The sequence below is a fragment of the Pipistrellus hanaki genome (genome assembly GCF_964339955.1).
Source record: "Pipistrellus hanaki genome assembly, chromosome: 3".
NCBI classification, from domain to species: domain Eukaryota; kingdom Metazoa; phylum Chordata; class Mammalia; order Chiroptera; family Vespertilionidae; genus Pipistrellus; species Pipistrellus hanaki.
Genome location: NC_140505.1, coordinates 108,031,406 through 108,103,494, shown reverse-complemented (window position 1 = coordinate 108,103,494; position 72,089 = coordinate 108,031,406). Strand labels below are relative to the sequence as shown.

The window sequence follows — 72,089 nt, the reverse complement described above, 5'->3', positions numbered from 1 at the left end:
TCTTCCCACTCTGAAGGCTCATGCAGACACAGCCCAGGGTCAGGGACATCCCTCACTGTGGGAGACTTCTCCTGAAGGAGCCCTGGGAAAGAGGCCCCATTGAACTCTGTCATCACCACCAGGAAGCCCTCCATGATCACTGATGTGCCCTACATATGCTAGAGGCCTCTAAGACCATCCTCTGCACCTGTGTTTGTAGTGTGGACAGAGGAGCGAGGTTGTCAGCAAGCACCGAGGTTCTAAAACGTACTCCAGAGACAGCTCGTTTGTCACCATGGCCAGACCATCCAAGAGCTCAGGGTTTCTTCTGCCCTTATAGAGATTGAGGCCTAGACTCCAAACCCTAACCAGCTTAGCTTCTAGAACTAGGATTCTCTTTCCTTCCTCTTTTTATTTTCCTTTTTTCTTTTTTTTTTCTTTTCCTTTCCTTTCTCTTCTTTTTATTTTTTTCTTTCTTCCTTTCCCTCCTTCACTTCTTTCTTTCTTTCTTTCTTTTTTTCTTTCTTTCTTTCTTTCTTTCTTTCTTTCTTTCTTTCTTTCTTTCTTTCTTTCTTTCTTTCCTCTTTATTTCTTTTACAGTCATTCAGCTCCTAATATGTAGCAAGCACTTTGCCAAAGACCGGAAATACAATATTGCATAATTACAGTCAAAAGAATCCCTCTTCAAGGAGCACCTGTCTACCATGGGAGACAAGAGACATGAACCCTCAAATGACATACATGACGATGTAATTACAAACCTATTGAGCAGGAGCACACAATAGGGTCATCTGACCTAGCCAGAAGGTCGCAGTAGCTTCCCTGAGGAGGGGATGTTTGCTGGTGCAGCAGGTGAAGGGAAGCATGCCAGGCAGGTGGATGACAGATATTTCCAAAGATAGACACTGTGAGTTTACAGTCCTCCCATTCAGAAATGAGGTCCTCATTCCCTCTACTTAAAGTAGCACAACATGGCCTCATTCCCTCTATTTAAAGTGGCACCAACAACAACAGAACTTCCACTTGGCTCTCCTGGGACACTAGCTCTTAAAAGGCAGCCAGCCTGCTGAGGGGAAGTCCAGGTTAGGTGGAGAGCCACTGTGGGTGCTCTGGCCAACACCCAGGATCAACCCCAGGAATGTGCGTGAGGAAGCCTTTGGGACGGCTCCACCCCTGGCCATTTTCTGGCTTCATCCACATGAGAGACCCCAAATGAGAACCACTTTGCTGAGCCCACACAACCCCATAACTGAGAGATGTGATAATAAAATGATTGTGTTTCTAAGCCGTTAAGTTTCGGTGTGATTTATTTGCAGCAGTAGTTACTGAAACGAGTGAGAATGGCAAATGCAAAGTTCCTGTGGCAAAAAAAAGTGGCTATAGCTGGAATAACACGGAGTGATGTCCTCATCTCAGCCTATTTATTTATTTATTTATTTTATATTTTATTGATTTTTTACAGAGAAGAAGGGAGATAGAGAGTTAGAAACATCAATCAGCTGCCAAGGTACATGCCCTTGACTGGAACCGAACCTGGGACCTTTCAGTCTGCAGGCTGACACTCTATCCACTGAGCCAAATTGGTTTCGACAATTATCTCAGCCTTTTTAGATATGAAGAGCCCATCCTCTCAAGCCTTATGCCCAATGCAACATCTCTACCCTTATTTATGTCCTTCTTCTAAACTTGCCTCTCTTGTAGTATCCTCTTCTTGATACTGGCAGCACCATCCACTTAACTACTAATGCCAGTCACCGGTGACTCCTCTCCTTCTTTCCTTATTCATAAGAGCCACTGTGCATACAGCATTCACCTTGGTCAGGCATCATCTCACTTAAATTCTCACAGCATGTCTCTAAGGTGACAACTCTGACCATTTCCCCACTGACAGATGAGGGTCCTGAGGGACAAAGATGTTAAGGAACTTGCCTAAGGCCACACAAGGAAGGCGCAGAACCAGGATACAAACCCAGAAAAGTCTGACTCCAAGCTGTGGTTCTTACCTACTGTGCACTACGTCTTCATCAAACGTGTCAATTTACAGCGCCACTGCTGAGCCTCATCGTGCCTCCTCATGGGCGCTCTGGACGGTGGCAACCAGTGTCTAGCTTGACTCTGAGCCTTCTGCAATAGTCCCTCTGGAGTTCACCTGCATGTTGCCACTAGAATGAGCTTTCTCTGGCCCACACCTCTTATAGAATAAGAGCTAAACTCCCTCACAAAGTTAAACTCCCTGTGCAAACCCTTCACAATCAAATCTTTGGAGACTTTCAATACCCACCCCCAGGTGTCACACGGAACTCACTGTTTCTCAACATCCAACTCCTTCTGAGTCTCTGCCTCCTGCATGAGCTGTTCCTTCCTTTCCCACCCAAAGCAATCTTCACAATCCAGCTCAAAGGTCACCCCCAATGGAAGTCTCTGGGCCAGCTCCCTTCATTCTGCACACACATTTCTCATACCGCACTCCGCTCTCTGAGTCCCTGCCGGCTTCCCCCACTTGCTGGTTGCTCCTTGAGGGCAGAGATTGATGCTCGGTTGATCCAAGGATCACTACCCCAAGCCCACTTGCTGGAACATGATGGGTGCTCATTAAGATATCTGCAATGAAAGGGTAATGAGTGCATGAATATACTTGGGAGTAAATGAGATGGGCTAGAAAAAGTAGTTAGAAGGAAAGTGGTATCAATGAAGACCTAGAGTGAATCCTTTTTCTGTTTTGTTTTGTTCAGAAAGTAAAACAATCAATAGATGAGGTGCATGAATGGCATGTGCTACTAACTAAGCTCTGGGTGCTGGACCATTGGAAGGTGGACCATCGGGTTTTCCACTCCAGACAGCAACCAGGCCAGTGCTTCAAGCTCCCATCAGCCTCCTGCCAGGGTGGCACTCAGGAGGGGGATCCCTTCCCCCATGTGTCTTCCTTCCCTGCCCTCCTCGTGTGGTGCTTATGAGTAATTGGAAAGGAAGCTGATGAGGAAAGTCCTATAACAATTGATGAAGTGCTAGTAAATGGCCTCCTGTAGCTGGCTGGCCCACAAGATAAACAGGCCAAAGGCACGGTTCCTGTCACCTTTGGTCCAAGGCTGTGGTTTATCGTAAGCATTTCTCTGTCAGCCAGCACTTCTAGGAATGAAGCGGAACACTGAGTGCTTAGGCTACAAGGAACCTACAGGGGTCAACAGCCTATACTCCCCTCAAGACTGAGCTACTCAGAGCACTTGTTCAGTTCTTAGATGTCTTGAGAACATTACCTATTGGTGCCTTGGCATGCATGTTCTGGAAATTTCCAGGTGAGAGAGTTCACCCACAACCAGCATCTTTTCCAATTAGCTCAGTCTCCACCAGGTCATTTTCTGACTGTGCTACACTGTGCTCAGCCTCATCTGGTGCCTGAGGGAGGAGGGGGGGGGGCGTGAGGAGGGGAACGAGACTGAGGAGTATAATGCACAGTCCCTGCCCCAAGGACAGGGGCTGAAGGCACAGCCTCCAGAGGCAGATCACCCTAGCTAGATTCTGGCTTCACAGGCTAGCAACACATTATTTGTGATAGAAACTAAAACTTTCAGCCCTAGCTGGTTTGTCTCAGTGAAGAGAGCATCAGCCTGCAGACTGAAGGGTTCCAGGTTCGATTCCAGCCAAGGGTACATGCCAGGAGTTGCAGGCTCGATCCCCAGTAGGGGGCGTGCAGGAGGCAGCCGATCGATTATTCTCTCTTATCATTGATGTTTCTGTCTCTCTCTCCCTCTCACTTCCTCTCTGAAATCAAAATATATATAATTTAAATATATATATTTAAAGAAACTACAACTTTCAGAAAACAAGGGCCACCTTTAACTGTTTCTTTGATTTATAAGGTGGGGAAGTACATTTTGGGGCTACCTCAAAACAGTTGGTGAGGAGCACTCCTAACCACTTTTGGTTTGGGTGCTGCCCTGTTCTAGTAGATTTTTGCTCAGATTAATGTTTTGTTTATTTATTTGTATTGATTTCAGAGCAGAAGAGAGAGAGAAAGATATAAACATCAATGATGAGAAATAATCATTGATCACTTCCTGCATGTTCCACACTGGGCGTGTGTCCTGACTGGGAATCGAACAGTGGTCTCCTGGTTCATAGGTTGATGCTCAACCATTGAGCCACCCTGGCCAGGCCTCAGATTAACTCTTAAGAAAATGGTGAAGATGAAATCCTTGGAGATAATGCTTGAAGATCTCTCCTCTGACATGTTTTCAACCAACATGTTGAATGAATCAACAGGGAGGGTACATTTGGTATTTTGGTTGATACTTTCTCTGGGAACAAGAACTTAGAATATTTATTAATCTATTCACTTTTCATCAATCATAAAGCATGTGTTGGGTCTTCACACAGATCTAGGTCTGGGCACAGTGAAGGGAAGTACAAAGCTGAGCCTGAAACCTCAGAGGAGCTATAATACCTGTAAGGAAACAAGCCTGAGACATAAGGCTGACCCTCCCCATGGGCACTGCGTACCACTAGAAGCGGGATTCACACAGGGCAGGTCCGCGCACTGAATAAACAAACAGGAGGAAAATGCCGTGTGGGGAGGAGTGCTCAGAGGAGCTTTACTACACACATGAGTCTCGAACTCGATCCTGAAAGAGAACCAGGCCTGGGATGTCAAGGAGAACAGAGGCCTGAGGCGCCGTTCTGGGATGTGGGCAAAACTACATGTCCAGCCTGGGAGCCAGGGAGTCCCGGGAGGCGTTACAACTCTTGTTCCTTAGCAATATGGCCTTGGACAAGTTAATGAACCTCTCAACCTTGCGTTTCCTCTATAAAAATAATCATAGAGCCTGATTCCTGCCACGGTTGGGCAGGTTATAGGAGATCATACGTGTGAAGCAGCATGCCTGGCTCACAGTAGAGCTTAACTAGTTAGGAATTCCCCATTTCTCTGCTGTTAAAGAGGCAAACATGGATGATGTAGAAAAGTGGAAACTTCAGACATGATGGGCATGAAACTTCGGAGACCATGAAGGAAGCCTTAGCAGAGAACCTCTGGAGCACACACCTGCGGTTGTGAAGCAGAGGCTGGACATGTGAGGCCAGCAATGAGAACTAGTTTATTCAATTTAGTGAGGTCTGAGTGAAAGGAAGAGTCATGTTATTGGTTTTTGATTAACATGGGATATTTGGTTTAAGTTCTGATTATTCAATAAATTGTCTTCTCAAAACCATCAAGTTGACCATTTTCTAAGAGATTTGATCATCCCAGTCATCTTAAGGAGGACAGTCAAGCACAAAAATCAGGTAACAATCTGGACTAATTCCTAAGAAAGCCTCAAGTGTTGACATAATCTAAGGTAGACTACCCATACCTGCAATTTGTGGCACTTGAGACAAGATTTAGTCTGTCACTTAAGATGGGAAAAGTTACACTTTTCCGATTTATGGGTCTTTATAAAACTACAACTGGTGTTAATTCTTTCCTCCCTTCCACTTGCAGAGGGTTTAAAATTAAGGATGGCATTCAGTTTGAGGCTGCATGGAGGGGAAGTAGTGAAAAGAAAGAACAGAGCCAGCACTCCCTTGAGTTCAAAGAGGAAGTTTAAGCTCATTATGATATAATTATAGGGAATATTGGAGGCATTGCCAGTGACTGCCTCAGAGGATCACATATGGGAACCAGATGCATGGTTTTTATGAGGTTTGAAAGGCAGTATTGTCCCCACATAGTGAGAAGTGACCTCAAATTATTTATCCCCTCTGGGCCTCAGTTTTAATGTCAGCATAATGAGGGAGCCAGCTGGTATTCTTCATTCTCAGCCCAGGCTGGGTTATACCTGGGAGTCATAAAATGGCTCTACCCCGGGTGAGCAATTCAGAAATGATTCTGGGTTAGAATAGGGAAGTGATTAGATGGAAGCCAGGCATCAGCATTCTGAAAAAGCCCCGCAGGTGGTTCTCGCGTGCCGCCGGGGCTGACAACAGGCACAGACGGAGGATGCCCGCTGTCTCTCAGACAGCACCAACTTCCAAATTGTAGTGTCTGAGCAATGGATGGCTTGCTCAATGATAGCACCGCATTGCAGTTATTCCTTCTTATTCAGGCCTCTAGTCTGAAGGGATATTGTAGAAATCTGTTTATTTTATAACGGAGGGTGGGTAAGAATGCTATTTTTAAAAATTTTAAAGAGCTTCTATGAAAACTCGAACCATCTAGCTCCATAAGTTTTTTTGTTTTATTTTTTTACGTGGGGGATGTACACATGAATATGTGTCTTGGGACTTGGGAAAGAGCATGGAAGGAAAGCATCATCACTTTAAGAAAGGCTCCATAATTCACTGGTCAAGCAGGCAAACAAGAAACCTTCAGGAATAAGTCTTTGGTCCATGCAATCATCTATGAACCCAGCAGCACCACTTACTGAACACCTACTTTTTACAAAGCTGCTCTGCCAGGCCAACTTGTTGAGATTGCTCGGCAAGTGAGCGCTTCTGGGCCCCTGTCACAGAGATCTCATTGAATGGGCAGTGCCATGCTCCAGTGCCAGGAGAGCTTTTCTGCTCTGATGTTGTCAAGGTGGTGCCAGGGAGGGTTACATGGGCTCATCTTCTGTGCCCACATGGGCATTTCTGCCTCTGAGTGTCAAAAGAGTAGCAGCTAAAGTTTATGAAGAGCAAACTGGTTCCCATATGTGATCCTCTGAGGCAGTCACTGGCAATGCCTCCAATATTCCCTATAATTATATCATAATGAGCTTAAACTTCCTCTTTGAACTCAAGGGAGTGCTGGCTCTGTTCTTTCTTTTCACTACTTCCCCTCCATGCAGCCTCAAACTGAATGCCATCCTTAATTTTAAACCCTCTGCAAGTGGAAGGGAGGAAAGAATTAACACCAGTTGTAGTTTTATAAAGACCCATAAATCGGAAAAGTGTAACTTTTCCCATCTTAAGTGACAGACTAAATCTTGTCTCAAGTGCCACAAATTGCAGGTATGGGTAGTCTACCTTAGATTATGTCAACACTTGAGGCTTTCTTAGGAATTAGTCCAGATTGTTACCTGATTTTTGTGCTTGACTGTCCTCCTTAAGATGACTGGGATGATCAAATCTCTTAGAAAATGGTCAACTTGATGGTTTTGAGAAGACAATTTATTGAATAATCAGAACTTAAACCAAATATCCCATGTTAATCAAAAACCAATAACATGACTCTTCCTTTCACTCAGACCTCACTAAATTGAATAAACTAGTTCTCATTGCTGGCCTCACATGTCCAGCCTCTGCTTCACAACCGCAGGTGTGTGCTCCAGAGGTTCTCTGCTAAGGCTTCCTTCATGGTCTCCGAAGTTTCATGCCCATCATGTCTGAAGTTTCCACTTTTCTACATCATCCATGTTTGCCTCTTTAACAGAAGAGAAATGGGGAATTCCTAACTAGTTAAGCTCTACACTACGACACTCAAGGCCTCTGGATGGTGCCTCTTTCTCTCCTTATGATTCAGGCCCTTCCTGAGTTTTATAGATTCTTGGAATCTGAAGCATACTCAGGGGGACAAGTAGGGGCAGGAAGAGCAGAAAGCTGGGGTCAGGGAAGGGAGGGTAGCCAGCAGGACCCCTGGACTCGGCACCTTTGCGTGGTTTTGTTTCCCAGGGCCATTGTATCTGTGCTTGGACAAAAACACTTTCTGAGAAATGATCATCATTGCTGCCCTCTTTCCTGGACCAACTATGGCAGATGCTAGCCGGAAACAAGTCTTTTTTATTCTTTACGGGAATAGTATCACTGTTGCTGTTTCTGGAATTAGTACGATTGTATGTCTTTCCCGCTCTTTACCTTAAAAAAAAGACGAGTCTCTCTTATTGGACTGCATCCATTTGCTTAGTCCATTCATTGAATAAGCATTCACTAAGTGCCTTCTGCACGCTCAGACCAGTGTTAGTATTATGGATGGGGTATGGTTTATGCAGAATTAGGATTATTAGAAATATGCCCTGTCCTCTCTCTGTGATGGGTCTCACCAGGAAGACAACACAAATGGGGAGAGATAAGAGAACCGTCTCCAGAAGACACCTTTAGTGCAGATTAATGTCACTGTATGTAGTAGCTCTCTTCATGAAAACTTCATCCAAAATAATTCTTGTACAAAACGTGCAGGATAAATATACTAAGTAAACTTTCTCTTATAAGGTTCCTGAGAAGGACACTTAACCAACCCTAGGGAATCTTCAACTCCTGAAGGTCCTTTCTGGCTTTAAAATGAATGATTCTTTTAGATCAGCCCAGATCTTGCCCTGAGTTTTAAAAGACTTTAAAAAAAAAAAAATGAACACTAAAAAAAAAAAAAAAAAAAAAAAAAAGGATATGATATGATCAAAATTTGCAAAATAGTTTAGTTAGGTGTAATTAGGGTAAATATGGACTTTATTCCACAAATCTCAATATTAAAATGTAAGCTCCCATCTCATCTCAAAACTTATAAAAAGTTCTGAAAATGTTTTTAAGTAAAAAAATTCTATCAAGTTGTATGCAGGTGATAAAGTTATATAACTCATTACTATCAAATGTTAATATGGATTGACAACATGGTTTGAGTTGGGGAAAGAGCCTTAGTTAAAGTTAATGGGTGAGTTGCAATACTGGGCATGTTTGGGGTCCTTTGGAGGCTAAAAGCCAAAAGAATAATATGTGCTGAGCTGGGGGATCTACCCTGATGTGACACAAATCAGCTGTGAAAACTCAGACAAGTTGTGTCCCCTCTCTGAGCTTCGCCTGACAATGAACGTTTGGACGGGATGTTCTCCAGCTGCCTTCCTTCACCGCCATTCTGAGAAACCATCTTTTGGAGCTGCTGAGGGAAACAGGATAAAAGGCTAAATGCCCATGTGCAATAGGGTAATTCTGCTGTTCTGAAAAGGAACCTATGCTGAATTGCAATGTATTCATTTTCTGTATTTGGATTTCTGTGTGCTTGTTCATAATTACTTTTACATGCACAGTATTTCTGCCTTATCAGAGGGGGTCTTATTCCAAGACCCCAGTGGAAGCCTGAAACCATGGATAGTACTGAACCTACTGGTATATATACTATGGTTTTTTTCTATAAATATATACATATGACAGAGTGAATTTATAAATTAAGCACCCTAAGAGATTAACAACAACTAATAACATAATAAAACAATTGTAATAATATACTGTAATAAAATGATGTAAATTTCATCTCTCAGAATATCTTATTATACTGTACTCACCTCTTGTGATGATGTGAGATGAATGTGATGAGATGAATGGAGGTGAGTGATGGAGTCATTGTGAGGAAGCATTAGGCTATCATAAAGATCAATTTGAACACAAGCATTGTGATAATACAACAGTCCACCTGATACCTAGACAAGTACTGAGTAGCCAGTGGATGGGGAGTGTGTACAATGTGGAGATGCTGAACAAAGGGACAATTCATGTCCCAGGTAGGATAGAGTAGAACGGTGTGAGATTTTATCATGCTGCTCAGGACAGCAATTTATTAATTGTTTATTTCTGGAATTTCTCATTTAATGTATTCAGACCACAGTTGACCGCATGTATCTGAAATCATGGAAATGGAAGCTGCAGGTAAGGAGGGAGTACTGTATAAGCACTGAGAGGTTATAAAGTTATGGTTATAAGAGGCTAAGGAGAAGTTAGTGGGAGCCGGGTTAATCACGGGGCTTCTTAGAGATGAATCTTTCCTGGATTTTGGATGGGACCAGCAACACATTCCCAGCCATTAAGAACAATGGCTGGAGTCAGTGGGCACCAGCATTTCCCAGGAACAGCCAGCATGCACAGCAGCTTACATGATGTGGTTCAAGGGGGGGCTCCCTTCCTCCAACCAGAAGCATCCCTCTTGCCCACTTGCCTGAAAACTACCTGTAACTCATGTTATGAGATAACAAATTTTATTTTGTTTAAGAAAATACGAATCAGTGTGAAACAATGCCACTTTCCCTATTAAGTTATTTTGGTTTTGGAAAATATAGTTATTTTCATAAAAATATGTAAATTGGGTCAACATATAATAGGCTTATTGTTATTATCCTTTTTGTAAAATATATTTTTATTGATTTCAGAGAGGAAGGGAGAGGGAGAGAGAGATAGAAACATCAATGATGAGAGAACCATTGATTGGGTCCTCCTGCATGCCCCCTACTTGGGATTGAGCCTGCAACCCAGGCATGTGCCCTTGATTGAATTTAAACCCAGGACCCTTTAGTCTGCAGGCCAACACTCTATCCACTGAGTCAAATCAGATAGGGCTGTTGTCATCTTTAAGTTAATTCAAAATAGTTTTAAAATTTTTCAGTTTTAGTGTCAAATAAAATAGGTAAATATAAATTGACTACAGGCCTGGTGCACAAAATTCATGCAAGCAGGCCTGGCCTGCACTCTCTCCAATCTGGGACCTCTTGGGGGATATCCGACTGTGGGATTGGGTCTAAACAGGCAGTCGGACATCCCCCTCACAATCCAGGACTGCTGGCTCCCAACCACTTGCCTGCCTGCCTGCCTGTTTGATTGCCCCTAACCACTTCTCCCTGCCACCCCCTAACTGATCACCCCCTAACTGCCCTCCCCTGCAGACCTGATCACCCACAATTGCCCTTCCCTGCCAGCCTATTTGCCCTGCAACTGCCTTCCCCTGCTGGCCTGGTCATCCCCAACTGCCCTCCCCTGCAGTCCTGATCACCCACAACTGCCTTCCCCTGCTGACTTGATCACCCCCAACTGCCCTCCCCTGCCAGCCATCTTGCAGTGGCCATCTTGTAAAGGCCATCTTGTGATGACATTGCGTGAGGGCATCTTGAGACACCACCTAGGCTTTTAGACATAGGATAAAAACCCACATAAACAAAAGCTCTTTGGGCTCTCAATACTCTTGGTTTTTTGTTTTGTTTTTTTATCTTTTCTTATTATTTTTTTTGTATCTTGATACTTTTAAAATATATATATATTTTTAATTGATTTTAAAGAGAGAGAGGGGCTGAAACTGGTCTGGCTCAGTGGTAGAACGTCGGTCTGCGGACTGAAAGGTCCCAGGTTCGATTTCGGTCAAGGGCATGTACATTGGTTGTGGGCACATCCCCGGTAGGGGGTGTGCAAGAGGCAGATGGTCGATGTTTTTCTCTCATTGGCATTTCTAGCTCTCTATCCCTCTCTCCTTCTCTCTGTAAAAAATCAATAAAATATATTTTTAAAAGAGAGAGAGAGAGAGTAAGGAGAGAGAGAAACATCTATTGGCTGCTTGGTGCATGAGACAATGCTCAATCAAATGAGCCACACAAGCCAGGTACTTCTTGATACTTTCTTAAAAAGTAAAGGAGTCCTGAGACTGAAACATTTGAAATACTCTAAAATGTAGTGGTTTAAAACAAAAATAATTTATTATTTCTCACACAATTCTGGAAATCAAGAACTTGAGTAGGGATAGCAGGTGGTTCTTCTGCTCCATGTGACTTAGATGGGATCATTCACTTAGTTGCATTTAGCTGGTGACTGTGCTGAATCAGAAGATCCAAGGTTTCACTCACATGTCTGACACCATTGTATTCCTCTGAAAATCTTCTCTCTCTCTCTCTCTCTCTCTCTCTCTCTCTCTCTCTCTCTCTCTCTCTCTCTCTCTCTTCTCTCTCTCTCTCTCTTTCTTTCTCTCTCTTCACATGGCTGGTAATGGCACAAGAACAGACATATAGACCAATGGAACAGATCACAGAACCCAGAAATTGACCCAAACCATTACGCTCAATTAATATTTGACAAAGGAAGCAAGAGCATACAATGGAGTCAAGGCAGTCTCTTCAATAAATGGTGTTGAGAAAATTGGACAGATACATGCAAAAAAATGAAACTAGACAACCAACTCATACCATTCACAAAAATAAACTCAAAATGGGTAAAGGACTTGAATATAAGATCCGAAAACCATAAAAATCTTAGAGGAATTCACAGGCATCAAAGTATCAGACATATGCCGTAGCAATATCTTTACTGATACAGCTCCTAGGGTCATGGAAATTAAGGAGAAAATAAACAAATTGGACTACATCAAAATAAAAAGCTTATGCACAGCAAAAGAAACCATCAACAAAACAACAAGAAAGTCCACTGCATAGGAGAACATATATACAATGTTTTATCTCCAATAAGGGTTTAATCTCCAAAATTTACAGGGAACTCATACAACTTAACAAAAGGGAGATAAACAACCCAATCAAAAAATGGGCAAAGGACCTAAGTAGATACCTTTTGAAAGAGAACATACAGAAGGCCAAGAAACATATGAAAACATGCTCTAAGTCACTAATCATCTGAGAGATGCAAATCAAAAGGACAATGAGGCATCATCTCATACCTGTCAAAATGGCTATCATCAACAAATCAACAAATGACAAGTGTTGGTCAGGATGTGGAGAAAAGGAACCCTCTTGCACTGCTGGTGGGAATGCAGACTGGTGCAGCTACTGTAGAGAACAGTATGGAGTTTCCTCAAAAAATTAAAAATGGAACTCCCATATAACCCAGTAATCCCACTTCTAGGAATATATCCCAAGAAATCAGAAACACCAGTTAGAAAGGATATATGCACCCCTATATTCATAGCAGCACAATTTACAGTAACTAAGATTTGGAACAGCCTAAGTGCCCATCAGCAGATGAGTGGATTAGAAAACTGTGGTACATTTATGCAATGGAATACTACACTGCTGTAAAAAAGAAGAAACTCTTACCATTTGCAAAAGCGTGGATGGACCTGGAAAGCATTATGCTAAGGGAAATATCTTTCTCCAGTAGGAGAAAGATAAATAACACATTATCTCACTCATTTGTAGAATATAATAAGCAACATAAACTGATGAACAAAAATATGGCCAGAGATATACAGTAGAAGCATTGAACTATCTAACCTCAGAGAAAAGGCAGGGAGAGGGATGGAGGGAGCAGTAAGAGATCAACCAAAGGACTTGTATGCATGCATATAAGCATAACCCAAGGACACAAACAGTGTGGGTGTGAAGGCATGTGCTGGAGATGGGAACAGCTGGTGAGAGGTCAATGGGAGAAAAAGGAGACATATGTACTACTTTAAACAATAAAGAATAAATTTTTAAAAAGATAGTCAAAGAACCCAGTTTGGAAGAAAACATAACTCCAGGAAAAGAATCAAATTTTCCACATGTGTTTCACACTAAAAAACAGCCTAAATAGAACATGAATTCAATAAAAACAGAAGTTTCGGGCTCTATTCTCAGTGGGAGCCATGCAGGAGGCAGCCAATCAATGATTCTCTTTCATCATTGATATTTTTCTCTCTCCATTTCCCTTCCTCTCTGAACTAAAGGAAATATATTTAAAAAAATAAATATATAAAAATAAAAACTCAAAGATGAGATTACAAAACAATAGAATAGGAAAAAAAAAGGAGAGCCCTCCGAGTCCTGGTCAGGGTGCATGCAGGAGGCAACCAATCAATGTGTCTCATTCACATTGATGTTTCTCTCTCTCGGACTCTTCCCTACCCTTCCACTCTCTCTCTCCCTCTCTCTCAAAAAAAAAAAAAAGTCATAAAACATGATGCATTAAAAAAAAGAAAGGAGCCGAAGCCGGTTTGGCTGAGTGGTAGAGCGTCGGTCTGCAAACTGAAAGGTCCCAGGTTCGATTCCGGGCAAGGGCATGTACATTGGTTGTGGGCACATCCCCGGTAGGGGGTGTGCAAGAGACAGCTGATTGATGTTTCTCTCTCGTCGACGTTTCTAGCTCTCTCTCCCTTCCTCTCTATAAAAAATATCAATAAAATATTTTTTTTAAAAAAAAGAAGAAGAAAGGAGAGAGATTGTAGAGCCAAAGAAATAAATATAGAAGCAAAGCAAGATCATGATGGAAGTAATAACTAGATAAGAAATAGACTAAATATACTATTTGCGATAATATTTGTTGGTGAAAAGACCTGAGCTAGTGACAATGAATACACAATACCAAGATAAGAATTAAAAGCAATTTCAGAGAAAAAAAAATACAGATATGAAGGAGGGTGAAAGACAACTTAACACAAGATGTTTGATGTTCCTGAGATAGAGAAGCCAAGAAATGGAATGGAAGTATTAAAGATATAATACAAGAATTTTCCTGAAATGCAAGAAGAATCAAATTTGCAAATTGAAAGATCACACTCTTTACATGAAAAACTGATACAGAAGCTTCAACACCCAGATGTATTGTAACTTACTGAAATCTAACAACTCTTCAGACATTCTGAGGATGATATAAAATTTAAATTAATAACCCAAGTATTAAAAATAGTTAAACAGTGCAGGAATCCTACTCGGTGGAAGGGAGAACTACTTGAATACAATTTTATATATTAAAATATGAATTTTAAAAAAACATTCTATGGGTTTGGAAAAATGTATCAGATGACACAAATCCATCATTATAGTATCACTAGTGATCTGGTGCATGAATTCATACACATTGAAAGGAAATTAATTAGAAGAAATATTTTAATACTAGAGGCCCGGTGCATGAAATTCGTGCATTGGGGGGGAGGGGGTTGTCCCTCAGCCCAGCCTGCACCCTCTCCAATCTGGAACCCCTCCAGGGCAATCCAGGACTGCTGGCTCCCAACTGCTCGCCTGCCTGCCTTCCTGATTGCCCCTAACCCCTCAAGAATACAGTACACATTTATTGTTAAATGAAAATAAAGAAAATTTATTACCTGTATATGGTACGGTAGTACGGTAGTTGTCAACACAAACCAGACAAACTGTGAATCCTACAGTATCAAGAATTTACTCATTTATTCAATGACAATCATGTCATCATCTTCTGGAACATCATCATAACAATCCAATTCCTGAATTTCCTGGTGAATTTCTTATGACTCCTTTTCTTTCAGAATCAGTGGACCAAATCTCTCATGTTTAGCCTAGGGAGGGCCTTATTTTCGGGGGGATGCCTTATATTTCACTCAGAAGGAAACCTGTAAGTAGGGCTTATTTTCGGAGGATGTCTTATTTTCGGGGAAACACAGTATGTAGCGGTATCTGTTTGTTTCAATTTGCATTTCCCTGAAGACATATGATGTGGAGCATCTTTTTATATACCTATTTGCCATCTGTATATCACCCTTGGTAACGTGTTTGCTCATTTTTTAATTATCATATTTATTTTCTTATTGATGAGTTTTAACAGTTCTTTGTATATTTTGGATAACAGTCCTTTAACAGATATTTCTTTTGCAAATATTTTCTCCTGGTCTGTGACTTGTCCTCTCATTCTGTTAACTTTGTCTTCCTCAGGGCAGAAGTCTTTAATTTTAATGAAGTCCAGCTTGTCAATTATTTCTTTGATAGTTCATAGTTCATATGTGGACGTTCAACCACTAAGCCACGCCGGCCAGGCCAGAGCAAATCATTGTTAAATTTGAAGTGCAGTTTCTGGTTTCCAATTTTCCTGACTGGAGAAGACGGTAACACAAAGCCTTGGATGATTAGAACATAGTGAGGATCGGCAGTAATAATTCTCTAATTGTTTTGTGTGTGGTCTGAAAAATATCATTTTAATTTTGAATTTCTTAACTAGTTAACTTGAAGCATCACCCTATGTCTCTTCCTACTACTGTCTCTCCATGCTTTAAAAGAGTGATCACTCTTTTCTCTTTTCATTTCCTCATCCCTTGTTCCGTTCTATACAATCTGGTCTCCAATTCTACTCTGTTAAAATGGCTCTTTGCAAAATCATGAGTGAAAAATTGCAAATCTGGTCTTTAGCTTATGTCTCCTTCTCTGTGGCACCTGATGTGGTTAATCATGTCCTCTTTGTGAAAAATTTGCTTCCTCTTGCTTCCCTACTATCCCACATCCTCATTTTTCTTTCTCCATTCCTCATCATTAACAACAAACTCCGATCTCCACAGGGAGCTTAAGACTTACTCCTCATTCCACCCCTGAGAATGAAATCTCAAATATGAGTCAGTAACAAAATAGGTTTCTTCTTCTGAAGGGTGTACACTGGAGTTTTGGTAGTAGAGGCTGGAGCTTTTTAGTAGAAGGAATAAATAAACTATACATAGAAGCAGCACTGGTTAAGTCACACCATACCCTCTTCTCAGCCACTAAGATCCCTTTTATTTCTTCCCTCTCTCTCTGCCTTCTTAGAAACCAGTGGGCATCAGGGAGGGTGGGAGGGAGAAGAGAAGAGATCGGCATCAGCTTTGCTCCAGCCTTCCAGAAAGAAGCCTTATTCTCCCCTGTGTTTAAATGTCTTACTCATTCCCTCCTTTGGGAATTAGATAGGTTAAGACCCCAAGATCAAGAGAACGATGAACTTACAGAAAAGAGGTCAAGAAGAAGTTGCCTTTGTGTGTAACCAAGATCTCAACATTAGTGATGCCTGCAGAGGTCCCTCACTGCCTAGTACAGCTCACAAGGGCAGAAGTTCTGGCTGGTAATGAAGGTGGTGCTGTTGCGTGTAATATCTTTTGTATGTCTTTACAAAGAATTCACTGCAACCAATTGCATTTATCGGGAAATCAGGGACTGATGGGCCTCAGGAAAAGTTTATGAGCAACACTTCTTGATATCTCTTGAGGGCTCCTATTCCTCCACTCTCTTCGGAAAGGCCAATATTCCCCGGATATCCTGGGCTCTCCTTTGTCAGCCCATGTGCTCTACCTAAATGATCCATCCTTAATATTGCTCCAATTATCACCTGTATGAAAACAACTGCCATGTCTCTACCACCAGGCCTGATCTCTCTCCCAAAACCACACATGCTCTAACATTCCCCAGACCAATGGTCAGCAAATCGCAGCTCGTGAGCCACAGGCAGCTTTTTGGCCCCTTGAATGTTCTAACACCACTTCTTCAAAATAGACTCGCCCAGGCTGAAAACCGACTTTTGGGCATGGGCCATGAAGTTTCAATCACACCGTACGTGGTGCATGCCTGGACGTGGTATTTTGTGGAAGAGCCACCCTCAAGGGGCCAAAGAGCCACATGTGACTTGCAAGCCACGGTTTGCCAACCATTGCCCCAGACCCAACAAAACCAAACTCATTATCTCTCCAAACAACCTATTTCTTTCTGATGCTCATTAGCCCGGGAGGCACCCATCTCAGAAACCCAGGATTATCCTTGAATCTTCCTCTCTGACTCCCATGTACAATCAATCATTTATTCCTCTAAGTTCCTTCTTAAGATCTCTCATAACCCCCTTTTTTTTCTAGCCCCAAATGACCCCTGCTTAGTTCAGCCTATTACCATTTCTTATCTAGAATATTTTGAAATTTTGCTTACGGGTCTTTATGCGTATAGTCTTATTTCTCCTCAGATTTATTCAACTCACTGCTACCAGAGTGACCATCCTGAAACATGAGTTTGATCATGTTTATTCCCTGCTCAGAATTTTCAGGGTTTCCCCGTAGGCTGAAGTTATGAACTAAATTCCTTAATATGTCATACAAATCTGTTTATAATCCAACACCGCCCACCTTTTCCTCCCTCGTTTACCAATACTTCACACCCTTTTGCATTTTTTTAATTTATCTTTATTCTAGAAATTATTATACCGTATATGTACCCTTTTTTCATACCTCCTTTTATACTGTGCTTACACTGAAATCCTTACAGCCTCCCCAAGATGTCATGTTCTTTTATGACTCTGTATTTCCTCATGTGATCTCCCTTTTAAAATAATCTCCTCTGGCCCTAGCTGGTTTTGCTCAGTGGATAGAGCATTGACCTGTGGACTGAAGGGTTCTGAGTTCTATTCCAGTCAAGGGCACACGCCCGAGTTGTGGGCTTGATCCTCCATAGGAGGCATGCAGTAGGCAGCCGATCAATGGTTCTCTCTCATAATTAATGTTTCTATTTCTCTCTCCCTCTCCCTTCCTCTCTGAAATCAATATAAAATATTTTTAAAATAAATAAACAAAATAATCTCTCCTGTATCACAAGAGGCTCAGGTGGTTAACTCATAATCCTTCAAAACTCTGGTCAGCTATGGACCATTTCTGAAGCCAAACTTGGCATACCTTGGCCAGTTGGAGACTTTTCCTGCTGGACCCCAGAGCTCTTGAACACAGAGTCTTCATGGCACAATCACACTCAGAATAGTCTTCTTTCTAGCAGGTGCCTTTCCTCACCATACTGTAAGCTTCTTGGATGCAAGAATAACACCTTTTTACCCATTTGTCTCTGAGTCTAGCACAATGTCTAGTATTTACTAGTACTAGGCACTTAATGTATGTTCACAGAATAATTGGACATTCAGTCTACTTCACCTGGAGGGACTTTTATGGGGGTAGTAATGAAAATATAATAAAATGTGCACTCTTATTAGAGGCTATTGGGTGTTTTGAGGAAATATAAGGTGTCCCAAAAATGTATACACACACTTTAAATAATTAGAAAGGCAGTGTTTATTAAAATATATTTCATTTTCATATGAGCTACCGGCTGTTATACATTTTGGGGGAACACCCTGTAAAAGGAGTGAAAGGGACTGTTGAGTACCTAATATGGGTCAAGTGTTTGCATTTGAGGTAGGTGGTATATCCTCATTTTACAGGCATGTTATCTAAGCTCAGAGATTTCGAGTAACAGCCAGTAAGAGGGCAAGCGGAGACTGGAACCTCAAGTTCTATTAGACAGGAAGTCAGAGCTCCCATGCCATGTGGCCCATAAGAAGAATCTTGGCTATACCACCTCCCCTCAGGATTTCCCAGCTGTAGTGCATAGAAGAATGAAGAACTGGGTACAACTCACAGGCTAGGAGACCTTGAGACAGTAAACAACATTTTTTAGCTTTCAATTTTCTCATCTATAAAATGAAGGTAATAACCCATCTCTGCTCCCTCACAGAGCTGAGATCTGAGCTGAAGTTCAAGTGAAGTAATGTGGCCTTGCTTTAAAAGGGACCACAATTAATTAAATAAATAAATAAATAAATAAATAAATAAATAAGGGAAATAAAAAAGGGACCTGGGTTGACATAAAACCATGGTGAATGGATTATTTCCTCAAAAGTGTGAGAACATACCCAAAGGAAAAGACAGTGTGCCACCCAAACCCTCTGGGCAGGGCATGTTGGAGTGAGTAATGGGTTGAGTGGAGCCCTGGCTTGGGTGAGGCTGGTGAGAACAGCTTCCTTATGAGGTGAGTTGGTCCAGCTCTGAAGGAAGTGAAAGAAGAGAAAGGAAGAGTTTGAGGGAGAGATGAAAAAGGAAGGAAGAGAATGTGGCACAGCTAAGGCAAACCTCAGCATGGAGAAACAGTCATGTTAAAGAAGGCTTAATAGGACAGTTCTGGCTTCCTGGAGCAGGGAATCTGAAATAACTGAAGATAAAGAATCATCTTCCTCGAGCTGCACAGCCCCTTCCAGTTTCCACAGCAGCGTCAGACCCTGTGCCCATTCACCTCCACAGCCTTAGGAAGAGGTTGAACAGGAGCCATCACCCTCTCTTAACAGTCAGGGATTGGAGGGGCCGAGAATGAGCATCCCAGGTTGGCCAGGTCACACCACTAGCCATGGGCTACAGCGGGAATTTGAACCCAGGTTTTTTTTTTATTTTGCTTCTGTTTTCATTCCAAGGTCAGCTATTCCATCATATCAAGATAAGGGAAGAATTTGTTCCTTTATTCATTCCTTAAGCACCTAAGATGTCCCAGACATCAGAAATAACAATCACTCTGAAAGTCACCTATAAGGAATTCTTATAAGGGGTGAGAGCCACGTTGGAACTCCCTGCAGCTGTGGTAGGAAGCTGGAAAAGAAGCAATAGAGACCATCAGCATTGGCCATATACCAAGCAGGGCTATGTAACCACTTTACATGAGATGAAGTATTACATGTGCCTTTTAGATCCTGTCAATAATCTAATGAGGAAGGTATGATTATTTTCTTTTTCTTTTTTTTTTTTTTACAGATGAGGAAACTGAGGCTCAAAATGGCATAGCTGGTAAGGGGCATAGCTCAGTTTCTGACCCAGACTGTCTAGCCCAGGGCCTTTATTCAACCACAGGACTGTGCTAACTCTGAGCTATGCTAAGGAGAATTCATTCATGCCACAGCAAGGGCTGCAGTGTGTCAGAGGGCAGGGAGCTGCTGGAGGTGTGAGGGGGCTGAGGTCTCCCCTCTCCTCTTAGACATGCAGCTCCTTCCAATCATGTGGCAGGAGCATCCTGTCTACCCCCACCCCCATGTCTCAACAGCCGTGACCTCTAGCAGGCTGAGGGGGATGCCTGCCTCCGGAAGCCCCAACATCCTGCACTCTGTTGAACCCACAACGTGTCAGGCTGCCTGTCCCAGCTGTGGCGCTCAGATGGCCTGACTTGACAGGCTGGAGCTGAATTACCGGCCCTTTAGCTAGAAATAGCCCTCCGAGAAGTGTGTGGTGGCTACGTGTCCACAGGGAGGGGAGGAGGCTGGGCAGGGAAGCCAAGGAGTCCCAGGATCCTGAGATAACATGGTCCGGATGTGCAGCGTCCCAAACATGGTGGGCTGGCCTGGGTCACAGGCTCCAAGAAGGTGAGTGGGAGCCAGGATGTGTGCTCCCCGACGTGGGCTGCGTGACAAGCCCCAGGCATCCTGAGAGGGCGGCGGGCTGGGCTCCCACCAATCGGATCAGGCAGACTGTGTGTGTTCAAAGTGTCTATTGTTCCTTCCCTGGGCACAGTCCAGCATTGAAGCATCGCTGCCTTCCCTCTGGCGTTGGTCAAAGGCACAGAGTGGGAAACGGGGGAAGCAGCCTAGCAGAGCCCTGTAGTCAGACTGGCCGAAGCTCTGTGTTCCTTCTTCCTCCACTGAGAAGAAAGCGAACATCTTCTAGTCCAATCCCTTTCATAATGGTTATCTCACTTGTCCCTCACAGAAATGGTCTGCTTAAAGAGGGACTTTTCCAAACGGTTACCCCTACAAGTTGGTATGAAATCAAGTATTCTTTTGACTAGTCAGACCTCATGACCTGGCACTTCATGGCCCTGGCACCCCCACTGTGCACCCCCTCCTCAGTCTCCTGAATAGAAATGAGATCCGTGGATATGAAGATGAGCAGGGCAGATCCTGCCCGGGGTCAGCTCTTCCACTGTATGATAGGGGATGGCAAGGGTAACACCCAGGCTGGAGACACAATAATTGGGCAATACCTTCACTGTAGTCACAAAGTGGAGTTAACGTCTCTGACGTGGGAGAGAATGGAACTATGAGAAGCCAAGTTTTCCCATCCCTGGGCCAGTGCTCATACTAGGGAGGCAAAGAAGGGTCTGTTTGCAAAGGGCTCATGCCCTAATGCCATTTCCATTATTTCCATAACAGCCCTTGTTCCAAGTGGCACAGATGAGGCAAAGCAGGTGAAAAATTGACCCTCCTATGAATGAGGGCCTGATTCCCTTCCCATGAACTCATTCCGATGAATAAATGTAGTTGTGATGTGATGGGGACTCTTGCCGATGGTCAGAAGCCAGATCCTAAGTTCTGCCATCAATATGGCTGTGTGACCTTGGCTAAGTCACCTCGGGCCTCAGTAGCTCTTATTGTAAAAGCAGGCAATAGTGAGGAACTCCAAGGTTCCCAGCATCCAGTTATGAGATTCTATGTTTCTATTACCCTCACAAGGAGGAAAGTAGGGGAAGAAGAGACCCCTAGATCGCCCTGGTTTGGGGGGAGTCAGTAGAAGAAGAAGGGGAAGAAAATAAAAGGGAAAGGAAATGAACTCAGAATTTACAAGTCTCCCAAGTTCAGAAAACTCTAGATGGGGCACTGACCTACAAAGGCACAGAGAGGAGACTGAGGAGGGGGTGCTCGGTGGGGGTGCCAGGGCCATGAAGTGCCAGGTCATGAGGTCTGACCAGCCAAAAGGATACTTGATTTCATACCAACTTGTAGGAGTAACAGTTTGGAAAAGTCCCTCTTTAAGCAGACCATTTCTGTGAGGGACAAGTGAGATAGCCATTATGAAAGTATTTTGAAAAATTAAAAATCCCTATTTACATGAAGCTAACAATTTTTTAATTTTTTTAAATTTTTATTTATTTACTTATTTATTTATTTGTTTGTTTATTTATTTATTTTGAAGAGCAGAGTGTTGAAGAGAAAGAAAGGGGAGTCAAAGAGCCTTCTGGACTTGTGACTACATAGGGTTTGGGGAGGGCGGTACAAATGGATAAACTTTACCACGCTGCAAGCCTTTAATTCAAAAGCTGTGTCACCACGCTGCCTCCACCGCAAGTGTGACTTAACTCTTTGCCTTTGCTCTGAGTGAAACAAGTGTAACCCTGTTCTTATGACCCAAAGTGGGCCTTTTGTGAAACCATTCACAGGCCTGGACTCCTCCAGCCTGGGACTCACGTTGCCTGATCTCCTCAGGCTGCAGAGGTGGAGGCTGGGAGTAGGTCCAGTAAGATGGGTGTAAGTGAGGAAAAGGAAGGACTGAGGACTTGGGAGGGAAGGAAAAGACTGCAGCTACAGATCAATCGCTTGGACTTCTCTCATGTCCTCTGCCTTCCAGCTCCCCTATGACCGTCCATTCACTGAGGTTCCCAGTGGAGGCATCTGCAGTACCAACCCCTCTTAGTCCTGCAGAACAAGCTTCTGATTATTGCACCAAAAGCAACACAGAAATTGCAAGAATTCTACAATATTACAGAAGCCATTTTTATTTCACTTGTTATGAATGAATAATGAGGATTCTATTTATATATTTAGATTTACTTTTGACTACATCTCTTGGGGTGAGACTGATAATATAGTGACCTTTGGTAGTACATTATAAATGTACAAAAGCATACATATATTAAATATGAGATTAAAGGCAACTGGTTTCCTTGAGTCTATCCCTAAGCCAGTGTGGGCATGATAAGCAAGGCAGGGAGAGAGAAACGAGCCAACCAGCAGAGAATTTAAACACTTTCAGTCACCACCCACCAGTGGGTAATTCCCAGGAGGATGATCAAGAGTAGCAGGTGACAAAGCAAACAATTGGGGGGAGGGAATAGAAGATAAGACGGTTTCCTGCCCCCAAAAAAACACCCAGACTGGAATATCTGAATTGTTGAAAAGTCTTCAGATTGAGAAGCTATGGCCTGGGGGAGATCGGATTCTGAGAAAAGGACGTCAGGAGCTAAGGGAAAGTAATCGACTGTGGGAATAGATTCCTATCATCCCCCAGCTGTGTGTAGAGTTTTGGTTCTCTGACTGCAAATGCAGGGATGGACCAGAGGCCTCCACAGCTCCCACAGCAAATCCTCCTCAGTCAGAGCAGGGGCTTGCAGAGCTGACTGGAGAAGAGCAGGTGTGCCCACCTGCTGCATGCCAGGCAGCCACCTGGGCACCGAGGACAGTGGTTTCCCTGAACCGCAAACCACTGGCCTTCCCCCCTGCCTTCCTGCTCCTGCTTGGTATCAGCCTTTCTCATTTGGCTCCTAAGGGCACACCAGCTCCCTGATCCTCTGACTGGAATTGTCACCCATGAGTGCCCTGTAGGTGTAAAGAACTGAAACCAACTTCCTCTGGGCTCTCCCTTCTTGTCAAGGTTGTCAGAAGCTTCTGGGAAGATGCCACACCCATTGGCATCTGGGGAGGCTGCTCAGAGGCTATGGTGATTCCGATAGGTGGCCGGGTTTGGAATCTGCTAGGGATTTCAGCCAGGAGCTAGAGGTTCTGCTATTGGGCAAATCCTCCCCTCCACTCTCAATTTTTCCATATCTCGGGTGGGAGGAGTTATTCTGAGGTTCTTGTACCTTCTTCACTCTCGCCAAATTGGAAGTGCTTCTTCTCTCATCCCCATCCCTTTTCCCTTCAGAAATAAACCAACGCCCCTGGGCTGTTCTCTGTCTTCAGATCCAGCTGCTAGGCATTCAGGGCTTCTTCTTGGAGGGAAGGTTTTGGAAGTGGAGTAAGTGGCACATCAATCCTCTTCCCCAGCTGCAGTGTCGAGGGAGGTTCCCTTTCCATCCACCCCAGGAGCAGAGCCAATGGTCAGGTGCGCCTCCCAAGACACCTGCACTCGCTCCCCAACGTGCCCTGGCAGGCGCTGGGATGCACCCTTCCCTGTCAGTCCATATAGAGGTTCCATCTTGTCTCGGGTCCCTTTAAGCCCTCTTTGATTTCAGTGTCCACCCACAGTGATCTCTCACTTCTCTGAACCCAAACCCCCTTAGCGTTTCTTACATGTCCTAGCAATTTAGCTCCTCTCTCAGTGTCTTGTATTGAGCAAAGTTTTTCTCTTTTTTTGCTCAATATTATAAGCCCTTGAGGATAAGATTGTACTGCTTTTTCCCTGTAATTCCCTCCTCCCTTCCCTTGCACAGAGAAGGCTCTCAGTGCCCACCGACTGTCGCAGGTACTTCCAATCTCTTTCCCATTCGCAAGTGACAGAGGAAATGTAGGGTTGTCAACTGGCCAATGTTCCTGAATGATTCAATTCTGAAGGCTGGCTGTTTCTTCTGTTAACTGAGTTGAGGTGCTATACTTGTGAACCATTCTGTGAACATCACTGAAGAAGACTGTGCTATACATAACCATTGAATGTCCTAAATCTTCTATCTAACCTGGGAAGACAGCACGCTGCCTCTTAGAGACACATCCTGGGTAAAGGCCTGGTTTTATTAGAGAAACACTGAATATTCAGAACCAGTTATGCCTCATTGCTACCTGCACTTCCTTACCAGATGCCTAGCACTCGTGGGGTTTGTACATCTAGCAAAGCGCTTAGGAGGGCTGAAGTCAGACTGCCCAGACATCAATCTGACCTCTTCCCTGTATGAACTGTATAAACTGTGTGCATCAGTGTCCTATCAGGATAAAGGAAATCACCGCATCTCTTCAGAGATTTATTATGAAAATTCACTGAGTTACTACAAGTAACTTGGTAAGCTCTCAATAAATACTAGTTGCCGCCATGATTATTATTGAAGAAGCAAGCTAGGAAAGCAGAAGACACTGTCCTATCTCATTTATTTATACATATGAATCCCAAGACCTTTTCTTCATGTGTAATATTGAAATGCTGATAATGCCTGGAGTGCCTATCTCACAGTGCTGCAATGAGATTCAAATGAGCCGGTACACATGAAAATGCTTCGTAAACTATAAAGCCTTGAGCAAATGTAGGCTAACATATGCCCCTCCCCTTTCACCGGCACCTATGTGATTGTGCATCCCATCATGCTTTGTGTAGTAGCTACTTACCTTTCTCTACTAGCCTGTGAGCTCCTTGAGGCAGGGATCACAGTTTGTTCTCTCTTTAATCAACCGTGGTGTCCAGCCTGATGCCTGAACATGGTATGCACTCAACAAATGGGACCTGGAAAAGTCGCAGCCTCCTGTGTGTGTTTTTTGGGATGCATTCCAGCAGCCTGCTCCCTGTTGAGCTGCATGTGCTAGGACTGTCCTCCATCACATGTAGCTTCCCAGAGGGCACACCTGTGCAGAGCATCTGAGAGGCAGGTCCCATCCTAGGAGCCAGGCACCCAATAGACACTAGCTGTGGGGACTCCCACTCACTCCTGGAGCCTTCCTGGGCTCTGACCCCTGTGCTCAGCCAGCAGTCTTGCAGTCTTTTGAGGTCTCTCAATGAGTCTCCATACTATTGGGGAGACCATAATACCAGTTCAGTTGCCCTAGACCAGGGTAATATACATGATGTTGCTATGAAAAAGGCTCTTAGATTTACTGAATTTTGAGTCCTCCCTGCAGTTGCCTTCTCAGGGCCAGAGCAAATGATTTCTTGGGCCTGATACGGCCCACAGGCTGGACATTCCCCACTCTGCCCTAGTCAGCCCAACCAGGGAAACTGAGACATCAAACCGCAGCATTGTGTAGAGCAGCAAAGACTCAGGGCCTTGCTTTCCTTCTGCCTGTCTGGAACTTTCCCCCCAAATGGCAGTCTTGGTTTTGGTTCCTCTGCTCTCTGCTCCTGTATCTTCATGGGGTGGGGCAGGGGTTCTCAGAGAATCCCAGTTGCCTGGTGGTATTCTGTATTATTTCTATGTTCTTCAAAACACCCACCTGTGCTGTACACAGAGAAAGCACTGGGCACATTGTTGCTGATTGGGATGGAAAGGACCAAGAAAACCAAAATGAGTAGACTCCTTGGGAGATTAATTGCACAGGAGTCTATTGACCGCATGACTGAAGCTGGATTTTTTCGGAACCGCTGGCTGCCTTCACATTTCCTGGTGGAAGTGGGACAGGTCATCAGAGTCATAGATAACTTTTGCCCACACATCATTCACTTCTTGGAGCGTTGGCTTGAAATTAGTGTGTGTGTGTGTGTGTGTGTGTGTGTGTGTGTGGCACTGACGTGCCTTCTGTGAGCCTCAGAGTTCTCTGCACTCTCTTCAAATTAGCTGATTACAACACAGAGGATGTGGACAGTGGAGGTTTTCCTGGTTGATGTCACACTGCTACCCTTTAAAAGCCCAAGGGGGAAAGGAGGGAATCCAGCCTGGGATCTTCACGACAGATACCCACCAGGGGGAAGAGGAGAAAAAGACCAGAGAGGCTGCCCCTAGTCAGGGAGGCAGTGTCAGGTTTCAAACTCCGCACCAGCCTGTCAGAGAGCAGCGATGCCAGGGGCCCGCCTTGGGTTGCTGGTCTGTGTCCTGGCCCTGCACTGCATGGTCAGAGCCTATCCCAATTCCTCCCCACTGCTGGGCTCCAGCTGGGGTGGCCTGACCCACCTGTACACGGCCTCAGCCAGGAACAGCTACCACCTACAGATCCACAAGGATGGCCATGTGGACGGCACACCGCATCAGACCATCTACAGTAAGTAGCAGCTTCATTCAGGCTGGGAGGGAGGGGAGCTCCTTTACCCATCTGCTGACAGGGACATGGAGAGACCCTGGGCTAGACCAGAGGGCTAATCCAGCCTCTGTGTGTGTGTTTAAACCTTGGGAGAAGATTCTGCCATCATCCTGGTTAATGCTTACTGGTTTCTCCGGACATGAATAACTTCTATCTCAATTAAAATCCTTCTTCCCACAATAGCACTTTCCCTTTGTCCTGTCCAAAGAGTCAAAGGTGTACATAAAGAAAGGCAAAGAGGCTCAGATGGCAAAGCCAAGTAGGTATATAGTCACCAACTTTTAGCTTATGATCTTTGGGCTGGGTTAGCAATGGAGGTTGTGAAGGAGATGCCTGTGTCCAACTCCGGATTTGAAATAGCTGAACTCAGGGGCTCTTTCCAACTTTGAGCTTCTTGTATTCTGGCCTTTTAAATTTTTTCAGGAAAAAAATGTATAAAAGACAGACTATCCAGGTATGTTGTCTTGATGAGCCTGACCATGTGCACAAACAATTCTTGACTCAGCTATCTATCCAAGCATGCATCCATCAACATGTCACTGGGCGCTTCAGAGCTACCCAGTTCAGTACAAATCAGTAGCAAATGAGCTAGCTGGGAGCTCTTTGGCAACATGAGACAACTAGAATGTTTTAAAGATTACATTTGTGGAATGTTGGATCACAGTCTACAATAGTCAATCAATTATCTATGATTCATGTGAGGGCCCTTGGGTACGTATCTAGATATATAAGAAATAATGAGCTGAAACCGGTTTGACTCAGTGGATAGAGCATCGGCCTGTGGCCTGAGAAGTCCCGGGTTCAATGCTGGTCAAGGGCATGTGCCTTGGTTGTTGGCGCATCCCCAGTAGGGGGTGTGCAGGAGGCAGCTGATCAATGATGTTCCTCTCTCATTGATGTTTCTAACTCTCTATCCCTCTCTCTTCCTCTCTATAAAAAGTCAATAAAATATATATATTTTTTTAATAAAAATGAGGCAGGAGGACAAATGGATATTGAAAAAGACAAGGTCTTCTATCTAAATAGAATATGTAAAAATTACTCTAAGAATATAGAAAAATTCATACTGATTAAATATAGAACAAATTAAAGGAATGAAAGAGTAATCATAGTCTGTTTAATTACAGAAAACTAACGATTTGCCATATATTGTACTAAATTATTTAGTTATTTTCCTATGGCCTTGCTGTGTGCAAGACAGTAATTCTGCCTAGAATCAAAGGTTCTTAAACCTGGTAGCAAGGTACACGCACATGCAAAACCAACAGTTCAATTCTCTTCAAGTAGAGAAGGGAGGAAAAGTCTCTCCAAATGCCAAAAAGGTTTCAGAACTCAACGAGATAAGGTAGGATTCAGGAATCAACTTATTGGAAGCCAAGTTTGAGACTAATGGCAAAAATCTGAAATAAATCTGGATATACTTGATACATCCAAAGTGCTGCTCATTTTATCCAATGGGTGTTTAGCGGAGCCTACGACGTGTCTGACATCATGCAAAGCTCTGTGACTGGCAAGGAAGACACGGCCCTTCAAGCACTTCCCCTTGTCTCCCAGCTTATTATCAGACTTCTCGGAAATACAGTTTTTGCAGCTCCCATGGAGGCTCACCCTTACTTCCACTACAAAGTTTAACGTGCCCGAGTGGCTTCTGGTACATTATTCTGATTTCCATAGAGGGAAAGGGCTTCATACAATTAGAGAATGCTTATAAAACTTGTCTAAAATCAAAGACATGTCCCCCAAAGACATGTCCTCCTGAACAGGACAAAGTAGACTGGTGTGAGCCGGCTGTGGTAGCTGAGAGCTTCAGTGTATGGGGCTCAGCCTACTGAGCAGGCAAGCCAAAATGTGGAACCTTCCCTCAAATATCCACTGATGTTGGGCCCAGAGAAAGCACTGAGTATTAGTTGGGATGAATTAAAATGACTGAGAAGTAAAATAAACTAAACTGATTTCAGATTTTTTTTATTTTTCAGAAAAATGATTTTGTTTTGTCAAGTATAGATGCTAGCTAAGCAGGGTGCTCCTGGGGAGGGGAACTCAGGGCAAGGTGGTGGGTGGGAGACACTTTTCCTAGTTTGAATAATCTACTGTACTATTCAAATCAGGTATCATGTGCAAAAAAATGTATACATTAAGATAAATGTTACCAAAAAGAATAGAGGAGACACTGGCGTATGTAGATAGGTAGGACAGCTAATTATAATTACCTCCTCAAAACGTGTGTAAAGCAACACGTTTACACTGATGGGAAGGAGTGGGTGGGTTTATAGACTCCCAGTAAAATCTGTTTCATTGGATTGCTGTGCTTTATTAAATTCTCGATCAATAGCTGAGTGCCCACCCCATCTTTGGTTGTTGTCACTGTGAACTTATCTACCTACAAGATTCTGTAACCTCCCTTCGGACTCAGCACTGATGGCAGGCAGCCTCTCCAATGTCTGTGTCTCCTGTCCTGCTATGAGCAAGGCTCCCCTCCCACTCCCCATTATCCCCCACTTTGTGGAAACTACAGAGAAAAGATGCTTATTACCCTGGTTAATGTCCTTTCCTACATCCAGGTATTTTTATTTCCTCCATCTTCTCCACTGGCGTTTTCTTTATTTGAAGGTGAATTATCCTCAGGCTCCTTAATCCTTCAAAATCTTATCTTTCTTCTGGGGAGCTGGAGGTTCTTTACACAGATCATCTTACTTGTCACTTACTGGCTATGAGACTAGAACAGAGCAGATAACTTTCCACTTTAACAGCAGAGGGTGAAGCAAAGAGTGATATAACAATTACCAGCATTTAGAAAGTGCTTCTACAATGAATAAAAATATTATCACATTGCATCCTAAGGTAAGTGATTCTACTACTTATGAGAAAAACAAAGGTTAAGGAAATTAAATAACCCACTCAAGGTCACCTAGGTAGTAGATGACCTGGAGGATACCATGAGCCCAAACCTGTGCTTCTTCTAGGGCCACACACACCACCCATTGTGACTAAAAGAAATGGCCATTCACTCTGCCTGGCTCCAACAGGTTGTGACTCAAGCAACCAGTAATTTAGTCTTCTGCTGAATTCTGCCCTCACATCTGTGCAGACTGTGAAAACATGCCTTCTGAAAGGGAACAAATTCTTTCTCTTATATTTTCTGGTTTTGCCATTGGCTTATGTTGGTTTTATTCAAGTCTGAGCATCCTCCATAGCCAGCTGCCCCCTGTTCCTCTGTGGGCTGATGTCTAGTGGGGCTGACCCAGGAGACCAGGAGCAGGTGTCCATGCACCCTGCACACAGTGACCCTGAGCACAGGATGTCACAACGGCAGGTCAGCAATACTGCTTAATGCCTTTTATTTGCCCAACACTTTCGAGTCGTTTTTACAGCCATCATCCCATTTGATTCTAATTGTAACCCTATAAAGTGGGCAGGACAACTGTTGTTATTTCCTTTTCACAGTTGAGGAAACCGAGGCAAGAGCAATAACCTGCCCAGGGCTACAAAGTCAGTAAGAAGTATAACTGGGACTGGAATCCAGTTCCTGGTTCAGTGTTCCTGTCCTGACCACTTGCAGGGGCGGCAAGCTGGGCTCCTTGCCACCAGCAACGTGTGGGGCCTAGACTATGTCTCCTGATGATTTCTGTTGGAGACAAGCCACAAAGTGATAGGAAGAGGATGTTACATCCACTGACCTTAGTTTGAATCCTGCCTCAGTTTCCACAACACTTAAGTTGGGATGCTGCTACTGCCAATATTAACAATATCAGCAATACGGCCATTGTTTTGAGAATTTAAAATATATCAAGTTCTTAGTGCACAATCACTCAAAAAGTTACTCAGAGTAAAGAAAATTCATCAGGACAGAACTATTCATTTCAAATTTCTTAAGGTTCTCCCAGGGCTTACCACAAAATTAGCCACCTGTTCAAGACACATGGCAGGCAGACCCAATTATGGAGCAATGCAAATACCCTCCGCACCTCCCAAACCCCACCCCACTTCCAGAAGCTTCCCTCAAAGCTAACCCTCAGCCAAACTTGGAATCAAATTAACTTTCCTCTTTGGCCTCCTCCTCTCTCTTCCTTCTAGACTTGCTCCCACATCATTTCCTCTGTCCCACGTCATTCTGACTCCAGTCCAGTCAGGGGTCTGTTCTCAGCTCATGTCTAAGAATTGACTGCTGCTCTCCTTGGAGGTCTTGTATCGATGCTATATGGGGAGGAGACGGGCTGTAAGTCAACCCATGGAGTGCTACCACTTATTGGGAACACGCCATTTCTAAAAGAGGGATTTGAACCACTACCTGAGCTCTCCCCCGGGGCTGAGGCCAAATGAGATGCAGGGGGAAATTCTGTGGGAGGCAATGGAAGTGGCCTTAAAGACTTAAGGAAACGATTTTCAATAGAAAATGTCAGGTAATTAAACAGCGTGTGGGGCATAAGTCTTGCTGAATTGTACCCTTACCACAAAACAGAAAGTTTTAGACTCTCTTTATTGGTACTTGTTAAAATTGCAAGTTTCCATGGGAGTGGGTAAGGGGGGTACACTTAAAACTGTTGTCAATTATTTAAGGTGTAGGTAGTGTGAATGGATTTCGGGCCCTTGCGGAGACTAGTTTTTGAGAGGGGTATTGAAAGACTCTTCGGTGGACAGCACCTTAGGGGACATCACCAAGTGAGAAAAAGACAAAGAACAGCAATAAAGACCCAAGAAAAAAATTCTATCTATCCCTATTCAACATGGAAACATAAACCATCCGGTTCTAAATAGCTCCCTCTAGGGGCCACACTAGGTATGTAAACTTAAAGCAAGAGGAATGAAATGCGTGCTGCAATAGAGGTGTAGGCATTATGCTGAGAGCTGAGAAGAAAGAACAATTAATGATGAGGGAGATTAGCCTGGCCTTGAAGGATGAGTGATTTCAATAAGCAGAGAAGGGAGAAGATCAATTCTAATACAGTTCTTGACCTATGATGGGTGTTGACTGAAGTACCAGTGACATTTCCACAGCTCCTCAGGTTCTCTACGTGCAAGCTGGATCCTTGAAAGACATCTTGGTATAGATTTCAAAATCACAAAGGCAGAAGTTTTGGGGGAATGTGACTGCCACCACACACATGAAGCGGTATTAGCCAGGCAAGAATATATAGACAGTGCAGGCAGGGAGAAAAACACGTGTAGGTGAAAGAATGCTGGGAGTGCAGAATGCTCCATGCAGCAAGGGGGTGTGGAGCAAGGTAATTGGGGGAGAGGGGAAAAGAGTGGGGTGTGTAAGAGTCAGAAGAAATGAGGCTGAACAAGTAAATACAAGGGGAGGGTTTGTGAAATCATCCTGACCATTAAAATTAATCAAGGGGAGATTCATGAAGGTAGGTTTTCCAGAAGTGCTCGAAGGTGGGAACTAGGTGTATGTACAGCGAGGCTTGACCTGAATGCTTTCCTCCACAGGTGCCCTGATGATCAGGTCGGAGGAGGCTGGCTTTGTGGTGATAACAGGTGTGATGAGTAGGAGATACCTCTGCATGGACTTCAGAGGCAACATTTTTGGATCTGTGAGTTTCTTTTTGTGCTGATTACCATTTGCAAATAATTTTTTTTTTTATAGAACATAGGTATTTATAGCTTGAAGACACCATTAGCAGGATAGCTTGATGACTTGTTTTCACTGAGTATTTTTTTTTTCAGTGTAAGTAGTCTAAGTAGCTCAGGTTTATAAACTTGGGGTTTGGCCCTAACTGGTTTGGCTCAGTGGATATAGCGTCGGCCTGGGGACTCAAGGGTCCCTTGTTCAATTCCAGTCAAGGGCATGTACCTTGGTTGCAGGCACATCCCCAGTGGTGAGTGTGCAAGAGGCAGCTGATCGATGTTTCTTTATCATCGATGTTTCTAATTCTCTATCCCTCTCCCTTCCTCTTTGTAAAAAATCAATAAAATATATTAAAACAAAAACAAAAAAAACAAAAAACCCTGGGGTTTGAAGCCAGGCTGTCTGGCTCTGAGGCCCAAACTCTTAGTCTGTAGTCTAGCCTGTTAGTTTTCACCTGTGTGTCTAACACAGTACTTTGTGTGTAGCCAGGGGTCCTTCAGCCATAAAAATTCATGGCATAAAGTGCATTAGGAAGGGTGAGAAGCCATTAGTGTCTTCTTGCTTCTGTTACTAGACCTCCTTGACCTTGGTCAAGCCCCCCCCACCCCCCCAATCCTCTAAACTTCAGTTTTCTTGAATGGAAAAAGGAAAGTAGGATGGACCATGTGCCTTTTCCGGCTCCCTCTAAAGATCTCTAATTTTCTCTGCCCCTATTGTGCTGGCTGGTCCTTCAGCCTGATAAGCAAAGGATTTCCCAAACTACAGGCAGCAGGCTCAGTCCAGAGGGTTTTGAGGTGGTACAATAATGGGAGTGCTTATCTCAGGAGCCTCTTATCCATCAGAAAGACCCACCAGAAATTTCTTGAGAGCAATGACTTTGTTTTGCTTACTGCTGTGTCCCAATATCTATAATGGTATCTGACCCAGAGCAGAGAAATATCTGTTGAAGAAATATAGAAAATTAAATGAATAAATAAGTAATAAACAGCTGTTGACCACAAATAGCTGTTGACTACATATATACAGTTCTCATCTGTAAAATATTACTTCATGGAGTTTGAGGATTAAACTAAATAATATGCAGAGGTCCTAGCAGGTACTTAATAAAACCCTGTACTACCCTGTTTCCCCGAAAATAAGACATTGTCTTATATTTTTTTCTCCCAAAGTTGCGCTAGGTCTTTTTTTCAGGGGATGTCTTATCTTTCCATGCACTAGGTCTTATTTTTAGAGGATGTCTTATTTTCGGGGAAACACGGTAGCTGGTGGCGGACTGAGGGCTCAGTCTGTTGCTAAAGTTCATGTCCTAACTCCCAAATCACATTTTCTCTGATATGAGTACCCTCACTTATGTTTGGCCCTTCAACTCCATCCCACCCCCTTTCTCCTTCAAACTCCATCCCACCCACTTTCTCCTCCAAACTCCATTCCACCAGCCAAGAGAGGGTTCAAAAAGGCGGAGAGCTGGAAGGACAAGGCTACATTTAAGTTAGCCCTCCCTCCAGAACCAGGCACAGGCGCGCTGCGGCTCTGGCCGCCCGCGCCCACCTCCAAGGCAGGGGCTGTGAGCCCTATGGCTATCACTCCCCGGGGGGTGGAAGCTCCGTGGGTGCCTAAAGCACCAGGGAAAACCACGTTTCCCCAGCCGGGTGAAACGCACCTCCCATCAGAGTAGTGGGGAGGAATAGGGCTCCTCCCAGCACCCGGTGCCTCCGGACCCCAGGAGGGCCCGCGGAAGCGCGGGGCTAGGGCTGGATCTGGGTTGGGGTAGAGGCAGGGGCAGGGGCAGGGGCAGGGCTTGGGGTAGAGGCAGGGGCAGGGGTTGAGGCAGAGGCAGGGGCAGGGGCAGGGGCAGGGGCAGGGGCAGAGGCAGAGGCAGGGGCAGGGGCAGGGGTTGGGGCAGAGGCAAGGGCAGGGGTTGGGGCAGAGGCAAGGGCAGGGGTTGGGGCAGAGGCAGGGGCAGGGGTTGGGGCAGAGGTAGGGGCTGGATCTGGGGCTAGGGCTGGGGAAGAGGCAGAGGCAGAGGCAGAGGCTGGATCTGGGGCTAGGGCTGGGGCAGGGGCAAAGGCAGGGGCTGGATCTGGGGCTGGGGCAGGGGCTGGATCTGGGGCCGGGGCCAAGGCTGGGCCACCCTCACGGTCGCCTCCGCCTTGCAGCATCACTTCAGCCCAGAGAGCTGCAGGTTCAGCCAGCAGAGGCTGGAGAACGGCTACGACGTGTACCACTCGCCGCAGCACCGCTTCCTGGTCAGCCTGGGCCGGGCCAAGCGGGCCTTCCTGCCGGGCACCAACCCGCCGCCCTACTCGCAGTTCCTGTCGCGGGGGAACGAGATCCCGCTCTTCCGCTTCCACACGCCCGCGCCGCGCCGCCGCCATACGCGCAGCGCGGAGGACGACAACTCGGCGGCCGACCCGCTGGTCGTGCTGAAGCCCCGGCCGCGCCTCACGCCCGCGCCCGCCTCCTGCTCCCAGGAGCTGCGCAGCGCCGAGGACAACGGCCTGGCGCCCGGGGACCTGAGCGACCCGCTCGGCGTGCTGCGGGGCAACCGGCTGGGCGCGCACGCGCGGGGGCTGGGCGCGGAGCGGTGCCGCCCCGCCCCCAGGGCCGCCTAGGACCCGCCCAGGAGGCTTCACGTCCGTGCCCTTCCGAAAGCAGCCGCCGTCTTAAAGGGACAGCTCTCTGTCCGCGCCGAGGGAGGGGAGGTGGGGGGGGATGATGTGTGCCACCTGCCGCTTCTCTCCATCTCCTAACCTAGGAAAGCCCCGGGAGCCTGCCTCCGAGGCCTGGGAAAAGGGGTTTCACTGCCTTCCTCGCCCCACCTAAACCACCTTTCTGAATCCAGCCCCATAGGAAAATTCGAAATGTCTGCTTCACTGCGGAGAGAAAGGATTTTCCCCTTCCAGATGCCTCTCTTCTTAATCAGCTTAGCACTAAAGCCAAAGCTACGGTTTAGTGAGCTCACGGCTCTGTAGGTGAAGGGAAGAGTTCATGCCAGCAGTCTTCTCTGCCCCTGGCATTTGCTACCGTGGCCCTGTTGGAATTTGAATTTCGTAACCTTGACCCAGGCCACTAACAGCCAAACTGGGCAAATGGGTGGGAATCCTAATCTCAAGCCTTTGTTCTTCCTTGAGCATCTCTGGAGAACAGCTGTCAAAAAGATGGGTGGGAGCCGGCCAGAACCTAACCAGAATGCTCTAAGAACCGAGGCAGAAATCAAGCTAGAAAACTCCAGCGGCCCAGGGCCGGGCGCCCCTGGCCGTGCTCTCTCAGCAGCCAGAGCCAGAGGGCGGAGAAGCACCTGCTCCCGCTCAGGGTGGCCATGGCACAGCCTGGCCTCTGGCCGGGCCTCGGGCTCTAGTGAACTGGGCCTGAGGAAGAGTCTTAGTACCGGTTCCAGAAAATCTAGCCTGCTAGGATTTGTTTTTCAAAATGGAAATAAATCCAAATTCTCCTAAGAGGCTTTTCATCAAGCCTCTACTTCCAGGTCGAAAGGCAATTCATTTTGGGTGGATTGTAAAAATGAGACAATGGGGCTGCGCTGGGCTAGGTACTCTGTATTCTGGTAAATTCTGCCCTCTGAGTGAAGTGGCATCAAGGACTTGGGGGAAGCAAAGTCCAATAGCCAGGGCACCTCAGTGAAGGAGTTAGACAAAGACCACACTGCCAGTTCTCCATAGCATCTCGACCACCCAATAGCAGTGGCTGGAGGCTGGTTAAAACACTCCCAGGCTGACAAGTCTGGTCTTAATCCACTTGGGAAATGAGGGTCATTAAATTAAGACAGCTTTCAGGCCAAGGAGCCCCAATACTACTGTGAGGAAAACCAAACCTCACAGCTGAGGAGCGCCAGGCAGTGGGGCAGCTGCTCAGTCCTCACTCTAGCCTTACCCTTCAATGTAGGGTCTTCCTACAGTGGGGCCCCATTTTCCTACCTCCAGGCTCCCCCAAAGAGCAAAATATTAACAGGCAGACTTAAACAACAGCTTCTTCCCAGTCTCTCTTTTCCCCCATTGCTATCATGTACCCAACATTAAAATCACCTGTTCTTTTTACTTATGAGATAAACATTGGACAACTGTTTTTGCCTAATGGTTTTAAGCTGAACTTGAAGAACTAATTCCTTTTATGAAGCACCAAAACTATACTATGTAGCAGTGCATGGCAGATATTCTCTTTATATAGTTTTCATTTTCTGTTAGAGATATTATACTATATAAAAACTATTGGAAGCTCCCCAATACTGATGGAAAATTCCCAAAGGACTTTAGTGGAAAACTGGTTATAATCTCACAAACTCAATGCCATCTATTAGGGGGTTTTCTCTTTGGCAGTGCCAAGGTAGCCCCCACAATTTCCTGTCTTGAAGCATGTGGCAATATTTATTTATTTATTTGGAAGACTTTGCCTATCACTCTATATTTATAGATACTTATAAATATGTAACATCACCATTTTCCTTTCTTCTGTTTAAAAAAATAAAATTCATCTCAGCTTCTAGTAGCTTTTCCTCCCTGTGTTATACATAAAAGCATGTCACAATATGGTAATAAATATGGGAGGGGAACCTTGAGGGGGGTCCAGAGAAGACAAAGTTGTAAAAGAATACCAGAATTGTTTTTTAAATTATTGAATTTATTGGGGTTACATTGGTTGATACATTTATGTGAATTTCAAATGCACACTTCTATAATACATCATCTGTATATTATATTGAGTATAGGGAATATGGGAACTCTTACTACTAAAAAATAAAGTCTATTAAAAATATATAGAAGGAACCAAGATGACAGTGTAGATAAACACGGTACTCACCACCTCCCAAAACCACATCAAAATTATAACTAAAATACAGAAAAACCATCATTCAGAACTTCCTGAAATCTTACTGAATGAAAGTCCTACACCTAGAGAATTAAAGAAGAAAGCACATTGAGGCTGGTGGGAGGGTTGGAGGTGCGGACCGCGCTGGTCTGAAACCCACATGTGGTGTTTCTAATTGGAAAGGATATCTTGGCTGTGGAGGCCTTCAATGAGGAGCAATGGGTCACAGCCTCACACCAGACCCCTCAGCCTAGGCTCCCAGAGCTGGGAAGAGAAGTCCCCTTAACTTCAGGCTATAAGACCAGCTGGGATTGTGACTGAGTCACAAAGAGGCTGCCAGAGTCCCAGCAGTTCCTCTTAAAGGGCCAGTGCCTGCACTTACTCAGACTCATTCCCTCTGAGCTCCAGCACTGAGGCAGCAGTTTGGGGACATCCAGAGACATTTGGGGAGGAACTGGATTGTCTGGCATTGGGGCAAGAATTTGGGGAAAGCTTTCTCCCAGATAGAGGTGCTCAGAGTGTTCATTGTTCCTATGCTGAGACCTCCCCAATCATAGAACTGACTTGCAGATGCCATATCTGAGGCTGTTCACTCTACCCTAGAGATTCCCTAAGATTTCACCTCACCTAATTTACAGATCCACCCAAGCTGTCTGTAGCAGTTTTTCCATATAAATGGCCTGTACTGGCTCAGGCCTCAGGCTCTCTTAAAATCTCTCAAACAAGTTGCAGCTGGAGTCAGCATGCTCCAAACCTATCAATGAGGCCCAAAACCCGACACTAGCACCAACCTGCCTTGCTTCACAGTTTGGCCTCGCCTGGGCACTTCGAAGCCCAATACAAATAGCAGTCATCTGCAAATCACTCTGTAGCTCCTGCCAGGTGGCCCCAATCAGTGCTTAACTTTGCACCTCCCAGGAGACCCAAAGCCAGTGCACCGGTTGGACAGCCTCAGACCATGCCAGATTACAACCCTACACATCCACCGCAACACACTCAAGGGGCAGAGTCAGTGAGCACCAAAGTCCCACTGAAGCAAGTCCTGCTCCATAGGGGTGTCTCTTGCATAGCAGTTCTTCCATTGTAGTTGCAGCTGGTCCTCAAAGACAATTGGTCTGGAGGTTAATTCTTTCTAGTAATGCTAACAGTAATCAAGGCTCAACTACAGTAAGACTGCACACAGCCCACCCAGGAGTGCATCAGGCTCAGGTGACTGTGGAGGCTGAGCCACTGGGCCCTACAGGACACCTACTACACAAGACCACACTACCAATTCCAGGAGACGAAGCAGCTCTAACTAATACATAGAAATAAACACAGGGAAGTAGCCAAAATGCATAGACAAAGAAACATGTCACAAATGAACAGAGAAAATCTCCAGAAAAAGTAGTAAATAAAATTAAATAAACTACTAGATACAGAGTTCAAAACAATGATTAAAAAGATGCTCAAGAATCTTATTGAGAGCTTCAAGTGACTTAGTGAGAACATCAAAGACATGAAAAAGGACCACTCAGAAATTAAGCATATACTAACTGAAATACAGAGTAATTTACATGCCCTAGCTGGTTTGATACTGTGGATAGAGCATTGGCCTGCGGACTGAAGGGTCCCAGTTTTGATTCCAGTCAAAGGCACACACCCAGGTTGTGGGCTCGATCTCCAGTAGGGGGTGTGCAAGAGACAGCTGATTAATGATTCTTTTTAATCATTGATGCTTCTCTCTCTATCCTTTTTCCCTTCCCCTCTGACATCAATAAAATATATATTTTTAGAAATGAATAATTTACATGTATTCAACACTAGACAAGAGGTTGCTGAGAATCAAATCAGTGATTTGGAATGTAAGGAAGTAAAAAACACCCAATCATAAGAGCAAAAAGAAAAAAAGAATCCAAAAATATGAAGAGTATAAGGAGCTCCTGAGACTTCAAATGTACCAATATTCGCATTATGGGGGTGTCAGAAAGAGAAGAGAGAGTGCAAGATACTGAAAACTTATTTGAAAAAACAACAGAAATAATAAGCATACACCCATACCTACCCAGCAATTGCATTCCTAGATGGTTATCCAAGAGAAACTGGACTTCCCTAAATAAAGTAGTATTCCTCTCTTTAGTCTTGATCCCCTTATCCTCCTTCATTTTTCTCAATAGCACAGACCACGTTGACATGATTGAATATAGGTTCCACAAGAATGGGGACTTTGTCTATATTTTATTTGTTGCTATATATTCACAGTTCTCGTAATAGTTCGTCTAGTTCTTTTTTTTCCTTTTGACATTAACTTTTTAAAAAAATATATTTTATTGATTTTTCACAGAGAGGAAGAGAGAGGGATAGAGAATTAGAAACATCGATGAGAGAAAATCATCTGCCTCTTGCACACCCCCTACTGGGGATGTGCCCGCAACCAAGGTACATGCCCTTGACTGGAATAGAACCTGGAACCTTTCAGTCTGCAGGCCGACACTCTATTCACTGAGCCAAACTGGTTTCAGCTGATATTAATTTTTTTAATATTTCAAGAATAATTATTTTAAATATGTTACATGCAATAAACAATATTTCAAGAAAAAAAGATTTTAAGTATATTACCAAAACTTTACTAATCTATCTATATAAAAGCCTAAGCAACCTTCACAACTGAATGGACAACCAAACAGGTGGGGCAACTAGGCCGGCAGGGGCTTAGTGAGGGTCAACCAAACAACCAAGCAGCAGGCTGCATGGTGAGACCAGGTCAGCAGGAGGGGCAGTTGGGGGCAACCAGGCTGGTAGGGGTGGGGGGGTAATTGGGGGCAATCAGGCAGGCAGGCAGGGAAACGTTAAAAGACAGTGGTCCAGGATTGTGAGAGGGATGTCAGATTGGAGAGGGTGCAGGCTGGGCTGAGGTGACCCTCCCCACTCCCCCACCCTATGCATGAATTTCGTGCACCAGGCCTCTAGTATAGTATAATATCACAAAAGTTGTATGAAATGTGAAAAATCCAAAACAGGATTACTTTTATTATATTCTAAAATGTTTTTCTCTGGCTCAATTTTTGCTCATCAGTTCATTATATTCCACAAATGAGTGAGATCATGTGATATTTATCTTCCTCTACTAGTTTATTTCGCTTAGCATAATGCTCTCCAGGTGCATCCATGCTGTTACAAATGGTAAATGTTCCTTCTGTTTTATAGCAGCATAATATTCCATTGTGTAGATGTACCAGTTTTTTAATCCATTCATTTGCTGATGAGCACTTAGGCTGTTTCCAAATCTTAGTTATTGTAAATTGTGCTGCTGTGAACATAGGGGTACATGTATCCCTTCTATTGGTGTTTCTGATTTCTTGGGATATATTCCTAGAAGTGGGATTACTGGGTCAAATGGCAGTTCCATTTTTAATTTTTGAAGAAACTCCGTACTGTCTTCCATAGTGGTTGCACCAGTCTGCATTCCAATCAGCAGTGCAAGAGGGTTCTTTTTTCTCCACATCCTCACTAGTACTGTTTGTTGATTTGTTGATGATAGCCATTCTGACAGGTATGAGATAATACCTCATTGTCATTTTTATTTGCATCTCTTGTATGATTAGCGACTTTGAGCATGTTTTTTTTTTAATAAACCTTTATTGTTCATATTATTATATTACAAAAGTTCCTCATTTTTTTCCCCTCCACCAGGTTCCTACCTCACCCTCTGCCCTTTCCCCACCCTCCCTTGTCCTCATCCATAGGTGCAGTTTATGTTCATTCTCTTCCCGCACCCCCCACTCCTCTTTTCTCTGAGAATCATCAGTCCACTCCCCTTCCATATCTCTGATTCTATTATATTCAACAGTTAATATTGTTCATCAGGTTTTTTAATTCCCCCCCTTTTTTTTTAATTGGCTTCCAAAGGGGAGTTTAAGGTCAAAAGGAGTTTCGGGTGTGCCCAGATCCTAATCATCAAAATCTGGGTAAGCTCCTTATTTTTTGGTACAAGATTTAGCATATCGAGACCTGGGTGAGTCCAGGTCCTATTCGTTCCTCATTCCAAGCACATGGATTAAGAAATCAGAACTGATAAGAGGATTCTGCCAGTTCCCTCGGGCTCAGCTGATAAGAATTAAAAGAATGTCCATGTGCCTTCTCAGGCGGCTCTCTACATCTCACCCTTTTTTACTAATTAAAATAAAATTTAAACATCAATAATAGGGCTCTAAAATTAAAAACAATTGCAAACAATGCCGATGCAAAAACTAAACCACATACATGTTATTTTCAAAACTTGAATGTCAAGAGCAAAACTCTGGCTATTAAATAACAACAATGCCAATGCAAAACAACAAAATGAGAAATCAGAATTATGGACATATTATTTTTAGCTACTAAATGAGTTTCTTTTGTTGCTAATGTAGATTTAGTCAGAGTCCTTGGATTTGCTGCACAAGACTTTGCAGAAGACTGGAAGCTAACAGATGCTAGCATGAGCAGGAACATGACTAATGAGCGTGTTTTCATATGTCTCTTGGCCTTCTGTATATCCTCTTTCAAAAAGTGTCTATTTTGGTCCTTTGCCCATATTTTGATTGGATTATTTATCTTCCTTTTGTTAAGTTGCATGAGTTCCATATAAATGTTGGAGATTAAACCCTTATTGGAGATAACATTGGCAAATAGGTATTCCCATGCAATGGGCATTCTTGTTGTTGATGTTTTCTTTTGCTGTGCAGAAGTTTTTTTTGTTTTGTTTTTTATGTAGTCCCATTTGTTTATTTCCATAGTTCTTAAAATAACCTGGTATTTGTATGCCTTGCTCAAAAAATTATTATTGCCCTGGCCAGGTGGCTCGGTTGGTTGGAACATCATCCCACATACCAGAAGTTTGTAGGTTCGATCCTTGGTCAAGCATGTATGGGAAGCAACTGACCAATGTTTCTCTCTTATATCGATATTCCTCTCTCTCTAAAAATCAATAAAAACATATCTTCAGGTGACAATTACATATATATAACAAATTATAAATTAACAAATGTACAATTCTAACAAAATTTACAAATTTTCTGGAAATTGACCTACTGATTCTAAAATGTATATGGAGGTAGGCTTCTAGGGCGGCGGCGGAGCCGACCTGAGGGAAGATGGCGGTGCCCTTGTGGCAGTGGCAGTGCTTCAGCACCTCGGCCGCGCTGAGCCGCAGGACCCCGCCTATGGGGCCGATGGCCATCGAGGACATCGACGTGAGCAACCTGGAGCGGCTGGAGAAGTACCGCAGCTTCGCCCGCTACCGGCGCCGGGCTGAGCAGGAGGCACTGGTGGCGGACCTACCCCGAGCACTTCGTGGCGGAGCCAGACCCCAGAGATAAGATTGACATCGGGCTGCTTCCACCAAAGGTCGGTCAGGCCCAGCAGCTGCTGGAGCGGAAGCAGGTTCTGCAGGAGCTGAAGGCCAACGTGGAGGAGGAGCGGGCCGCCCGCCACCGCACAGCGCGCATCCCGCTGGAGGCCATGCGGGAGGAGTGGGAGAGGACCTGTGGGCCCTACCACAAGCAGCATCTGACCGAGTACTATGGCCTCTACCGAGACCTGTTCCACGGCGCCACCTTCGTGCCCCGCGTCCCCCTGCACGTGGCCTACGCCGTGGGTGAGGACGACGTGATGCCCGCGTACCACGGCAACGAGGTCACACCCACGGAGGCTGCCCAGGCCCCAGAGGTGACTTATGAGGCGGACGAGGGCTCCCTGTGGACAATGCTGCTCACCAACTTGGATGGACGCCTGCTGGAGCCAGATGCAGAGTACCTGCACTGGTTGGTCACCAATATCCGAGGCCGCAGGGTGGCTGAGGGACAGGAGGCGTGTCCCTACCTGCCCCCTTCCCTGCCCGGGGCTCTGGCTTCCACCGCTTTGCCTTCCTGCTCTTCAAGCAGGAGAAGCCAATCGACTTTTCAGAGGATACGTGCCCCTGCTACCAGCTCGCCCAGCGGACCTTCCACACCTTTGATTTCTACAAGAAGCACCAGGAAGCCATGACTCCGGCCGGCCTGGCCTTCTTCCAGTGCTGCTGGGACGACTCAGTCACTCGCACCCTCCACCAGCTTCTGGATATGCGGGAGCCCGTGTTCGAGTTTGTGCGGCCACCCCCTTACCACCCCAAGCAGAAGCGCTTCCCCCACAAACAGCCCCTTGGCTACCTGGACCGCTACAGGGACAGTCATGAACCCACCTATGGCATCTACTGAGTGGCCAGACTGCCACTACCTCAGAGAGCGGGCTGGGCCTGGGGCCCTCTGCCAGGCTCTGGGGCCAAGCTGTGGGCTCTGGGCCCTCTCAGAGGCGCCTCTGCTGGCAGGGTGGATATGAATAAAGGTGATTTCTGCTGTTAAAAAAAAAAAAAAAAAAATGTATATGGAAGCCCTAGCTGGTTTGGCTCAGTGGATAGAGCATCAGCCTGTGGACGGAAGAGTCCTGGATTTGGTTGTGGGCTTAATCCCCAGTAGGGGGGCATGCAGAAGTCAGCCAATCAATGATTCTCTTTTTAAATAAATACTATACATTTTTATTTTTATTCATTTCAGAGAGGGAGAGGGAGAGGAAGATAGAAACATCAATGATGAGAGAAAAATCATTGATCGGCTGCCTCCAGCATACACCCTACAGGGGATCGAGCCTACAACCCAGGCTTGTGCACCCTTGACCGGAATCAAACTTGGGACCTTTCAGTCTGCAGGCTGATGCTCTATCCACTGAGCCAAACCGGCTAGGACTCAATGATTCTCTTATCATTGATGTTTTTATCTCTCTCTGAAATCAATGAAAATATATTTTAAAAATAGCTTTAAAAAATAAAATGTAGCCGAAACCGATTTGGCTCAGTGGTCTGCAGGCTGAAAGGTCCCAGGTTCGATTCCTTCCGGTCAAGGGAATGTACATTGATTGTGGGCACATCCCAGATAGGGGGTGTGCAAGAGGCAGCTGGTCGATGTTTCTCTCTCATCGACACCTCTAGCTCTCTATCTCTCTCCCTTCCTCTCTGTAAAAAATCAATAAAATATATTTAAAATAAAATAAAATAAAATAAAATGTATATGGAAGAATAAAGGTGCACAAATAGCTAAGATACTATAGGAATGAAAAGGAGATATCCGCTCTATAAAACATTGAGTTCCAAAGCTTCAACAACTAAGTATTACATTGTTATGGGTGTATATAGCTCACTGGAACTGAACCAAGTCCACAGGCAGAGGCCACCAATATGGGTGCATGGGGGTATGACAGCAGAATCACAAATCAACTGGGAAACTCCTAACAATGGTTCTGGGGTAACTGTTTCACCACACCAAGAAAAATTAAAAATTGACTTCTGAACTTAAATCACACAACATAAATTCCAGATAAAGATTTAGCATTCAAAAATCCTCTAAAATTACTAGGATAAGGAAAAAGAAGATTACTATATGACCTCATGAGACAGCTTCTCAAGGCACCAAAATAAGCCCCACAAACCACAAAGGACAAGATATATTATTGATAGCTTGACTGAAAATTAAAAACACTATGTCCATCAATAGTTGAGCGGATAAAGATGTGATTCATATATACATGGGCATATTAGATTAGACATGAAAAAGAATGGCATTTTACCATTTCAACATGGACCAACATGTTATGTGGAATTAGTCAGGGAAGGACAAATATATGATTTCACTTATATGTGGAATCTAGAAGACAAAACAGGAAAGAAAAAAAAAACTCATAGAGAACAAACTGATGGTTGCCAGATGTGAGGGGATTGGGGATGGGTGAAAACAGCAAAAGGGATTAAGACGCACAAATTGCGTTATGAAAACAGCCACAGGAATGTAAATAGCATATTGATTACAGCCAATAACTAGACTTATCAGGGTGACCCCTTCATGAAGTTATAGAAATGTCTAACTACTATGTGTATACCTGAAACTAATATAACATTGTATATAAACTATAATTAAAAAATAAATTAAAAAATTAAAGACATAAGAATATGTATGATAAACATATGTAAAAGGCAAGTACACTAGGAGGTATTAGGGATGTTACTCCAGCAACTCAGGAAGAAAAAAGCCAAATAGCCCAAGCGATAACCAGGCCAAGAAATACACTGGTGTTCTACCAGTGAGGAAGTCCTAATTGTCAATGCAGACATGAAAAAATGCCCAGATCCATTAGGAATCCCAGAAAAGTCCAGGAAAATAACATAGTATTCCTCATTCATCAGGTTAACAAAGTTTTGTCAAGACACTATCTAGTGCTAACAAAGATATGGGAAATAGGAACTTAGGAACTCTAGTAAGGCTACAAAACAGAACCATTTTGAAAACAATTGAGCTCTTATCTACCCAGGGCACACATTTTATGACAGCACAGGAGAGATGCAAAAGGCTGTTTCTGCAGCACTGTGCCTACAGGGAAATGCTGAATACACCTAAATGCCCACTAATAGTCTACACAAAACGTGCCTATTTATTCAGCACAACAGTGGTTATAAATAGATTATACAAATCAACATGAGTCCCAAGATACAGTGAGTGAAAATAAAGGATACAGACAGCTTGAAGATATTTATGTACATTTTTGACACCCAAATAATACTATTTCCTTATACCAGGTAAAGATGTGAAGAATGGGTGGACACATAGATTCACTGTGGTGGTTGCCTCTGTAGAGTACAGAGGGGAGCAGGACTGAGAATTGGTTAAATAAGGAATTTGACTTACATCACAATAGGTTATATCTTAAAAGGGGTGTATCACTTCTGGATGATGGAAATGTAGGCATCTGTTATTTGTCCTTTGGTTACTTTCTCAAATTTTCATTTGCAACACACTTCCCCTGGTGTTCAACTGAGCCGTTCCAAAGCTGGCAGGAAAACTGTGGGAGCCCAGCAGAATGCTGAACTTCACATATTTCAGTGATGTTCAAAGTAAAAGCTGACCATACATCATTTTAGCCTTAACTGACAAACTTGAGCATTCTTTTCTCTTAATTGATTTCAGAGAGGGAGAGATAGAAACATCAATAATGAGAGAATCACATGCAACCTGGGCATATGCCCTTGACTGAATTCAAACCCCGGATCCTTCAGTCAGCAGGCTCTATCCACTAAGTGAAACCAGTTAGGGCTTAATTCTTTCCTAAGCTGAGACCCAGAGCATTCATCAACAAGCATACTGAAGAGCAGACAATGTGTAAAGCACTTCATTTAGATACGGATATTTTGTTTGCTTTATTTATTTTATTGTTGATAGTATTACAGATGTCTCCCCATTTTCTCTTTTGCCCACCCTCCATCAATACAAAGGCCTGGGATAGATAGAGTTTTTGAGGGCCCAGTCATATGTGTGAAATTAAGTTAACCAAAATCCCTTTCCTCCAGTGCCATCTAGTGGGAAGAAGGAAGCAATCTCATCTGCACCTTCCACAAAACCCCCACACTTGCAGTTATCAGAGTACTATGTTTTTCCCCAACGTAGCACCCAATTTATTCTGAGGTTACTGTGCAGCACCCTGGTAACTACTTTCTTTACAGCCTTTCTCAAACCAAACTCTTCAGCCTACATATCAGACAAGAACTTCTGCATTCACCCACATTTCAAACCCTCTGGAGTGAACAATTCCAACCGTTGATTTCTATATTGAAAATTAGTGTCATTTTGCTTTATATAACCTGATGGTAAGCCTTTTTTATTTAAGGACTTTTAAAATGTAACACTGACACTATAAATATGTGAGATAATTATAAATAGTTCCTTTTTCCAAGCATGGATGGAGTTAGGACAAAATGTACAGTATCTTACCAAGAGTCAATAAAATAAGCTAGGTTTTTCAGACATTAAAGGAAAATTATCAACATTCTTAAAAAAGGAAATAAAAAAGGAGTAACCAGATTACTAATCTCCCAATTTGTAATGCTGAGTTCCTTCATCCTTTTACAATCCAGAGACATAGTAAGCAGAGTAGTAAAAATACTCTGGAAAATGCCAACTGTTCTCAGACAAATCAATTATAAATGGCTTTGCATTAGTGTTTTATGTGGCCATGATTCCATTTGAACTTAAAAACATGCTATAATAGACAGCTTTTTTACTGTTTCCAATTTAGTGAGAGCAGAGGATGAAAATAAAGTCAAAGGCACTCCCTCCCTCAGAGGCTCAAAACTGTTACAATTTTGGTGTAAATTTAAATTTAGCAAGTTTCAGTCATTTCTCTTAGATGATCCTGTAGGTTCATACAAACACACTGAACTGTTGGTTTAGCTTCTCTTTCTTTCTCAAAGTTTATGATAAAGAGACTAATCCCTGTATTGGCACTGACTGATGTAAGTTCAGATTTGCTTAGCGTTTCTGGTAAGGTACACTCAAGGTCGTTCAGAAAATAACCGAACAGGCTTTTCATGTAGGCACCGTGACTCACTACCAAGATACTGGCTACTAAATCTGGAGTGCTGCTGTCTGAATTAAATTTGGAGGCACAATTTTTTCCTAAAGGGAAGATCTCTGCCAGAGAAGTTTCCAGACAGTTGCTTGGAGTTTCTAAAGAACAATGTTCTTTTTTATCTGCTTCCTTCCAGATAAGTTGGCAAAGAAATTCAAAAAAGTCTATTCCTCGCATCTTCACCTACAAGAGATAAAAGGTAAAATAAAGTGACATTGTTGACTGTCTTAAAACATAAAATAAAGCCTGATCAGATTTTTCTAATGTCATAAAAGACTATTTCTTTTTTTTTCTTTTTTTTCGCTAACCCTCATAAAAAATTTTTTTCCATTGCTTTTCAGAGAGTGGAAGGGAGACAGGAAGAAGAGAGGCAGAAAGAGAGAGAGAGAGAGAGAGAGAGAGAGAGAGAGAGAGAGAGAGAGAGAGAGAGAAGCATTGTGAGAGAGACACATCAATTGGTTGCCTCCAACACACCCCAACCAGGGACAGGGAGCGAACCTGCAATACAGGTTCATGCTCTTGACCGGGATTCAAACCTAAGACCCTTCAGTGTGGGGGCCGACGTTCTAACCAGTGAGCAACACCAGCCAGGGCAAAAATGCTGTATTTCTATTCATTCAATCAGTAGTTCTGTGGACCTTAGTAAGTGCCCACCATACTTCAGGAACTTTGAAAGCACACTGGGGACAAAGAAGAGTAAGATACAATTCCTAATCCCTGGCTCAAAGCACTCAGAGTCTAGTAGGGAAACATGCAAGTAAACAAAAGCCTACAAAATAGTATCATCTAGGAGACTATATCTGACACTTTGGTGTACTTATAACAACAAGGACAAAAAAGCCCCACAACTTTTCCTTTGCTAAATTAATATAAATTTTTTACATGAAAGTAAATGGAGTGGAGGCAGCAGAGGCCTGAAGATTTCATAGTGTGAGTCAGTTTGCCTCGCAGGTGTTCTGCTTGTCATTCTCCTTGAACGTCATCACCTGCTTTACTGACTACCACTGCCACTGCCGAAGTTACAGACACATTTTCAAAGAATTTTCTTAACAGTAACATGTAACAACACACATACTTTAAATCCACTATCAGCTATGACTGCCAACTTAAAATCAATAAGAAAAGCCAGGATAGCTTAGAAAGGAAAAAACGGTATCATGCAGAGTTGTTTAATAAATAACTTTGAAACTGCTCAGCTAAAATTAGGAACATCTAAATTATAAGAAAAAAGCCCTGACTGGTTCGGATTAGTGGATAGAGTGTCAGCCTGCAGATTGAAGGGTCCCAAGTTCGAATTCGGTCAAAGGCACATGACCGGGTGTGGGCAGCTGATCAATGATTCTCTCTCATTATTGATATTTCTCTCTCTCCCTTTCCCTTCCTCTCTGAAATAAACAAAATTTAATTTAATTTATTAAAAAAAAAAAGAAAAGAAAAGAAAAGAAAAGAAAAGAAAAGAAAAGAAAGAAAGAAAGAAAGAAAGAAAATTACAAAAAAAATAAATAAATAAGTCAGGTCCTGACTGGTATGGCTCAAAAGGTAGTGTGTGTTCGTGTTCAATTCCTTGTCAGGGCGCATACATAGGTTTTGAGTTCCCTCCCTGGTGAATGTGGGGGTAACAGATCAATGCTTGTTTCTTTTCTTCCTTTCCCTTTCCCTCCCTCCCTCCCTCCTTCCATCAGCTGCCTCTTGCACGCCCTCTACTGGGGATGTGCACACAACCAACGTAGTACATGCCCTTGACCGGAATCGAACCCAGGACCTTTCAGTCGGCAGGCTGACGCTCTATCCACTGAGCCAAACTGGTTTCGGCTAAAATAAATTTTAGCTGATTTCAGCTGGTGTGACATTGGCAAGTTCATCACATGGCAGGGCTACGTACCTGGTCTAAGGTCTCTCCTCCGGGTGGTGTGAACCCAGGGCATTCTTCCCCGGCTTCTTTGGCCATTGCCCTCAGCTCGCTCAGCCCCTTGCCTTCTGCAACCCCGTATTTCTGCAATGCCCAACAGACAACAGTGCCTCCAATTAATTTGCAATACAACAATTAAGTGCAAGTTTATGACAAATTGAGAACAATCATCCCCAGGAAGAAGTGATGACAGGCCCTGTTCGGTGTTCACTGAATTCAAGGCACTTTGGTTTACCGTTTGAGCAAAATGAGCCTTTCTGAGCAGCACGTCCGCTGGAGCTCTCGTATGTATGTTAAACCATAGAGAACATAAGCACATTATGTAAAGTAACTCTTTAAAGATGCCCTCGCCATTCTGGTACATTTCTGTCTGGTGATGTAAGAAACCACAGGGCTGGCAGGGGTGTTAGGCGGTTTACAGGTCAGTGTTACAGAGCAAAATAAAAAGTCTTCCAGGAGACCTGGAGCCAGATCTCAGATGTGAAACTGCTCTACAGCTTTAGCTAAATCACAGTTTCAAAAAGACTCATTTCTGGTATCTGAAATGGGCTATTTATGCTTAAAATCAGGCAATAGAACTGGGAAGCTGAGGGAGAGAGGTTTTCAATTTTATTTTAAATTCTTCTGTACTGTGTTAAATTCTTACAAATATACCTTGCATTTTTATAATTTAATATGTATATCATATGATTTCACCTGGCTGGGTGATGCAGTTGGTTGGAACATAGTCCCATACACCAAAATGATTGTGAGTTCCTATTCCTGGTCAGGATACATATCTAGGTAGCTGCAGGTTCGATCCCTGGTTGGGGATCAATGTTTCTCTTCATTCAATGTTTCTCTCTCACATCTCTCTGCCCCCCTTCCTCTCTCTCGCTCTCTCTCTCTCGCTCTCTCTCTCTCTCTCTTTTTACCTCCCTCCCTCCCTCTCTCTCAAAAATAAAAATAAAACTATCAATGAACATATCCTTGGGTAAGGATTAAAAATTTTTTTTAATGTATATCATATGATTTTAATAGTTAAATAAGATACTATCTATGCTGTCTCTGAGAGTATGTAATAGTGACTGTTACAGCATAGATTCTCAACAAATGTTAGCTGTTCCCATATTCCTAGCATTAATGAATTTTCAGCCATATGATAACCTGAGCTAGTTATTGATAACTTATGGTAAAGAATAATACATAAGCTACTTACTCTTTCTCGAAGTCTTGAATCAAACTTCACTGTCATATCTTGGCAGCATTTGTTCTTTTCCAAAATCCCATGCACGGTCTGAAAATTGAAAGTTAATTGTTTCTCTTCTCATAAAAGTAATCATTCTAGCCAAAACACCTTTTTTTTTTTTTTTTTTTTTTTAAGATAGCTTTTCTCAAGCTACTTCTAATTTAAAATTTACCAAAATAAAATAAAGTACAATGGGGAAAAATAGTTCTGTTGAGAAGAGGGGAATATTGGAGGTAGTCTGTATATGATTTAGTTCCCTATAAATTCTGGTAGCATATTTTGCAAGGTTACACTGGTGAAACTTTTGACTCATTACCCTAAACCTTGATTCTAAACTTACCTGCTTTGTCCTAGCTGGTTGGCCTGCGGAGTGAAGGGTCCCAGGTTCGATTCTGGCCAAAGACACACGCCTGGGTTGCACCCAATCCCCAGATAGGGAGCGGGCGCATCATTGATGTTTCAATCTTTCCCCCTCTCCCTTCCTCTCTAAAATCAATAAAATATATTTTAAAAATAAAGAAAGAAAGAAACTTACCTGCTTTGTCCTCATGAGATCACTGGAGAAAACATGAGTAAACTTCACATTATTAAGAAATATGCCAGCAGCAGCTGCTTGTTTAAATCCAGTTTCTGAAAGAGGCTCATCTATTCCTTGTCCTGTGGGATTAAGAAAAGGAACAATACTATTAAATATATATATAAGATATGGAAATTAAATCACATGTAAGAGACTATAAATGCATTTATTTAGATTTTATTGAAATATTTCCTTGGATACTTTTCCACATAACATTCCAGAGATCTGACCAGTAAAATTAAGCTATAATCCTATAAAAGGCTCAAGTATTCAAATATTTTCCAAAAGAAGGTTTGCCTAATGGGAATTAGACGATAAAAATTCAATATCTCAAGCTTTTCACTTTCACATTTTCCTATCCCTTCAGTAGCTATATTTTATTAATGCTGGCTCTGATCTCATGTTCTCAACTTAGGTGCTATATTTGGGTGGTAAGATCATCACCTAGTAAAGTTTCCCCTCTATCTCCATTGACCAAATGTTCCCTATTGTATTAGGTTCCCTCCCTTCCTCCCCCCTCCTCCATTTTCACTTAAAAAATACTTTGGGCCGAAACCGATTTGGCTCAGTGGTAGAGCGTTGGTCTGCAGACCGAAAGGTCCCAGGTTCGATTCTAGTCAAGAGCATGTACATTGGTTGGGGGCACATCCCCGCTGGGGGGTGTGCAGGAGGCAGCTGGTCGATGTTTCTACTTCTCTATCTCTCTCCCTTCCTCTCTGTAAAAAACCAATAAAATATATTTTAAAAAAAAAACTTTGGAACCTTTATTTCCATAAGAAAAACTGATTAGATACTCTGAAAGCTTATCCTACTACAAAAGGGAGGGAGGGGAGGAGGAAGGGATAAGTAGATGCATTCCTGGGCTCACAGGATATAAGGAAAAAGAAAATCTCCAGGAGACAAAGCAAAGCAATCCAAAAACCCTGAGCAGAAGAAAATGGAGTTGTTGTGATATCAGCACTGGGGCGGGGTGGGGTGCGGGGCACTGACTGACAGGGCAAGGTGGGAGAACTGGAGAACTGCACTGAATATTCCTGGAAGTCAGGAACCCTGTAAGGGAGGTTAATGCAATTTCAGGTCAGTAGTAAAATAAAATGCAAATCCTTTTCAGAGCAAATCATTCTCAATAAAGGCTAACAAGTTTTCTACTAATTTAGAGCAAATAATACTTCCAAATATATAAGCCTGAATGCTTAAAAAGGGGGCGGGGGTTAACTTCAAGAACTAAGCATCTAACTTACCAAATTGGGAAAAACAACAAAACACACAAAAGAAACCTTACAAATAAGTGTGGACACAAAAGCTTTATTCATTTTCCACTGTCAATGTGAAATGAAATGAAGGACAAAGTAGTCAGGGACATGCGTCCAAAAAATAAACTGGTGTGGGCACAAGTCATTGGAAGACAAAGGTTCGCCGAAACCGGTTTAGCTCAATGGATAGAGCGTCGGCTTGGGGACTGAAGGGACCCGGGTTCGATTCCGGTCAAGGGCATGTACCTTGGTTGCAGGCATATCCCCAGTAGGGGGTGTGCAAGAGGCAACTGATCGATGACTCTCTCTCATCGATGTTTCTAACTCTCTATCTCTGTATAAAATCAATAAAATATATTAAAAAGAAAAAAAAAAAAAAAAAGGAAAACAAAGGTTCATTTACCTATCAGACCAGTATCCAGTAGAGGGAGTCAAGCAGACTGGATATGAAAGTCAGTTTCTGCCAACCCCAGAATTCCCTAACCAAAAAAATTAAACAAAATGCTTCTGTAATCTGGCTGAAAGTTCACTAAAATATTCTTTAAAAGCCAGACTAGCCAGATCATTAGTGAGATTAAAAAATCTGAGCCTAAATTACCACAAAAAGGGAGGGACAATCTGTTCAGAATCAAGTACCAATGATGTGAGAAAGTTCTTTTTTAATCCTTTGTTACTACTAAACTTGAAATCTTAGCAGAAAAACATCGCTAACACCAGCCAGTCAAGTTTATGATTCCAAATATACAACTATTGCTACCCATACACAACGTGGATTACTCTTTACATCCAGCTCATTTAAGAGTCCTTGGTTACATCTGCTCTGAGCATATTTCTGTGACTATGATGCTTTAATTCTGTAATCCCAGCTCACAACCCAGGGCTGAGCCCGCCCACCCTGGCCCAACAGACTCACATATACATTAACACTAAAGAAGAAAGCAAAAATCGTAATAGACCCACCTTGAATTACTTTCTCCTTGTTTAATCTTGTTTGTCCACTAAAACAGAGAGGGTGGGGGGAAAAAAACCTTTATTAATAAATTAGGTTATTTTTAAGATGAGAAAAAAATCAGCAATCAAAGGTAATGATATTCAGATAGCACATGAACTTTATAATATATTTCATAATCTAATCTGTAAAATTTATTCTAAATTAATATTTGCAATAATTTAATGTATTTAATTTATAAGTTAAGAATTTCACACTGCCCAAATTAAAATGTATAGATCACGAATCAATCTTAAGTGAATTGCAGGTGGGAAATTCTATTAAAAATGTATGTGTATAATTATTCTTGTTAAATATTCTTGTTACAAGAAGTATGTTGACCAAAACGATTTTCCCAGGCAGAACCCAAATATGAAGGTCAGTCTGTCCACAGCTGAACGAATGAGCAAGTACAGGACTGTGAATAGAGTGGGGAGGGGGAAACGCACAAATCTTCAGACCCCTGCCTTCCCTAGGTCCTAGGTTTTCTCAGAATGTTCCACTCTGTAGGCTGACAACCAGCTGCAGACCACACTGAAGAACTGGGGTTTGGGTAATACATTTTTAAGAGTAGGAAAGAAAAAAAAACATTCTGAAGCAAGGAGAAGGGTGAAAGGACTGGAAACTTTGTCACAAAATAAGTCAGTTGGGAAGAAGGCAGGATTATATGGACCGACTGAGTGATAGGACAAAACTACAGTTAAAGCCATAATCAAATACAGGAAAAGCTGTCAAGGAGATTTCAGCGGAAGCGTGCTGGAGCTCTTTCTACATGAGAAACTCAGGGGCTGCCCTTGTTCTGTGTGGACTCTGGACATAGAATTGAGAATAGGAGGTAAAAACGGCAGAAAGGTTTCTTCAGAGCAAATTATTTCTTATTTGGAATCAAATGTCTACAGTCCCCTATTTATTTCCTTCTATATATCTTTTAAGTAAACTTCACCGCCATAAATCAGGCATAGGAACAAAAACTGCTTGGGCTCTAGAAGCCAGGTTTAGGTCAATGTTTCAGTTCGTCCTCTGTCAAATAGGATAGATAGTAACAGTCTCTATCTCACATGACTCTTGTGATAACTGAGTGAATAGTTAAAGTGTTTAGAATACTGCTTAGCTTTTAGTAAGCACTCAATAATTATAAGAGCTTTATAAAGGCTTGGAGAAAGGTTTATAAAAATCAAAAATTTAACTTAATGCATATCTCTAATCTTTTAAAAATTGTGAAATAAACAATATAAGCGAATAAAACCAACACTCATCTAATATTATCCATGTTAGCAGATCACTGCCAGCCTCCTAGACCCTCTTCCATCACCATGTCCTCCACCCGCAGAGGACCCGTTACATGGACATTTGGATGCTCATTCGCTTGCCTTTCTTTATAGCTTTTCCACCGGTGTAGGGCACAGATTGCTTTAGCTATTGTTGAACTATATAATGAATTGCCTCTTACTATATGTCGTCTTCTGCAAGTTGCTTTTTTGTTCTGCTGTTCTGCCATTCGGTCGATTTGCATATTATGCTTTTATTATTATAGGTTACTAATAGCAAAAGATGGTAAATAACCTACATATCCATTAGCAAAGTTCTGGTTGCCTTAACAGATAAACAGTGGTAGCCTATGTAATATCCTATATAATAAAGAGGTAATATGCAAATTGACCCTCAAACCCTCAAAAGATGGCCGCCCCCACATTGTTACCTAACAGGGAAGGGCAGTTAGAGGCAACCAGGCCTGCAGGGGAAGGCAGTTGGGGGGACCGGGCCTGCACAGGCAGGCAGTTAAGGGCATACAGGCTGGCAGGGGAGCAGACAGACATTAATCAGACTGGCAGGGGAGTGGTTAGGGGGTGATCAGGCTGGCAGGCAGAAGTAAGGGCATTGTAGAGGGCCCCCTGGGAATGCACATGGATGACCTTCAATTATCATCAGCTGAACTCAAGGCTAGGCAGAGCCACGCCCTGGGAACATGTTTCCCCAAAATGTGGTAGAGTTATCAGTACTGATTTCTTATCTTTATCCGCGTGCTTGGAATGAGGAACGATTAGGACCTTGACTTAACCAGGTCTTGATATGCTAAATCCCAGGAATGAGGGAATGAATAGGACCTGGGCACACCCAAAACTTCTTTGACCTTAAACCCCCCTTTGGAAATAAATAATGCGCTGTGTTGTCTGTGGTGGGTGTTGACTGTCTCTCCATCAGAGTGACAGCCCCCCACCTGGGTCCCAGCTTGAATCTATTTCTGTGTCTTGGTCTCTTTTTTCCCCGTTTAATTTCTTAATCCCCAGCTCCTCCACTCAGGAACCTGTAATTTTCTGTGCGGGTCACGGAAAACAGAGAAACAGCCCCCCACAGGCAATCAGGAAGGCAGGCAGACGTGCAGTTGGGAGCCAGCAGTCCTGGATTATGAGAGCGATGTCCAACTGCCCATTTAGCCTGGTAGGATCGGGCCTAACCGGGCAGTCAGACGTCCCTGAGAGGTCCCAGACTGGAGCGGTGCAGGCTGGGCTGAGGGACTTCCCCCCACCTGTCTCTCCTATCTGTTGAATTTTTATTCTTTAAAGGGATATGCTTAGGAAATTAAGCTTTCAATGTGATATTTGAAGAAATGCCATAGAATATAAACCAGAACTAATAAAATCAAATACCTGTTTAAGTGAACAGTGTGATAATCTATGAAATGAATTTCATGCACCTGGCCTCCCTCTAGTATCTACATAATGGAATACTATGTCCCCTAAAAAAAGAGAGATTGTATGTAAAAATATAGAAAAATCACCAATATATATCATTAAATAGTAAAAGCAAGGTGCAGAATTTTAAATCCATCTTTTTCCTCAAGTGCAAAAAAAAAAAAAAAAAAAAAAAGAATTCATCCTGTAAAAATGGAATCCCAAGTGTTCTGATAATTTTGTAATGGCACTGCTCTTCCATCTAGCCATTTTAGTGAAAGGAGAAAAAAAATAGTTCAAATATAATGAAGGGCAGAAACTGCTGCAGACATTACTGCATTATTAACAATCACTGGTATTCTGTTGGTCACTTCTGCCTTTAAATCATTTTATAAACATTATAGAGTAGGAATCTAGAAATTGATTTTTCTAAAAGCATTCATAAATATTTAGTTTTACAGCTTTTATCAGCTTTATCAAGAGGTCTGTATAAATCCTTAGTTTACTTGGGGAGTGGAAAAGAAAAGCAGGTGGCTAAAATAGTTTTACTATTAAACTTCACTTGATCAAAGTTTGGCTTGTGACAGCACAAAGATGAAGGGAGCTGAAAGGTCAGAGGAAGTTATTTTGAAGGAGTCAGGACTAACGCCACTCATTTTCAAAATCTGCAGTGCGATCCATTTCCAAAATGCAACACCGACTCTGCAAGAATTCAAATGCTTCTGCCAAGAGGTGAAGTCTTATGACCAGCCATTTATAGGCTCTACAAATAGGCATCATTCATTTCACAGATTATCACACTGTTCACTTAAACAGGTATTTGACTTTATATCCTATGTCATTTCTGGTTTATATCCTATGTCATTTCTTCACATATCACATCGAAAGCTTAATTTCCTAAGCATATTCCTTTAAAGAATTCAAATTCAATAATAGACAGGAGAGACAAATAGTGGGAAACTAGTATACATTTGGGGCGAGTTTTCAAAATAGATATGCTTTAACATACATGGAAATGTAAAGCCTCACCTGATATTTAATCATGAATACAGTTTTATTCTAATTCCTCTCCACAATTAAGTCATGTGAAAATATAAAAGATTCCAAGGGCTAGTAACATGGAGACTTTCCCTGGATATTTGAGGGGAAAAAGAACCTCATATTTCAATTTGTGACATATTTTTGTTTATATACAGATTAATCCTGGTGCAAGGGCTATGATCAACCCCACTCCCAGAAAACAAATATCATGATAACACCACAGTTATATGTTATCTTTAATAGTTTACAGGTGACTTCATATTTATATTTGCTTGTTGCTGTTTTTTTAGACCAGAACAATGATTATCATTCAACAAAGAGCAAGCTAACTTGATGCTAGAGGTAGGGTAGGAAAAACATCAGTTTTGCTATCAATAACTTTAGTAATCTTGAATGACATTTAAGTCATTCAAGTAAATTAAATTGAGTTTGTAAAAAAAAAATAAAAAAAATTTAAGAGCCATTTAAAACTGGAAGTGAAATGAATGGTCTGCAGGGAAATGGTTGCAAACACCTACAAATAACATGTCAAGGGAACTGGGGCCTTCAATATATTGTGTAGGTGATGTTTCCCAACACACACTGGAGTTTTCAACAATGCTTTGCTATAAGATAATGAGAAGTTAGAGTTAGTCCACAGGCTGACACTCTATCCACTGAGCCAAACCGGTTTCAGCTTAAATTGCTTTCTTAAAATTTTCTTGCATTACCTGAAGAGGTACTGTTTAATAAAATCCAACTCAAAAAAATATTGATCATGCCATCAGTTGCAAGGTGTTTATCTTATAAAGTAATACAGAATCAGGTAATAGAAACTCAAGTGTCTATTCCCAATACTATGCTAAATGATCCAATCTTGCTGATTCCCATTAGATTCATTATATTTAAATATGGTAATTATCAATCAAGTTTGAAATCACTTCTTTTCCTGAAAGAATCATCAATTTTTAGCTTTGAGAATTCTGAAGGGGAAAAGAGAGATAGTTCAGACAGGAGAGCAGCTTACCCTAATCCTATAGTTTTCAACACTTTCATTCCACTTGCCCACAAATATAACAGAACAAAGCAAAACTATTCTTATCACTGGTCACAATTATATGAAGAAAAATAAAAAGCCTCTAAAATGGCTGGTGGTATTCAAACACCCTACAAATACTAGTTTTTAATTCAATAAAATAGGATGCAGAAGAGTACAGTGGTTAAGAGGGTTAAGCTGAAGGGTCCTGTTGCTTTGGTTCAAATCCGGCCTCCCCAACCTGACATATGACTTTAACCAAGTTATATGCCCTCGTGATAACTGGTTTGGCTCTGTGAACAGAGCATGGCCTGTGGACTGAAGGGTCCTGGGTTCCATTCCAGTCAAGGGCATATGCCCAGGTTGTGGGCTCAACCCCCAGTAGTGGGCATGAAGGAGGCAGCTGATTTTCTTATCTGCAAACTGAGGAACAATCCTTACTTCATTGGATTGCCATCAGAATTACAACAGTGCCTGACACACAATTTCTTAAGGTAGTTAATTGTTTTCTATAGATTCCTGTGAGGAGTCAATTTAAAAATCAAGCCTTTTTTAAGAATCAGAGAGGGAATAAAAATCCACCTTCATATAACTACCGTGTTTCCCCGAAAATAAGACATCCTCCAAAAATAAGACCTACCGCATGGAAAGATAAGACATCCCCTGAAAATAAGACCTAGCGTAACTTCGGGAGAAAAAATTAATATAAGACACTGTCTTATTTTCGGGGAAACAAGGTATTATTTATTAAGACTCTGAACAGGGATCACCTGATTTTTTCAAGAGGTGTTTTAATCCAGATTTCCCACAAATCCTGAGCTTCAAATATGTGCCAGACACTGCTGCCTGGGTCAAGGGAGCCAGAACGTGCTCTAACACCAGCAAAAGGGCAATCAGGACTCTAGTTCCCATTCTGCTACTGATTAGCTTATGAGCTTAAGTAGGTCATACAATAGTCCTAAGACATTCTATGAATAGAATGTAGAGAAGAGATAGGGAAAAATTTCTAGTTTAGTCATTAAAATGCTGTGAATCCTAGCCCATTTGGTGTTGTTAAGTGATTGAGTGTCAGCCTATGAACCAGGAAGGACACGGTTTGAATCTCAGTCAGAGTACATGCCAGGGTTTCTCCCTCAATCCCTAATGTGTGTGTGTGAGATGCAGGGAGTGGGGGTGGTGGTGTCTGCAGGGTGCAGCCAGTCAATGATTCTCTCTCTCTTCCTTCCTCTCTAGTTAAATTCTAGTCAAAGGGCATATGCCCAGGTTGTGGGATCGATCCCCCAGTAGGGGAGGTGCAGTAGGAAACTGATTAGTGATTCTCAATCATTGATATTTCTCTCTCTCTCTCTTTCCCCCCCCCCCCTTTCTGAAAATCAATAATTTTTTTTTTTTTAAAGAACAGGACAGAACCCTAGCTGGTTTGGCTCAGTGGATAAAGGGCTGGCCCGCAGACTGAAGGGTCCTGGGTTTGATCACCTGTATGGAGCATGTAGGAGGCAGCCGACCAAAGGTTCTCTCATCATTGATGTTTCTCTCTCTCCCTTCCGTAAATCAATATGACAGAAAAGATAGCAGTTAGTCATTTGACAAGATTAAATCATATTATTGTTCCTTGTGAGCTCCATGAAGTTAAAAATGGCATCTTTTTTATGTATGTAACCTAGTCCACTGGCACATAGTGCCTACTCAAAATGTTGCCTTGATAAACTATAGGTAGATACATATTTGAGGATTAACTATTTTTATTAGAGCTGTCTTTTTAGAAAGATAAGTTATTTCATTCTCAGATATAATTCGTTCCCACCATTGTGCTATACACTCCATTTTTCTCCCATTTAATTCTCACATTAACCCAGTGAAGTAGGTTTTATCTATCAGGAAACTGAGGTGGGAAATATGGAGTCCGTTTATGGAAGGCCAGGTTACAAGGCTTCTAGGTGGAGCCACTGATTCTTGCTGGAAAAATCTGTGCTGTTGCTGAAACCGGTTTGGCTCAATGGCTAGAGCGTCAGCCTGAGGACTGAAAGGTCCCGGGTTTGATTCTGGTCATGTACCTTGGTTGCGGGCACATCCCCAGTGGGGGGTGTGCAGGAGGCAGCTGATCGATGATTCTCTCTCATCTATGTTTCTAACTCTCTATCCCTCTCTTCCTTTCTGTGAAAAATCAATAAAATATATATATTTTAAAAACCAATAAAATAATTTTTTTAAAAAAGAAGAAAGAAAAATCTGTGCTCTTAATCACCCTAAATTTCACTTCCCACTAACAGTCGGTAAGTAAGTGAAAAGAGGGGGTAAGAGACAATAAAGACCTATCAGCATTTGGCTCCGTGTAATGTTATGACAAAAATATCTGTTCGGGGTGCTGCGGTCGGCTGAGCCCAGGGCAGGGCCCCTTGTTCTCTTCCAGCAGTGTAACCTCTGGAGGGAAGAAATGCATCTCAGGCACATGTCTGTGAGGCTGCATGCCCAGGCATGCGAGCGGAAAATAAGGAGGAACAGCAAAGCTGGGGAGACGGGGGAGCGAAAGGGAGGCAGCATCAAAAACAGCCTCCCTCGAGCTATTCTGCCTGCGGTCTGCGCAATTTGCTGGGCAACAAAACGGTGCACAGAGGAGAGTGGGGACAAGGTTGTCTTTCTCCAGCTTTAGCTGTCACCCACTGCTGGGAGCCCTGACCGTGTACTTATCCAGACCTCGCCTCCTCGGCACCGCGGGGTGGATGACACTACCCTCTGCCTCCCCGGCTCAGGGTGGCTGGGGGAGGAAGGGTCACTTGACACAGCACGTACGAAAACGCCTAAAAAATCGCCCGTCCCAGCCAACTCTGCGAGGGGTGAGCAAGCAGGAAGAAAAGGATGGCAGACCAATGGTCCCTTCACCCACTCCCCAATACACAATACACAGTGACCGCGAGGGAAAGGCACCCGGCGACAGCGATACTCACTGCCGAACCACAGTCAGGGCGAAGCGCGTCATCTCTGGCGTCCGGTCCTCCACGCTGCGCCGCTGCTCCGAGCTGCGAGCTCACCTCTCCAACTCCACTTCCGCCAAACCCCGCCGGCCCGCCGGCTCCGCTACTATAGGCTGAGGCGGGCGCCTACGTCACCTCCGGAAGGCCAATCAGGGCGGCGGCAGGCCCGAGAGTCGGAGGTGATTGGTGAGAGCTGAGCCCCGCCCGGGGCCTTGGCGCTTGCGCCCCTGCGCGCCGGCCTGTGATTGGCGCGCGGCCGGTGCACCGCGGGCCCGCCCTGCAGCCCAAGGAAAGCTGTATCTGGGAGGCGCAGGGCAGCGGATAAGGGAATTAGCGCTCGGATTTGGGGTCAATCTGGTTTGAAGCTGGAATGCAGCCATAGTCTTACTTCGTGGCTTTGCAGTTCCAGGCACTTTGGGTCATGTGAGGGGTAGCGTGCACCGCCAGCACCGGAGATGTAGGGTCCGCAAGGTCTGTGGACTTAAGGCCACCAAGTTCAGCCCCTCACTCCTCCTTGGCAGGCATGTTTCTGGAGCAAACTTCAGTCAGGCCCTCTGAGTCCTCATCTAAATTAGGCTTTATCCTTGGCCTGCTGCGTCCAGTTTTCCCAAAGAATCCTGCAAAGCCAGCTTATCGAGAATCCCCTTATCCTTGGTATCACACTCCTTTCTTTGATTTCTAATCAAGCTCCTCTTCCATTGACCCTTGATATACCTATGTGGGTTTTGGTGTTTGTTTTTTGTAATAGAAGGCATGAAGCATGGACATGCATTTTGAAGGAAAAAATGGATTCTAAAGCTTGTTATTTCTGAAAGTTATAAGAAGATTTGTGAAAGTTGTAGAAGGGAGATTTTTTTAAAAGTAGTAGAAAGGTTTATGACAGTTATTGAATGTTTGTAAAGAGAAATGTTGAAAGGAAGTTATATAACTGACCCAGGCCAGTAAGCCAGAATAAGTGGAATAGGGAGACTGAGAAGGTTAAACAGCAGTTTGGAGCCACCTAGTAAATCCTATCTTCCCTAAAACAAGGACAGACACATAAGAGTAAATAATTTTCATTTTCCTCCCTAGCCAGTGGGTAAATAGTTTATATCAACCTACTTAGGGAGACAGATAGCAGAAATCCAATTAGTATCATTTGCTGGTCACACCTAAGGACAAATGAAGGTAAGAAAATAAACGTCATTTTGGTAATACTTTTCTCGTCTACCAAAAGGGGGAAAAGTCTTTTCTACCCTGTTTCCCCGAAAATAAGACAGTGTCTTATATTAACTTTTTCTCCCAAAGTTGCGCTAAGTCTTATTTTCAGGGGATGTCTTATCTTTCCATGCACTATGTCTTATTTTCGGAGGATGTCTTATTTTCGGGGAAACACGGGTATTTTTCCCCAGGAAGCAAAAGTTCTATAAATTATTGAAATGGTTATGTTATATTAATCAGGTACTTGATTATTTTTTAAAACCATCTTCTTAATTGGGGAACTGAAGTTTGCCAGCCATATTTGTATTTAAATCCCTTTTGTCACTTTGCATAATTATAATAATGATATATGAACTTTTGGTAAAATAAGTTTGCCAACCTTCCCAGGGTTTGAATTTTAAGAAATTTTTGAAAGATGGAACAGAGGGCTGGAGAATCAGGACACAGGCTTTATTGGAGGAGAAGACCCCTGCTGGGGTGCCTTCCAGAGGAGGAAGAGAGAATGTGAGGTGCCTTTTGAGGGGAGGAAAGAGAAGAGATGGGGGCTTAGGGTACTAGGCACATGCTGATTGGTGGTTTCATATAAGGCACATAATTAGGGACTTAGGAATCAGGGAGGGAGGGGGAGGTTAGGGTATTTGGCAGGTGCTGATTGGTGATTCAATGTACGGTCCATATAAGGTGCCTGGTTAGGTGTTCAGGAATGTTCGGACCGCAGGTGGGGTTTACATCATACTCTGTCCATCAGTTGGGGGAAGGGAAGATCTATCAATTTTTTGTTGACCTGGAATTGGCTTAGGTCATTCTAATAGGCCCTGGAATGCCTTAAGGATTTGCTTTCTCTCATGAAGGAAAATTTTCTGTTTAAGGTACATGGGAAGCTTTGTCAAATAAAGAAATAACTATATTAGGCTTTCATTTATAATTGTAATTGTTATTCTGGAATATTGTGTTTTGTAGAAAGGACAAGATTCCATGTCATTTGCATTATAATCAAATCCATAACCTTGTCATTTAAAATGTATTATCATTTAGAGACAGTCATTGTTTTGTTATAATACATTTGGAAAACTGTTACATCATCTGAGGGATCCATGGAAAGGACTTTGACATTCTCAGATCATCCCCTACGAACTGGATGAAAATTATTATGTAGGACTCTATAAAGTACTTGAATTTATAGAAGTACTGGCAGGGAAAATCAGAAGAAATAAAAAATTGATTATAGGACTGAATAAACTGAAAATAATTATATAGTTTTTGTAACTTTTGTTGAAAGTATTGCTAATTCTTTATATTTTTCTTTTTCAGACATAAGGAAACATTTCTTAAAGCAATTTGATAAATTATGTATTTTTCTTCCTACCTGATCCCCCCAGAATTTGGCAATTGTTAATAAGTAAGTCATGGCAATATGTTTCTTTGCATGAATTCAATAAGATCTGTTTTCAATTGTGGTTATATTAACCAAGACTTTGGCTGGAATAATGTCATGTCTGAGGTAGATGTGCCCGGACTCTGGGTGTTACCAGGAAGCTTTAAGGAATGAAAACTGACTTGAAGCTAATACGAGCACCTTGGAGAAATAGCCTGATCCTTGCTTGGTCATGTAGTTTATGGCAGTCTTTCCAGGTAAGGAATGAAGGTTGCTTTCTTGAGAGATGGCAGGGGAGGAACCTCAGGACATTTTGAGAGCCTCAAGAAAGGGAATAATTCACCTAAGTCTACAGGTATTTGCAGGCAAACCTGATGACAGCTAGGTGGCTTGGCTTCTTTCCCATTAGGGGCTAATAAAAGCTTACTAATCCAGCAAAGCAGATTTTTTTAAAGGCCTATATGATCAATTGCTATTTTTATTGTGTTCATGCAAATGATTAGGCCAAATTGAAACTGCACTTTAAAAAGTAAATAATTGATCTTAATTAGGCTCCTTAATAAAAATGAGGATGATTTTAGGGGGGAAATTGTGTTTCAGTAGACTCACATAGTTGCGAATTTTAGCTCTAGCTTTTACCCCAATAATACTAAAATGTATAACAGTTTGTTTTCACCAGGTTACAAGCCCTACTCAGACTCAAGGAATACCACACCCAGACACCTCTGCCACCTCCTACCATGCCCATGCTTCATCATCCCTCTGACAGAGAGCAAGGATCTTTTGGCTCTGAAGGAAAACTCTGTCCCTCTGATAGGGGCAGAAGTAGAATATTTGGGATCAGCCATAATTGTAAGAAATATTAATCGTGTTCTGTTAGCTGTGATTGCTTGGTTCTGATTAAAGAAGGCACATTCTGCCTTGCTTGCTTGTCTCAGTGGTTGAGAGTTGACCTAGGACAGTGGTCAGCAAACTCATTAGTCAACAGAGCCAAGTATCAACAGTACAACAATTGAAATTTCTTTTGAGAGCCAAATTTTTTACATTGTTATTAACTTAATTAGGGTACGTGGTATTTTGTGGAAGAGCGACACTCAAGGGGCCAAAGAGCCGAATATGGCTCGTGAGCCGCAGTTCGCTGACCACTGAACTAGGAGATCACAGTTCGATTCCTGGTCAGGACACAGCCTGGGTTGTGGGCTCGATCCCCAGTGGTGGACATGTAGGAGGCAGGTGGTCAGTGATTCTCTCTTATCATTGATGTTTTATCTCTCTCCCCTTTCCTCTCTGAAATTAATATTATATATATATATATATATATATATATATATATATATATATATATATGTAAATGATAAAGAGAGCACATTCTAACCTGGCTGAGAGTTGCACATGAAACTCACCTGGAAATATGTCCCATCCTCCTTATCAGGAGCTGCCTATTATCATGGAAAGAGTAACAACCTTGTTGCTAAAACTAGAGCTACCAGCTCTTTGAAGACCCTCAGCCTTTGCATACCCATAGGCTTTTGCAAATCTCCAGCCCACATTGCCAGTAAACTGCCCATTTGGCATACTCTTTTGTTTACTTCCCCATGTAATCTTTGTCCTACCCGATATAATCAGCTGGTTTATGATGGGTTGCAGAGCAGATTTTTGTGGCTGACCTGCTACTCTTCCATACTGCTAGCAGTACTGGAATAAATGCTTATATATGATTCAAACCTGTCTCTGCTTAATTGGCTCAAGTAGTGTTAGGCAGCATGGACCCATTGACTGTCGGGTTACATCTCCTCAGCATGAAGCAGTTATAGAAGAGACTGTGCACCCCTTTTCTCTGAAAGAACTCAGAGCCAAGATTCTTGAGGGTGAATATACTAGGCAGTTAGACAGACGTGAACAGAGCAAGGACGATGGGCCAACTGGAGGAGGAATGTACGGGACCCTGAGACATGCTCTCATCACTCCACCTGCTCTGAAGCTGGAAATGGAGGAAGCTATGGAGAGCAGACCTTTACATTTTGCCTAGTAGGAGTTGAGACATCTATTGCTAATATGTAGAATTATTCCATTTATTTTGGGGAGAAAGTCACATTAGGGTTATATGTGGGGACCCACTGTCTGGGAAAAGGATGCAGGGATATTTTCTACATATCCAAGATCTTGCATTTTGTGTATTCGATCCCTGGGAACTGCTTTCAGGGCAGAAGCAAATGCAGTCCACCAGGATGATGTGGTGCCAGATCTCATAAAGCCAGTTGTCCCAAACCGCAGTTACCTACCCCAGTTTCACTGTCTCACCCCACAAGGCTGAACCATTTCTTGAACTGTAAACGCCTTATCTCCTTATCTCATCCATGCCTATCCCCTCCTCTAAACAAGAAATAGTCTCCTTTCATGGGCTTGCTGCATACTTTCACCTCTGGGCTCCCAACTTCAGACTTATCCCAAATCCCCTCTATGACACAGCAAAGGGACCCCTCACTGAGTCTTTAGATCCCAAGGCGAGAATTCTCACCCCTTTAATGCTCTAAAAAAACTGCTCTCACTACAGCACTTTCTCACTACCACCCCTATTACTTAACAGTCTGGCCACTATCAGAGACTGAAATCATTATCACCCAAATCTTAGCATGTTATCTCAAAGGAAAAATGTGCAGTTTTAAATCCAAGAAACTGGAGGTCTGGAAACGGTAGCCCTAGAACAGGTTGTGGGGCCTTGACCCCAGCGTACCCTGCACCCCTTTTCTCCAGCCACATATTCAATATACATAATTTTCCAAAGTCTTTGAAAACTTAAAGGCTTTGGAGCATTGCTGAGTTAAATGATAAACATCTAAATATTTTAAAATAACAAAAACAAAATTGAACATTGATTTCTAGATAAGTTTTAATTCACATGTTCTTAGCTTTTATTACAGATGGTCTTTTGTACTTTGTTGAAGGCATATTTTCTTGAAAGTAAGAGTGCACTTAAAATGTGTTCATAAATGTTAATCTAAGAAATGCTGGCTGTTTACTTTTTTTTTTTTTAATAATACATTTTATTGATTTTTTACAGAGAGGAAGGGAGAGGGATAGAGAGTTAGAAACATTGATGAGAAAGAAACATCGATCAGCTGCCTCCTGCACACCCCCTACTGAGGATGTGCCCACAACCAAGGTACATGCCCTTGACCAGAATCGAACCTGGGACCTTTCAGTCTGCAGGTTGACACTCTATCCACTGAGCCAAACCGGTTTCGGCTGGCTGTTTACTTTTTGGTAATCATTGGAAAATTAAGGTTTCTAAGAGTTGACAACAGAAGGCATAGGCATGGACATGCATTTTGAAGGAAAAAGAAAGTGAGTTAAAGTTGTAAGAATGTCTGTGAAAGTTTTGAGAAGATTTGTGAAATTTATAGAAGGTTTGAGGGAGAATGTTAAAAGGAAGTTATATACATGACACAGGCAAGTAAGCCAGGACAAGCCGAACAAGTAGTTTGCAACCATCTAGAAAGTCCAGATGCCAATCTACAAAACCTTATCTTCCAGTTTGCAGCCATCTAGAAAACCTTATCTTCCCTAAACCAAGGACACTTAAGAGTAAGTGATTTGAGGATAAACCTCATTTTAGTATATTAAACTATAGCTCTTCAAACTAATGTCTCCTTCTTTCCACCAGACAATTTATCATAATTCTTGTTCTTCTAGCTTTTGCCCCAGTAATATTAAAATTTATAAAACAGTTTGTCTTCACTAGGTTACAAGCCCTTGTACTCAGGAAATACCAAAGCTAGACAGGCCTCATTGTCCCTTTGAACCTCCCCACCCCTCCACATAGCAAGGATGACGGGCTAGGTACAGGTATAGAAACTCTCAGGGCCAGAAAGCTATGAATGCTACCAAGTGGCAAAACTGGGAAAATAAGAATCTCACCCCCAGGGTAACCTATCCTCCCCTAGCAAATAACTAGTCAGGCAACTAAGACCCCTGATCTTTTCCTCCCTAAGATGATATCTAGACTTCAGTTGTATTTCAGCTCCAGGCCCATAAAAGCAGCAAAACCAGACAAATGATGCTGTGGCAGCCTCAGGACCAGCTTTTACCTCCCAAGTTACTCAACAGGACTGTTTTCAAGCCTTCGCCAACCAGTCTCTTGGAGAAATCATGCTGCTGTACCCCCATCCAGCTCACTACTATCAAAGTCCATTACCCTGTGATCTCAACACAATCTCCCCTCAGCAGGAAGTAAATATACAGAAGATAGAATCTTTGTCCCTATTCCATAAAACAAAAAGGCTGGAATTTTAGGTCTGATCAGATAATTGAATTGATAACCATTCCCCTAGGAACTGACCTTTAGGCCACTTCACAAGGGACATTCCACTTGCTTAGATCACATTCCACTTTCTAAGACCATATCTCTCCCCTCTGGACTTTCCCAGAATCTGGACCGAACAGAGAATTATCTGAACGTCTTCAAGATCACTGAATGTCTTGAAGCAGTTCTTAGATACCTGTACTTCTTTGTATTTGTTGTCCACAGCTTCTCCAATGGCCTTTTCTAACCACTAAGGTGAAAAAGCCCACCAGAGTCCTTTAAAAACCTCTGACTCCCCATCTTGGTGGCTGGCGCCATTTTGGGGTTCAGCCCATCTGGGTATCCAGATTACCTAATCATCATATATAATAAAAGGGTAATATGCAAATTGATCAAATGGCAGAACAACCAGTCACTATGACATGCAGTGACCACCAGGGGGTAGATGCTCAATGCAGGAGCTGCCCTCTGTTGGTCAATGAACTCCCACAGGGGGAGTGTCATTCAGTGAGAAGCTGGGCTCATGGCTGGTGAGTGCAACAGCAGTGGCAGGAGCCTCTCCCACCTCCACAGAAGTGCTAAGGATGTCTGATTGTCAGACATCTCCCAAGGGCTCCCAGACTGCAAGAGAGCGTAGGCCAGGCTGAGGGACCCCCTCCCCCCTCCTGCCAGGCTGAGGGACCCCCTCTTCCCGCCAAGTGCACGAAATTCGAGTACTGGGCCTCTATTAAATTTATAATTCTTCACCCCTTTTGGCCTCATGCATTCTTCCTTCAGTGACCCTAACAGTTATCTGTGAGGAAGAAGGCAGAAAGAGAAACCACAAGATAGAGTTGGAGCTAAGAGGGATCACGTAGACTGAAGCAATGAAGAAACAGAAACTGCAAATAAAACAAGCTTGAGAACAGACGTGTAGAGGATAGGAACAAGCAAAGGTAATGGAAGAACTGAGTTGATACAAAGACAGAGCCGGAACAAGTGAGTAATGCAGAGATCTCCTGTCGCTGGTCCTCAGGATGGCATAGTACTGGGTAGTTCCTTATAGGTTCTAGTTATTAAGTATTTCTCTCTGGACTGCATCCAGCGTGGTTAGAGAGTGGACAGAAGTCCTGATTAGTGGCGACGGGGGATTGAGAAAATGAAAGAGACAGATGCAGAAACAGTAGGGAAAGCTGGGACTGGGTGGGACAGCTGTCCTCTGATGGAGAGACAGTGACCCAGAGCTGGCGCAGCATATTTATTTTATACACTATAATTCCAGGAAGTTTTACTAGAGTTTAAAACAAAGAAAATTATGAGAAATTATGGTTAAAGATCAAGCTATCATTTTTCATTCTTGTGGCCCCTTGATAATTGTTGCTTCTAGCTAAGCGTGAATTATTGCATCTGTTCCTTGCACCTTGTTGAACTTAGATAATGAAACCGACCCCCTGGCACCTGAGCTAAGGTCAGGCTGACAATTTACCTGCCTCCAGCACGGTGAGTTTCCAGGATGTGGCTCTGCCAATGCCACTGGATTCAGCTGACAGTAAATAAATAAATGCTCAGTGTGCCTTCCAAGGCACTCTCTACATCTCTCCGTTATTATTATTATTATTATTTTTAATGTAGCTTATGGACATCTCAGTGGAGCCTTGGGACTTGAGATCATATGGGTTTGCTGCTGACTGAAAGAAAGCAGGATAAAATTTAAAATTAGTAGTATACAAAGGGATTCTATTAGGTATCAGGTGGTGATATGCTGAGGTAACAAATTAACCCTGAAATTTTTGTGTTTTAAGACATAATTTTTTTCTCTCTTTCATGCTACGTGTCTGACATAGACCAAAAAAGGCTTTGCTCCAAAAAGTTATGCAGGTACTAGGGCTGACAGACACATTGATGTCAACACGTGCATTCATAATTCCTAGGACAGGAGAAAAGAACCACTGAGTGTCTTGAAGCAGTCCTTAGATACTTCCTGTATTTGTTGTCCACAGGTACTTACATGGCAATGTGGGAGAACACATGAATGTTCAGTGAGTACACAATACTGCTCATGTTGGAATATCCCACGATTCTGCTCTCATTCATCTTCTCTCCTTGATCACTCAGGCTAAGTGATTTTACCCAGTGTATAGATTTTATTTTTATCTGCAGCCTGCAACTTCCCCTCAACCTCCTCATTCATTTATTTAGTTACCTACTCAGTTTCTTCACATGGATCTCTAGTAGGCATCTCAACTAACTTTGTCCCCACAGAAACTTTGATTTTTTACCTCCAAAGATTGCTCACTCCTCTTCATGTCTTTCTTATTTCAGTAAATGGCAAAACCATCTACCTATTTGCTCATGTAATCCTTGATTCTTCAACTTAACCTAACTCTTCCCATCCAATTCATCACAGATTCTGTAGGCTCCGTAATACAATGAGTGTTGGACATTTACTCAAGTAAGTAAAGATTTAATTATAGACTTCACTGAAAATGAGCCAAGTGTGAGAATACTTGATCTATCAGGGGTCCTCAAACTTTTTAAAGTGGGGGCCAGATCACGGTCCCTCAGAGAGCTGGAGGGCCGGACTATATAAACTACTAATTCCTACTGTAACACCTCGGCTTCCCTCACTGCCCAAAAAACCTGGCGGGCCGGATCAGACTCCTCTGCGGGCCGCATGTGGCCCGTGGGCCGTAGTTTGAAGACCCCTGATACTTGGAAATTGGGGATTGGGGAGGAGAGCGTGGGTTGACATCAGTTCCCCAAGCATTTAAATACTTTCAACAGCCAAAGCCGGTTTGGCTCAGTGGTAGAGCGTCGTCTGCGGACTGAAAGGTTCCAGGTTCGATTCCGGTCAAGGCATGTACATTGGTTGCGGGCACATCCCCGGTAGGGGGTGTGCAAGAGGCAGCTGGTCGATGTTTCTCTCTCATTGACGTCTCTAGCTCTCTATCTCTCTCCCTTCCTCTCTGTAAAAAAATAAAAAAATAAATAAATAAATAAATAAATAAATAAATACTTTCAACAGTAGCATTAAGGGTGAAATTAATTACATTGTGACCAAATACTGGCCTGTTGGTTAATCAGTCAATAAAATTTGTATTCTTTTTATTTATGATTTTTTAACTGAAAGTCTTCTTCTTATTCTGAAAGTAAGACTAAATTAGTTAAAGGCTTAAATTTCCAAGACTTCAAGGAGCTTTAAAGATATACAACTCTGAAGACTTTTTTGTGAACTAGTCCATGGTCATTTTGTATAACTGCTTCATGTGTGCTTGGAAAGAATGTGATTTGTTCTTTGGGTGCAGAGTCTATATCTGAATTATTTATGTAGTGTGAAAATCTTTAAAAATAAATACATTTAAAGCTAAAAAGAAAGTTTCTGTAGTCTTTATTACCAATGATTTCTTTTTTTAAATATTTTTTTATTGGTTTCAGAGAAGGAAGGGAGAGGGAGAGAAAGAAACATCAATGATGAGAGAGAATAATTGATCAGCTGCCTCCTGCATGCCCCCTATTGGGGATCAAGCCCAAAACATGTGGATGTACTCTTGACAGGAATCTGAAACCCTCCCTTTAGTCCGTAGGCCAAGGCTCTATTCACTAAGCCAAACTGGCTAGGGCGCCAAATGATGTCTTGAGTCCACTCCTCCTCCTGTGACCTTACTATTCCTACACTAAGCCTCTATCATCTCTCCTCTGGCCAACTGTGAGAGCCTGTTAACCAGCTCCACAGGCTGTGAATATTCCTATCTCAGAGCCTTTGAATTTACTGTACTGTTCCTTTTGCTTACAGAGCTCTTTCCTAAGAAATTTCCATGGTTACCTACTCCTGCTCAGCCTTTAGATCTTAACTCAAAAGTCACCTCCTCAAGAGGCCTGCTATTAAGCAACGTAGCCTACACACTCACTATTATCCTATTTTATAGCAATTAGATTTCAAATTATTTC

At 43.0% G+C, this 72,089-nt stretch overlaps 3 protein-coding genes across 3 annotated transcripts; 2 read left to right on the top strand and 1 right to left on the bottom strand.

The window, feature by feature from the left end:
• Positions 1-26,552: 26,552 nt before the first annotated feature.
• On the top strand, positions 26,553-40,677 carry FGF23 (fibroblast growth factor 23; the record flags this gene model as incomplete). The annotated part of the gene is made up of 3 exons (XM_084880362.1): positions 26,553-26,754; positions 32,227-32,330; positions 34,522-40,677. The coding sequence occupies 3 exons, from the start codon at positions 26,553-26,555 to the stop codon at positions 34,975-34,977; spliced, it is 762 nt and encodes a 253-aa protein (XP_084736488.1). The 3' UTR covers positions 34,978-40,677.
• A 1,620-nt stretch (positions 40,678-42,297) lies between these two features.
• Positions 42,298-43,553, top strand: LOC311618629 (large ribosomal subunit protein mL38-like; the record flags this gene model as incomplete). Its single annotated transcript, XM_084876204.1, is given in 3 exon segments — positions 42,298-42,464; positions 42,466-43,031; positions 43,034-43,553. Coding segments are annotated over 3 exon segments (1,098 nt in total). The 3' UTR covers positions 43,399-43,553.
• Positions 43,554-46,396: 2,843 nt separating this feature from the next.
• Positions 46,397-61,381, bottom strand: TIGAR (TP53 induced glycolysis regulatory phosphatase). The gene is made up of 6 exons (XM_084879951.1): positions 61,258-61,381; positions 53,557-53,594; positions 51,302-51,423; positions 50,737-50,814; positions 49,512-49,622; positions 46,397-47,812 (listed from the first exon to the last, which is right to left on the bottom strand). Exons 1-6 carry the CDS (start codon positions 61,287-61,289, stop codon positions 47,381-47,383), a joined length of 813 nt encoding a protein of 270 aa, XP_084736077.1. The 5' UTR covers positions 61,290-61,381; the 3' UTR covers positions 46,397-47,380.
• Between the last annotated feature and the right edge of the window lie 10,708 nt (positions 61,382-72,089).

Bases quoted from the DNA above. Each gene is read 5' to 3' on its own strand.
- TIGAR (XM_084879951.1), bottom strand. From the start codon at position 61,289: ATGACGCGCTTCGCCCTGACTGTGGTTCGGCA. The intron at 53,595-61,257 runs GTGAGTATCGCT...TCTCTGTTTTAG, and splicing joins GCCCTGACTGTGGTTCGGCA to TGGACAAACAAGATTAAACA. The intron at 50,815-51,301 runs GTAAGTTTCTTT...TTCAATTTTCAG, and splicing joins ATCTCATGAGGACAAAGCAG to ACCGTGCATGGGATTTTGGA.